General features: G+C 36.0%; 2 protein-coding genes across 2 annotated transcripts in view; both read left to right on the top strand.

Annotated features, from left to right (window-relative positions):
• Positions 1 to 19,989, top strand: part of slc6a11b (solute carrier family 6 member 11b) — a 26,156-nt gene extending 6,167 nt beyond the window's left edge. Inside the window, exons 6-15 of the mRNA XM_044121355.1 lie at positions 198 to 330; positions 3,973 to 4,107; positions 11,006 to 11,109; positions 11,220 to 11,344; positions 11,901 to 12,013; positions 12,632 to 12,769; positions 14,552 to 14,654; positions 15,314 to 15,414; positions 15,944 to 16,114; positions 17,898 to 19,989. Coding sequence (XP_043977290.1) covers positions 198 to 330; positions 3,973 to 4,107; positions 11,006 to 11,109; positions 11,220 to 11,344; positions 11,901 to 12,013; positions 12,632 to 12,769; positions 14,552 to 14,654; positions 15,314 to 15,414; positions 15,944 to 16,114; positions 17,898 to 18,041 — 1,267 coding nt within the window. The 3' untranslated portion in view covers positions 18,042 to 19,989. The remainder of the gene's footprint in view (positions 1 to 197; positions 331 to 3,972; positions 4,108 to 11,005; positions 11,110 to 11,219; positions 11,345 to 11,900; positions 12,014 to 12,631; positions 12,770 to 14,551; positions 14,655 to 15,313; positions 15,415 to 15,943; positions 16,115 to 17,897) is intronic.
• Positions 19,990 to 45,147: 25,158 nt separating this feature from the next.
• On the top strand, positions 45,148 to 60,707 carry slc6a1b (solute carrier family 6 member 1b). Its single transcript, XM_044121356.1, has 15 exons — positions 45,148 to 45,561; positions 46,753 to 47,168; positions 47,458 to 47,589; positions 48,018 to 48,118; positions 48,529 to 48,638; positions 49,030 to 49,162; positions 49,912 to 50,046; positions 51,074 to 51,177; positions 51,678 to 51,802; positions 52,247 to 52,359; positions 52,592 to 52,723; positions 55,233 to 55,335; positions 55,441 to 55,541; positions 55,673 to 55,840; positions 57,234 to 60,707. Exons 2-15 carry the CDS (start codon positions 46,922 to 46,924, stop codon positions 57,345 to 57,347), a joined length of 1,818 nt encoding a protein of 605 aa, XP_043977291.1. The 5' UTR covers positions 45,148 to 45,561; positions 46,753 to 46,921; the 3' UTR covers positions 57,348 to 60,707.
• Positions 60,708 to 72,089: the final 11,382 nt, after the last annotated feature.

The following is a 72,089-nucleotide window of genomic DNA, read 5'->3' as shown; positions in this document are numbered from 1 at the left end:
TATCAGAATTTGCATTGCTCTGTGCAAATAATCCAATGTGTGTGTAAAGTGATGATTCTATAATTTCAGTAAATGCAGTGGGTTTCTAAACTGAATTACATTAAATAAAGGTGTGTTACTAATTTTCATTCCTTGCAAATGATAACAAATATTTGTTGTAAACTAATAATTTTCTGTGTGTATTTGGGCCAAATCAGACGGAGAGTCCTGAAGATATCAGATGGTATTGAGCACATGGGAGGAATGCGCTGGGAGCTGGCCATGTGTCTGGCTCTGGCCTGGTTCATCTGCTACTTCTGCATCTGGAAGGGACCCAAGTCAACTGGCAAGGTAGGATTAAGCATTGCATGTTTACTGTTGTGCCTTATTGTGAAAATTGGGAAGTTGTTTGGAAAGGACATTCCTTCAGTGCATTGCAAAAGTTTTCATAGCACATGACTTTTGTAACGTTAAGACAAGATGAGATGTAATTTATTGATCATAGAATTGGGCAATTTTTGAGCAGCAACATGACATGCAGAAAACAGTCCATTTACTCAACATAAGAAAGACAGAAATACATACTAAAATATACATTTCCATATGGTAAAATAATGTTATCCAAAAAAATCTATATTTTTAACACATACATTTGTGCAGACGGAGCAATGATGGTGGGCACTATGAAGCCATAATTAGAACATGTGCAGAAAAGATTTCCTGTATTTGCCTGTTTGACAGCAGAGCTGTAAAGGTATTTTGGAGAAGGTTGCTCTACTGTCTGTCCAGTGTGGTGGAGGGGCAGGTGCAGTTTGACCATGATGTTTCTTCATTGTCCTTCCCTCCATCACAGCATCATTCATCTCCAATCTGAGACTAATTACAGATCACAGAGCAGTATTTATTCTTCTTTGTTCCCCCAGGGTGGATGAAGAGCATTTTTGAATATTATAAGTCTCACAACATATTCTGAGTAGGATTCTGGTCCGGACTTTGACTATGTCATTCCACAGAAGGCATACTCATGTTTTAGCTACGGCTGTAGGCTTGGATCATTGTCCTTCTGAGAAGTCACATGGCTTGTGACAATCTGCTAATAGGACTTCGAATGGCTCTCTTCCATTGAGGCCAGATGTGCAACGTGCAGAACTCATCGTTACCATGGTGACTAATTTCCTCACTTTGAATTGTGGGTCTATGCAGCTCCCTCTCAGAGATACCATGGATCTCTTGACTGCTTCTTTGATTGTTTACTGTTTACATTAAACAAAATTCGGTTATCCACCCATCCATCCGTCCATTTGTTCATTCATCCGTCCATCCATGATGTCTATTTCTAACAGCCATTGGGGGAGACACTGGGTACAAAATTAGACTTTATTTACTATTTAAGTGACTTCTGAATGCAGTTGTTGGTGATGAATTTTATTTGGAAAATCAAGGGTGCTGAAACTATACTTTTGAATTAAAGTTTCCCTTCCAGTTGGTTTGTCACATAAAATGTAAAAAAAAAAAAAAAAAAGACAGTTCATATTGTAACTTCTAAAATAAATTCATCATTCTTATTCTGATGGTGTTGGTATGATGCACAGAAAGAATTTTTCTCTCTTGTTCTTAAAAACAAGTCTCCAACAGGGAGCCAGATGAGTTTTCTTCTGCAAACGCAAGACAAAAAGGCATGTGTGCTAGACCTACTTCTTTTCCTCCCGTCGCAATTTCCATTAAAATTTCCTTGAGTCTCTTCTGGCAGCCTCGTTGAGGGACAGTAAGAACTCTACACCCTCCTATGAGAGCTTAGCGGCCCTTAATACAACTTCCCAGATTCAATGAGCCAGAATGAGGGCAAAGATAGAGCCAGACGAAAAGAGGAGAGGTGTGTACACAAAAATTAATGGGTTCACATAATACATGATGGGGGGTAAAAAAAGACAACTAAGTTGTGACGCCTATATCTCCATGAAGTGTCTTTTGTTGGCTGTGAAGTAAGAGGGGGAATGTTTCTTCATGGCCAGGCTTTAGCAGGCGGTCCAAGATTGATTTCCGTATTTACTAGAGGAGAAGGGATCGTTCATGAGGAGCATGTAGAGTACATCCTCAGCTCCTCTCTATCTCCTTCTCGTGCAATGAGAAATTAACCACAGCTTGCTTGTTGCAAGAGAGAAAGAGAGGGAGAGAGTTGCTTTCTTTTCTACAAACCCTCCAGCTCATTCACTCAACACTCTGCCAAGCTGTTTGCTTTTGTTGGTCGCATTTGCCAGCCATTCTCACATTTAAGCCCTGCTGTTAGATTTACAGCGAGGTTTGACCAGGAAATTTGTGGTGGCTTAGATGTTTACCCGTGGTGAGCGGGAGAGAGCAAGCAGTGCGTCAAAAGTTCATGGAGAGACTGAATATTGTCCTTTTCATCACCAGAGAGATAAAGACAACCAGGGGGAGAAGGTTTAGGATGTGTAATCATTTTATGTGACAAATTAAAGGAAGGTAATGCTGCAAAAGGGGACAAATTTTCCCACACCCTCCCTGCTGGCATCTCTTGGATTAATCCTCAAGTATGCTCACTGTTCAAACTGAGCTTTGATCAAGTTTATTTAAAAGGTTTAAATCATTTTTTAGAGTTAAAGATGTTCAGGATATTGAGTAAAATAGAATGCTTTGTCTCCTGTCTTTCTAAACAAGTGAGTAAATCACAACCTCATGCTGGTAAAGTGGACTGAACTTCTGTGGAGTTGGTTAAGAGCTTTACTCAATGAATGAAGTCCATTTCCTCCTCCCAGAAGAGTAAAAAAGGAGTAGTCATTCATGAAAACGCTGCACCCAGTACAGACGAGCAATGTGTCCACAGTGTCCAGTAGCTGCTGTGCACATTAGTGCATGTTTGTAGTATGTTCACTCTTCTTCGTTTCGTTGTTTAAATGAATGAATATCCATTTGTGTGTGTGCACTCATGCACTTCTGCGCGAGCTTCAAAGAGCTGCACATTTTCCCACACTGCCAGGATCACTCCTCTGGGCTCCTCCTGTTAAAGAGACGGGGGCCAGAGGAGCCCTCTTTTCTTTCAAGGATCCTGGCCCAGATCTGCTCTGTCCTGTTCTGTCCTCAATTGGACTTTGACTCAGTGCCAGAAGGCCAGGGGATGTATGTTGCTTGCCTCTGCCTCCCAAGAGCCCAGAATCTTTGTGGGGGAGAGTCTTGAGATGTTGAGCACAGTTCTGAAAAACCTGAATGGTTTGATTAAAAAAAAACAGAGCTGGGTTTAGGATGAGCAAGGACTTGCTACTGTATGAATGGTGTCACTAGATATATGTGTCAATGTTTTTTGAAACCGGGCAGATAGCGAGTGGAGAGAGTTTAAGGAGTGATGATGAGAGTACTGTGTATCCAATCTGAGTTTCACTACTGATGAATGCATATTACATTACAGTATTGTGCATTTGCAGTTGCTATGGTGTATCTAAAAAGTCATATTTTGTCATTTCAAAGATGATCTTGCAGCACAGCAATAATCTCCAGAACATTATTCTGATGTTTTGCGTGAAGCAGGACAATTGTTTTGTTTGGCTTCAGTTTAATTTGAAGTGTGTATCAGTAAGGACACACATACAGACAATATGGCCTAACATAATTCATGGTGTGGATTTTTTAAGGTGCACAGTATATATCATGATGTTTAATTTCATTGACCAGTGATCAGACCATGCAGACCTTATCATTGATTCTTTATCTGGAGCGGATTAATCGAACTTCTATAACTGAAATCTCAGTCACTTTTGATTGTGAATTAGTTGTAGATAACCATTGTTGCTATAGAAATCTCTACTCAGTTGCATTTGCCACAAAGAATAAAAGATATAGGACATATTGTCCAGCCCTACATGACAACATGTCCAAACCATGTCAAGTTTTGTTGAAAAACTATTCCACTGGTCTGTACTTATTGTTCCCCTCAGTAATCTGGCATACCCTGATAACAGATGTGCATGTGTGCTTCTGCAGGTTGTGTATGTAACAGCTACGTTTCCGTATTTCATGCTGCTGATCCTACTGATCAGGGGAGTCACACTGCCTGGAGCTTTTGATGGCATCAAGTTCTACCTCTACCCGGACATTTCACGTCTCTCTGACCCTCAGGTAGGTGTCGATTCTCTCCACTCATCTGCCTTCTCAGAAAATAATCCTTGCACAACTTTGTACTACAACATTTACACCAAGCTAATCCTTCAAAAAATATATATATTAAATATGGTGCATTGTTTTCCTATATAATAATTTGATGATTTGCTTTTATTTTACTTTTAAACACACAAAAACTTGCAACAATATAACTAAACTGCAATAATTGTCAATAAGTTTGAATGTGTGTTCTGCTGACGCTCTTTTATGAGATTGAAAGAAGTTATCAACATTCTATACATTAATCCCACAGTTATGTGTTAAAATATTATTTTATTGTTCTGATGTTATATACTAATCTTAAATGTTTTGTTTTCTTTAGCTTAAAGCTGAAAATTATCAGAATTTAAAGAAATAAAGGCTAGAAGACATCAGTCTGGGAGTAAATAATATTTCACTTAGTGAACTGAGTTACTGAAATGATTTAAATTTTCAATAATATTCATATTTATTGAATATGACTGGACATGTAGGGGTTCTTTTTCATATTTAATATATTGAACTTTGTGTTAATGCCAGCTTTCATGATACTCAGGTCATGCAGATTCATATGTTTTTGTTTAGAAGAAGGCAGCCAATCAGTATTAGTCTCTGATTCTCACAGAAAGCAGCATTCAAGGTTTTAGATCAATCAATTGTCTTGACTTTTAAATGTTAATAACCTTATCCCAAAGATGATTAGTTAAACGATTTGAAACCAGTAGCCACAATAATGTCCCAATATCTTAGGAAACATTTGTTGATATTTGTGCTACCAGTTTCTGTGAGAGTTGCAGTTTTATGGGATATTTTGATCTGAAATTTCCTGGTATTAATAAATAATAAATGACTCAAAGAGTCACCGAATGATCCACACTGTTTTAGTCTCATTGACCTTGTTTGACAAGACAGATAGTTTTGTTTCCTTAGCAACAGAGTACTCAGGAACAGGTTAGTGAGTCATGACAACAAATAGGTTCTAGTGGAAAGACATTAGTACAGGGAGATGAACTTGTACTTTTATTGAGTTTTACCTGATTACACCTTTTTGGAGTCTACATTCTGCCAGCTGCTCAGTAATAATTTAACTTACAGACCCATTTAACCTAGAATTACAGTTCCCTGGAGCCTTTCTACAACTGTCTGTTTGCAAACTGCATTAATTCTGGTTGATAATGTGAATCTTGACAACTGTCGATTAGAAAAGTAGATCTTAACATTCCCAGCTTACAACCCCTGTCTAATAATCATTACCAACAGCAGTACTTAGAGCTAGAAAACACGCTCACCACAATAATCAGCAACAAAATGAAACATATTTTTAAAATAAATTAACAGATCCCAAGCAGTTCTATGAATATTAAAGTGATAATTAATGGTAGCTTCTCTACCATTTTCTGTTTTCTATCCTCTTAACATGCCAAATTTTCAAAAACTATTACTTTAAGAAGAGGAAATGTCCTTTTAGTTTTCACTGTGTGGCTTCACAAACTGTATAGTTATTTGTTAATTAATTTTGTCTTATTTGAAGTGTACAAAATTATTTGCACTAGAAAATAGACCAAAAATGCTGATATTTTTGTTTTTTTGCAGTGAAGAAAACCAAGAAATTACTTGAACTATGTAAATATTCACCACTTTTACTTGATATTTTATTGATTCACCTTTTGCAGAAATTACAACCTCAAATCTGTGGGAAGTATAATTCCAAAAGTCACCTATATTTAGGTAGTTTGACCCGTTCTTCTCTGCACTTCTTCTCCAGACGGGAGACGTCTGTCAGCCTTTTTCTGATCTCTTTAAGAAAATTAGACTAATTTAAGAAAAATTATATTAAGGCTGCAACATAACAAAATATGAATAATTTCTATATGTTCTGTGAAATTAACTTAATCTGTCAACACTAAGCTACCCAGGAAAGTGCCATGACAAAGCATGCGTAGCAAGGTTTTCCCAGTTTCCTACAATCCAGGCATGTTGGAACAATCATGCATGTCCTGATCATTGTGGGGATATTTCATTAATCTTATTCCTTCTGGGATAAAACTAACATCAGTTGTAATTAAATTAAACTTTAAATGTTAGGTATATCAATACTTAATCTAGCCAAAGTAAAAAAAAGAACTTTAAGAAGTTAAGTAAAGTCTGTGGCATTAAAGCAGTTTTATAAAAATCTTCACCAAGCCTTCATATGTTGATTTGAGAGTGAGAACAAGTTGACAAATCACAGCCTGGCAGGAAACTTTAAGGCTTTAATTTAGCAATTTCATTTTTAGTTTTAGACTTGATTTCATCCAAGCGCTTTTTTTCCACTCTGCACTCTGGCAGACACATCATGTGGAGAGTTAAATTTATGTGATAATGAGGAAAAGTTTCTGCCTGATAATTACCAGAGTATTCAGTCGATGTGAAAATGTGCTATCAGATAAACCCCGTCTGTTCCACCACAACTTCCTGCCAAGAAAAGGTGTTATGAACATTTTCTGTCAAGGCGCAATTCTAGATTTGGATGCTATGCTGCAAAATGTTGTTGTACTTTATAAACACAGAAATATTGTTTGTGTTTATTTATGTTGTGCTTTTATTAATACAGGCACAACATCCAAAGTCCTTGCATTGGAACACTGTCATTGACTTCTGATGTACAAAAATCTAAAATGCAACAGAAAACAAAAGACAAGGAAGCAAAAACAAAACCCTTTAGATAATTTAACATAGTAAAGAAATAAATGCATTTAGATCAATTTGACTTACTAAGTCTTTCTTTTTTTAGAGATGTCCAGATGTACAATTTGAGGGACATATCTACATATAAAAAGTGATATAGATGAATGGTGTTGGAGGAAAAAAGAGAGAATTCAAACACCTATTAAGAGTAATGGGCAAGTGATAAAATGGACTCCTGCTGGGTGGAGGACATTAGTTTTGACCTTAAGTTATATTAGCTTCCTGTAGGACAATCAGTGCTCTGTTCTGTTTACAAGGCAACGTGAAATGTGTGTGTGGATGGATGTCGCTTCCTCTAATCTATTCTATCCAATGTCCCTTCCTTTCAAACCTTTAGCATTTTCTCTACACATTTCATACTGATTGATTTCTGTCTCAGTCACTCCTGCACCGTTTTTCATATCTAATGTGGCAGATACACAACACAACTCAACTTAAAAACAACCAAATTTGTTAGAGAAAATAACTTTTTCATACAGAGCATGTATTCACAACCACACAACATTTTGTTATCTTACAGGTGTAAAATTGTTAAATGTTAAATTAATATTGTTCTTCAAAATTCTACTCACAAATATCCCATTATAAAGTCATGATGTTTTGCATTCATACCAAAGAGTTCAGTCTTTATCTCATTAGACCAGAAAATCTAGTTTTTCATAGTTAGAGAGTTGTTGAGGTGAATTTCGGCAAAGTCCGGTGATTTTTATTAAGGAATAGCTTTTGCTTGACTACTCTGACAGCGCTAGGGTTAGGGTACCATCATGTTTGGCATAATTATCTCTAGATGGAACAAAAGTGTTTGTCAGTGGTTGAAATAATGAACAGTTCAAATCAGAAAGCTAACCTGAAGGGCATTTTGCTCTGCACTGTCACTGTGTGTCCAAGTTTGCATTAAAAAGTAACAAAGGACTTTATGAGAAGAAAATTAACGTTTTCAATTTAGTTGCCAGAATTTAGTTGCCATAATATTACAGAGGGTGTTGGATAAGAAACGCCTTCATAATCAAACAGAATTGGAGAACTTTAAGAGCTCAAAGTAGGCAAATGTTGCCAATCTAATGTGGGATGCTGAGAGGCTTCTGCAAAAAATTTTATTCAATGCTGAAATGCAAAACAAAATGACTTTCTTCAAAGTATTAGAGTCACCAAAGGAGACAGTTAAAAAATAAACTTAGTACTATTGCCAGATCTTGCGAATGTATATATTTTTTTCTCTTACATTAACATGAGAGTTAAGTACTTTTACAACCTGGTTATTGATTGTTTTGTCGTTATAAATATGCACATGTGAAGCTTTAGCAGTGGTTTGTAATATTTCCATATCCATTGCGTAAATATCATACAAATTATGGTGCAACTGAATAAAATTAGCAATTTACACTATACTTGTTTAACTTGATTGTCAAAAAATTTGAATTATTAAACCATAACTTCCTTTTTTCTCCGTGGTATGAATGTGATGTGACACAGAGATCTATTTATATCAGCTGGTCTTCAAACTGGGAAAAAAATAAAACATAAAACATGCTATTTAAATATGGCAGGTGTGCTAAGCTTTATAAATTAGTAAATTGTTAAAAAGGAAATAAATACTTGCCTTAACTCACCCATATCTACAGTCAGGGTAATACTTATAAAGTTTAAAACTGGAGTTGTATTTATCTTGCATACTGTGAGTATGCAAGATAAACTCCCTGTTAAAGAATAAACAATTTTTAAGTTCTAGATAATGCTGTTTCAGTAGAAACTCATTTTAAAAAGAATTTGATAAATCTTTACCACTGATGCCAATATTGGAAAAAGGAACTGTGTCTGCAGGGAACAGCCTGATAGCAGAGGTTACTCAGCGGTCAGTAATACTGAGGGACTGACTGCTTAAAACAATGAATGCAGAAGAGCATGAAGTGTGAATTTGCTTAACAGAGGGGAGCAGGACTGACCACCATTGGTCCAGATGTTTTGTTCTCAACCAGTTATACAAACATAAAGCTGGATTATCTCAAAATGCATGACTGGGAATCTGAACCAACATTTTGCTCAACTTTAGAAGTGTTTTCTTAGATATACTTTAAGACCTCTCCAGTTCATTCATTAATCATCTTTCTTATATTTCATTCTTTACTGTGGACCATTGAACCATCAGAAATAGTTTCCTGGAGCCGTAGTCTCAACATAACCAAACACAAGATTGCCAAATTAGGCACAACATCAACAAGTGATCCGGTCTGAGCCTGGGCCTTTAAGGTTTCCCTTCGCTGTGCAGCCATCAGCCGAGGGTGAACTAAAGGGAACATTAATGAACATTAGGAGAGAAAAGGCCGTTCTTCCACAGGAACAGTCCTGTGTTTGTGAGGTCACAGAAGTTACCCTGGTTACTCCCAGGAGGGCGCAAAGACCTTGCGTTTGTTAATTGTTTTTCTGTGGGGAAATGAGATTAGTCGCTGAATGGTGATGTGAGAGAGTTTTCAAAGAGTCATGCTGCATTAAGTTTGAATTTGCTAGCACCCCATGCTATCCTGTGGGTCCTGGGTCCCGCGCTGCTCCGAGAATGAGTTTCACCAACGCAAATGTTTAGGTTTACCAAACTGTTTCACATATGTACATTTCTGTGTTTTTGATAGACCAAATTTAATGTCCACACAAGTATTTAAAACAAAATGTAGTGCCAATATAGAAAAAATTATGTGTATCATATTAAAGCTTTTAAGATTGGTAGCAATTAATATTTTTATGAATCTGACATTTGAACATTGTGTAACTGTTATGTGATTATATAGGTCTGCATGACTCTGTTTATATTAGCTTACATTTTTAATTTCAAATATTTAGAAAAAGGACAATTTACCAAACTCAAAATTACTTGTTGGTGCAAGAACCAGCCTTTGATTTTGACTCTTCATTCTCCAAAGATAATTTTTCATCTCCTGCTCACTTCAGGTGGTCAGTTACATTTTATTAAGACAACATTTACTTTTATTTTAGCCAAAATTAAACTTCTTTATCAAAAAGTTATATATATATTTTTTACTTTTACAGTGGAATTGGGCAATAAAGACATTTCAAAATAACATTTTAAAGTCTTAAGAAAAACATCCCATTTCTCCATCATCCACTTAAATTTACATAGTAAGATTTCATCCAGAGATGAAACATATTTAATACAATATTAAACTTTCACTGTTGCTCTTCAGCTTCAGGCTCCCCATAGAGAACAATGGAAGCGGATTATAATAAAGTGACTCGTGTATTTTTAGCCACTGAAAGATTTTGACTTCCTTCAGAAACTTAATCTATGATTTATGCAACTGCTCCTTTGTGTCCATCAAAAAGAAAGAAAATTAAGAAAAGTATTTCGTTATAGTCACTGCTGCAACAAAAAAGGAAGGGTAAAACAGCTGTCAAATATTTCTAGAAACTATTTAATTAAAATCTTTTCTTAGGGAGTAGTACAATAAGGTTTTAATTTTGTGGTTTAATAATTTATAAAAATAGGAAATGTGGTTGTCCTTTATGTGCTGAGGGACTTTAATATTGTTGTCATTAAACTATGCAATAGTAAAATAACAGGCAATGAAAGCAGTGGATTCTGAAAGTTTAACTCTGTTATGCTGTTTATGTTCAGATAAGACATAACAAAATTGTGGCAGGTCTGAATTCAGCTCACACCTATTAAAACTGAACTAATCGCTTCATTGTTCAGCGCTCTGAGCTAAATATACTGTTCCAATATAACCTAATTCATATAAATTTTTTAGTAAATAAAAGTTCTTTAAAAGAACTGTACTTGCAGATTATGTATTGGTCTTGAATTTATCCTCACTGTTTTTCAGTTTGCACCTGTCATTTGGGTAGATTAATGTACAATATTTAAACCAGAGAAGGTTGAGGGTTGATTCCATAATTAATTTTTAGACTCAGCCACAAATTATTTGATTCTTTCTTGTATACTGCAGGTGTACCTAGCTATTTTTCCTATTTAATATTTTCCTCAGTTATGTCTAGCATTTTTGCAGGATTCCAGGTGGATTCATGTCCCTCTGTATTAGGCGCATGTGTTAAGAGGACTATATTTTTACCCGACTAAAACACTTCTCAATGTGTTCATTTTACATTTATGCTGTTTCTTTACCTTTGATATTACTAACAGGTGTGGGTGGATGCAGGAACCCAAATTTTCTTCTCCTATGCCATCTGCCTGGGCTGTCTCACTGCTCTTGGAAGTTACAATTCCTATAACAACAACTGCTACAGGTGATAATATCTATGTAAACATAGAGTAAAAGCGACTGAATGGAAAATAAATGTGTACTTCTTTTGCTAATCGTTTTGTCACCTCTTCTGTCTGTCTTTGTCCTCCTCAGAGATTGCATCATGCTGTGTTGTCTGAACAGCGGTACCAGCTTTGTGGCAGGTTTCGCCATATTCTCTGTTTTGGGTTTCATGGCTTATGAACAAAATGTTCCCATCGAGGCTGTGGCTGAATCTGGTGAGAGAACATAAAGTAACGTAATATTTCAAAATAACAACAGGATAACAAACATTCAGAAAAATGATGTGACTCTGTAGATATGCTAAACCTCAAAGTGAGTCTTGATATTGTGCTAAACTAGGTTAACCCTTCCATGGTTATATAACTCACTACTCCTCACTTAAGTGTTTAAAATGCTGCATTATGGTTTATTCAACTCACCATAAATAATTTAGAGAATGTGACAGAGCAGAGTAGAATTGAAATTTTTGTCTTAAAATACATCTAGGATGAACTTAATGCTTCAGATAAGACTTTATTTACAGATAAATGAATGCAGTAAAGTCATGTTAAAAGTAATAATCCTGTCCTGACACGGTCAAACATTGAACATTTGTTTAATAATTAGAGAAAACATGAATAACATCTAACTCCAATGTCTCAATCAAAAGTGAGAAAGGCTGTGAAACCTACAAACAATGTCAGATACAAAATAATCAAAACATAAGCAAAACTTTCATCATGTCCTGAAATCAAGTAACAGTGAATTATTTTTGGATCTTTTTTCTTTCAGGTCCTGGTCTCGCTTTCATTGCATACCCCAAAGCTGTGACTATGATGCCTCTGTCTCCACTCTGGGCTTGTCTCTTCTTCATGATGCTAATCTTCCTTGGCTTGGACAGTCAGGTGAGAATAAATAATGTGATTGGAGGATTGTAAAAACCAAAATAAACCTCACTTTGATCAAATAAGACAATGTATAATAATCATTAAGGTTATTATACATAGTTTAAAATTTTAAACTATGAAAAACAATGCTGCCACTACTGCCAAACTTTCAGGGTAATTTTGACATCATGTATGTTTTTTCAGTATAATTAGGCTTTTAGGGAGAAGCATCAATAACTGGTGGCTCCATCTGACTGGAGAAAATAAACATTGAAAGCCTGAAGGCAAATTGTTTCTCCTTTTTCATTTTAATTTAATTATTTTATGTCTATGTCTACAAAATGACCCAGGCCAGCGTACACTGCCACAATGTTCAGCCCTTCAACTTTACAATTATTTATTTCTTTGAAAATTGTATCACTTAATGTTTCAACAATTACTTTAAATAAGTCACACTGTAATTTGCTGTCTTTATTATGTATGTTATCTGTACATTATGTCATGTCTTTATTGTATTACTTATTAATATCCTTACATTATCACATACTTAACACAATATATATTGTGCCACAAAATAAACTGTGAGCTAAATCAACTGTGTCTGTGAATGTATTTATTGATTTGTTTGTTTTTCAGTTTGTGTGTGTGGAGAGTTTAGTGACAGCTGTTGTGGACATGTACCCAGAGACCTTCAGAAAGGGTTACCGCAGAGAGCTGCTGATTCTCTGCATGTCCATAGTCTCTTTCCTCATAGGACTCATCATGTGTACAGAGGTAAGACACCGATATATTTCTTACTGGTATCTTTAGAGTAGTTTTCAGCTTAAACTTTTTAAACCTAAAAAACTGTAGAGTTTAAAGTTAACCTCAAAAGTTATTATACAGTGAGCCATTGCTTCACATACCTGCCTTTCTTTTCTATTTCATTTCCTTCTTTATAAAATTACATCACATGATTGGTGCATCAGTAGAACTTGTCTGATCCTAAATTTTAAGTTTTTGTTTGCATCATGTCATTTTTTTTGCATGCTTTTTTTATTTGGTTGTGACATTTTTTGTAAAATATGTGCACTATCATCATCATCATCATCATCATCATCCTCATCATCATCATCATCATCATCATCATCATCATCATCATCATCATCATCATCATCATCATCATCATCATCATCATCATCATCATCATCATCATTCACAGGTAAGATTTGTTAAGATACCTCAGTCTTTATATAGTCAAGCTTAAATTTATTCAGATTTAGATTTTAAATTATTTTCATTCAACCAAGTAAACCATGTCAAAACAGGTTACCATAGATAGATAGATAGATAGATAGATAGATAGATAGATAGATAGATAGATAGATAGATAGATAGATAGATAGATAGATAGATAGATAGATAGATAGATAGATAGATAGATAGATAGATAGACAGACAGACAGACAGACAGACAGACAGACAGACAGACAGACAGACAGACAGACAGACAGACAGACAGACAGACAGACAGACAGACAGACAGACAGACAGACAGACAGACAGACAGACAGACAGACAGACAGACAGACAGACAGACAGACAGACAGACAGACAGACAGACAGACAGACAGACAGACAGACAGACAGACAGACAGACAGATAGATAGATAGATAGATAGATAGATAGATAGATAGATAGATAGATAGATAGATAGATAGATAGATAGATAGATAGATAGTGTGTATATTCTATGAAATAACCTAAGGCAATCTCAACATAAGCTTATTTCACAGTTGTTGATCCATTTCAGGCAGGAAACTCAGGAATTCAATACAATGTTAAAGTTTAGTATGTTTTCTGTTTGGTGTTATGGAGCTGCAGGTTTAAGAAGTCTGACTTCTTTATTAGCACCTCCACTCTTTAGACAATTCGCTCTCCGCAGCTTCCATGAATCTACTGTAAGTAAAGTATTACAAGAAACCAGGTGTAAAGTCTGATAGAGGTCAAAGGGTTTCCAGGAGTGTAGCTCTGTGTGATGGTAGATATAAGTCATAAATGAATGTTTTAATATATTTCTGTCTCAGAGCCACAGAAGGTTTTCTCACGATTGTTATGATTTACACGCTTTGCAAGAAGATGCCAGAGAAAATGCTGGTAGAGCACATTGTTGTTTCTATGGCTGAAGTGAAAACATTTGAGGCAAACAAATTCAACTGTTTGTAATGTAGGCATCATTTTAATTTTTGCTTAAATCCTGGCTTCAAGCATAAAATCACAAGTAATAAATGTTATATATGATCTTATAAAAATTATGATAATTATTATACAATTCAGAAGCAGTATGAATAGGTGTTGTTTTGTTGTTTTAAGTAAAAGCAGGTTGGGCTTGAAATTGATCACAATTTTTTTTTGTAGACTAACTTTAACATCTGTAGAAGCTGACCCGTCATACTGTCGTGAAACCAGTATAAAGTAAAAACATGTTCAGTCTAAATCTAAGCCGCTGAATCCCTTTATGTGTTTCACCCAGCTGATGTTCATGTGAAAAGCTGACACCTGTCTGCTTCCATTAGGGAGGAATGTACGTCTTCCAGCTGTTTGATGCATATGCAGCCAGCGGGATGTGTTTGCTGTTTGTGGCCATATTTGAGTCCATATGTATCGGCTGGGTGTATGGTAAGATGACATTTTAAAGCTGAAATGCAACTAGTTTTTTATTTGTATTACCACTGACTCATGGTGCAGAGTTTGGGTTTTTGATGATTGTTACAGACTTGAGTAAAGCAAGTTTCACTCTCCTTACTGGAAGAATATTGTTTTTCTGCCCTCTGCTGGAGAATGCACAGAAACACACGCAGCATTCATTTATCATGATAAAATTATAAATCAGGTTATTAGGATGTAAGACAAATACATATTTTTATATTGACTTGTTCTTAAAGTATGTCTTATACTTTAAGGACAAGTATAAGACATACTTATATGTATGGACATTACATACAGTAATGTCCATACCAGTGTGAGACACTTAGATACAGTTATCTAATACTGTATGGACATTTTGTAATGACTAAAAAGGAAGTATGCATGTAGAAATTCTTTGGTACATGAACATTATTGTTGGCTTGTATAATTCTTGACAAAAATTCAGCTAAATCGTCTGCTGTTACACAAAACGCCCCTGGCTCTCTCGATGTTAGCTTTCAAAAAACATTTTGTTCACATCAAGTCAGAAACGTAGCCTTACACAACTTTGAGCTGTCAAGAGGCATCAGTCATGTCGTTATTTTGATGATGCATGCATAATCTCCCGAGTGAGACTTGTTTTCTTGCAGGAGGCGACAGATTCTACCTAAATATTGAGGACATGATTGGATACAAACCTTTCGTCTTGATCAAATGGTGCTGGATGATCCTGACCCCGGGCATCTGTGCTGTGAGTAAGCAGATGAATAAGAGCAGACAACACATAGATGAGCACACAAGTGGCAAGCGACAAACTAATTCAAATGACTTAGATTTGTTTTTTCATAGCTTGGTTTGCATGGAGTATTAGTTTCAAAAGGCATACAGTTATCTTTTAAAATAAAAATGATAATCAAATTTTAAAAAATAAATACACCAGTAGCTTCCAAAAGAATGCTTGAAAATATTTATACAGTTTGCAATTTGCAAATTATCAATAGTCCGATATTTTGACTGATCCCTTAATTTATGGTTTTATCAAATAAATATATATAAAATTTTTAAATCTACTGTTATATCCAACTTGTTTTATCCAGTAACTTCTATGTCCCCTTTTTTCTGCTTGTCTCCTATTATTCCATAACCAAATCCACCAGTGACTAACCAAGAACTATATGTGCTATTACATTAAAAGTATATAAACCCAGAAGGTAGTTCCTTGTTATTTAAAACCATGTTTTCACCATGATTTGCAAACAATGTGTTTCTTTTTGATGCAGGGAATTTTCCTGTTCTTCCTGATTAAATACAAGCCTTTGAAGTACAACAACGTGTACGTCTATCCTGACTGGGGCTATGGTATCGGCTGGTTCATGGCTATGTCCTCCATGGTGTGTATCCCACTGGGCATGATCTGGATGATCTGGAAAACTCCTGGGACCTTTTCTGAGGTAAAGAAATCTTAGCAAGAAAGGACAATCACTGTTGTCCTTAATTATTATTACATTTGTCACGTTGACCCTGTTTATCGGCACCACTGATGGAGATGTGTAAAACCCCTAAAATGAAAGAATAATTTATTGCAGTAACTGTTTATAATAAAATCACTGATAGCACTGCTGTTGTAACACATGCTGTTGATACTTCATAAAACCTTTAACGGTCAATGAACTTTGCTTTTTCCTGTAACATCTCACACTATAAGGCTGGAGATAAGCGATCTATGATAGTTTATTTTTTAACAATCTCTTTAATGTTGTCCATTGTTATATGTCCTCTAGAGGACAATCTTCAGCTTTTTGAACAAATTTTAGTTTTCATAGGAGATTAGTCGAAGGACTAAGATTGTTTTGATAGACTGATGTTAGAACATCAAAATAATCTTCCAAAACGTTTTCGGCAGATTATTCTGAACAGCTGGTTGGCATATAGATGGGGTCTAATGACTCTTTTGGAGACTTGATGATACTGTACTCTGACTGTGAGCTTTGGTGACTTTTTTTGTTACCTATCTGCTAACATTCTGCAAAGAATACTTGGATTCTCTTCTGGTTTAATAGTCAGTTGCTTACAGTGGATTTTTGTTTCATGTCAAATTTACACTATAAGAGATATCCCTGGAAGATCTATTGAACTTAAAAAGCAAATAAGTAAAATTCTTCCATCCTGAATAAATGTACTCTAAAAGGGGATGGATTTTTTTTTTAATGCGGAAAAATCTTGTTACTAAAATAAAAGATTCATTTATTAAGGCAAATTCATACCTAGATGGCTTCCAATACATTGACTATGTCATAGAAATTTCAAACTTTTCCACAAGGTGCTTTTTAATAAGTATATAAATTTGTGTCAGAATAACAGCTAAAACTGTCAAACTTAAATAGGTACTGTGATCTATTATAATCAAAGCACTTAAAGAGTGTATTCACACCAGTCCCGTTTAGTCCTCTTTAATCAAACTTTAGTGTGTTTGCCATGAGATTTTTTTGGTTTGCTTGGGGAGGTGAATGTATAATTCACTCCAAAAAGCAAACTCTGGCCCACCTAAAAACCTAGGTCTCAGTTCAGTTGCACATGCATGTCGATGCCAAGCAGACCCGAGATCCTTCCAAAGGCAGGAAGTGGACTAAAATGCAGGGAATTCTGGGTAAATACAACCAAAACAAATTGAAAAATATAATGCAAGAGAGAGAGAAAAGGCTTGTGGTCTTTTACCAAAGACAAAAGAGAAGTCCTGCAGCCTCTAAAATCTGACACGACTCCATTTTAATGTAAACATTTTGTTTACATTACATCTTCTGAGGTTTTTGGGTCATTTCCTTCAGTAGTTCTTGGTGCAGCGCCACCACAGGCAAAGGGGGAGTACAAGTTTTTCAATTACTCTGGATTGTTTGACACATTCCAGCATGAAAGCAAACCACACCAGCAAAAAATTGTATTAAATAAATGTTTCAATATTGGTCGTTAATCAAACCAAGTCTATTGAGAGTAATATTTGATTAGCTCAGCAGACTTCCACACTTCTGCAGCATCTGTGAGCCAAACATGGGCATTTTTGGAGTAAAGTTCAAAAGCTGCCATGTTGTTAAGCTGGGTGTGAAAACCCTAAAAAATACCCTGAAGTCCAGAGAAACTCCTATATATTTGTAACTTCTATCAGAGTAAAACTTTATGCCGGGATCATTGTGATGTATAAAGTTAACACATCTATTCTTTCTTTCTGATTCCTTGCAGAGAATGAAGAAGCTGACCACTCCCAGCCCTGACCTAAAAATGAGAGGCAAACTTGCTGCCCTCAGTCCTTACGCTGTCAATGATGCCAAACTTAAAGCAGATGGCAAAATATCCACCATCTCAGAGAAGGAGACGCATTTCTAATTGACCCGGTGACTGACCGAGCTGCCAGCTGTCTTAAAGGACCAGTCAAATAAAAATGAAAACCATCACAGCATTACAGGCCACCACACAAGACAAAAAATGGAAACAAACGACTCAGAGTGCTGTTTTTGTTTTGTAAAGAAACGAGTCTAAAAATGTTGATGCTCATATGTAGTCTGCTTCTGTTTTGCACAGCTTTTAAATAACACAATTATTGTCTTAACTTTCAAGCTTAAGCAGCTGTTTCCTCATTTTTAGCCATTAATATTTAAAGACATGTTGATTTTGTGTGCTAAATGGTGAAATCCTGTCCTGGTAATTTGTCAGTAATGGCCTCACTTGTGTCTGTGCCTTTAGGACGATAACAGCATGTTCTACAAGGCTTGCTCTCTACAATCATTGGCAAATTGCTGAGATCCTGTTAGGTAAAAGGTACCCAAATGAGACTGAGATGTAGCAGCTGGAGGGGCATTCTGAATGCATATTCATGCTCAAGCTACATGAGGGGGGCTCCATACCCCTGCAAGTTGTAATATACCATTGAAATATAAGATCTAAGACTGTGAGGACGTTTTTAAAACTTTAGGTGTTGTAGACCAGCATGAAAACAAAGAAGAAACTAAACTTCTACATAAATATCCACCATTTGGAGCGTTACAGTATTACAGAAAGACAAAACAATTTCCTTGGTTTAAAAATCTTTTATTTTGAGGTTTACACTACATTTGTTCACATGGCTACAAATAGATGTTTGTGACTCGCAGGCTGAGTCAAAAACACACCTCTTTCTCCTCTAGCCGCCCTCCTTAAAGTCATAGATATCTGTCGTTTCACAGTAATTATGCTGAGACTAACAGAGACTGACAGATAGATGTGCCTTCAACCCTGCATTTTTATTTCCTGCTCCGCCTGTAGAGAAGAAGATGGACACGCATCAGATGAGCATTTCAAACCTCATCTGTCCCCTTTATTTTCAGTCTCCTCATCTTTTAGGTCTTTTTTTCACTGTTCTCCCTTTTCAGCCCCTGTCACTTCCTCTCTGCCTCTTTCAGTGTTTTCTTCTTTCTTCTATTCTGTTTATTTTTTGCTCCTTTTCATCGCACTGCTGGCTTGAATAATTACACCAGTCTCATATGAATGAAATATAATACTCTGCATTTTATTACACATTTATGCCTCACCAATATTATTTCTATTGATTCTGTTGCCATTCTCTGACCTTTTGTTTGAAACTGAGAACCTCATGGTTTAATGTTTGCTTCTGTCTGAGCCACAGTGAAGGTGAAAGCAATGATCTAGTCTTCTGTGGAGGGTGACAATGAGCTGGTCTCATTGTTTAAATCAGTCAAATATCCTACACGCACTTACATTTCTTTCACTTTCTGTCTTTCTTGTGTTTTCTGATGAAAATGCTACCAGAGGAGAGCATCTGAGGAAATTAAAGCAAATTTTCATAATGTTTAGGGGGAGGCAAAAAAGTAGGTGAAGAATTCAGGAGTTTGTGAGAAGAGGAAGTTTGTTATCGAGAAGAACATAAAAGAAGCAGAGGAAGTGTTAAATGCTTGAAGCGCCTGCGCTTAGCAGTCGCATTCTCCCTAGCAACTAATCAGCCCTCTAGGTGCTCGTGCATTTTAATGTTATCACCTCTTCACTCATGTTTCTGCAAGGTACTAGTTGTGTGTATCCAAAATCCTAGCATGCTGTTTAACACTGATCACACTGCTGTAGTCATTGGTTTACTTCCTGTCTGTTGAAAAGTGTTTAAAATGAATTGCTGTAATAAAAAGACAATATTTCAACTTTTGATATGCTCAAAAGAATCTGTAATAGAGTTATATTAAAAAAGGGTTAAATACTGTCCAGCACTGTTCTACACACCTTTTGGTATTCACTGGACACACGAACTGTCTGCTTACTCATTTTTAAAAATAAATATGAAAAAAATTGATTCTTGATCGTGGCTATTTATTTGTCTTCCATTCTTATCGCTAATTTTTTTCAGTGTTATCCAAAATCTGTTTTAGATAAATGTAAGGCAAAAAAAAAATAAAAAATCAAAAATCAAACAATCAAAAAAACTTTAATAAAATATGAGTTTTTGTTTGTTTCTGTGAGCCCATGTCGACTACTGTTCAGTATTATGAAATATTTTTGCTTAAAATGTTCTCTGATATTTCAAGGAGTTTAATTGTCCTGCACTCTGGCTAGGCTCCTGTGGCTTTTGAAAAAAAAAAAGAAAAAAAAAAGCCCACAGCATCACAGATCATCTGCCTTACTGAACAGTGTACAAGAACTGTTTTTCAATGTTTTAAATTATCATTATTTACATGATTATTGTTTGTTGCCAAAATGTTCCAGGAGCATTTAGCATGTCAACATTTGTGATGGTAGGACATGAGCCACACTATGGCATGTACACTTAAGTCCATAACTATTCATACCACTGGGAGATTTTGATTTAAATGTACAGTACAGACCAAAAGTTTGGACACACATACTGTATTTTCATTCAACCAAGATGTTTATTTTTCTAACCAAATTAGGTATTTTTCAAAAATAAATATAAAAGTATTATCAATTTTAGAAAAAAAAAGATTATTTACATTTTATTGAGAAAAATGGCACAGCAAAAATTATTTATACCCTTCCCTCCGATGCCAGTGCTATAAAACTCTTCTTATAATTGCTGACCAGCTATTTACATGTTTCCACTGGTATTTTGGGAGTTTATTTTTGGGAACAAAGTTTGAAGTCAGAAGTCTTTCGTACTAACGTTCTAATCTTTAGTTCTTAATGAACTTTATAACAAGTAGTTTCAGGTAAGTCTCTGTTGATTATCTTATACTTGCATACACAGATGTTATTCATTTATTATTAAGCAACAAGAAATGCTGCAGTCTCCACTACCTTTTAGGATTCTCTGGATTTTGATTATGTGCTCTAATCAAAGTCTCTTGAAAATGTTTACCAGGAGTACACCGAGCACAGAATGAGTATTTCCTTAAAATTGTCAAAAGGACTTTGTTTCATAACTGTTTTTGTCTGTTAAAATGTCAGCCATTCACCTTCATGAGTTTTGTTTACAGTTCAACTAAAATCTGGAAAGGACAGAGCTGATTGTACTTCTTCTGGAAGACTCAGTCTTTCAGTGTTTGCAGTAAGATGCTGCATATCTTCTATAAGTTTGTTGCAGAGAGTGATATCTCTTCAAGGACTTGGTTGGTTGTGGTTCTGTTCTGTGTACGAATGTGGAAAATCTGCAGAATCAAATGTGAAGAAGGATTCTTTATAAAAGCTAGGAAATCACACATAAGCCAGAGCATCTTCTTCATGAGATTGCTTGACAACAACAGATTGGTTTCAGTCAGAGGCTTCTTCAGAACCATAGTAATACAGGCTGCTACAGGAGATTATTTCTGCCCACAGACATTGGCGTCTACAATAACTCTTTGAATAACTTTGTGTCACTACAATATTTAACTTCCCTTTAGGATTAAGAAAGTATTTTTGATGTTATTGACAGATTGTTGTTTTCTCTCAATTACTTTTTTCTGGTCTCAAAACAACAAATCCTGACCTTTTCATAAAATCTGATGCTACTGCTTTTACAAAGCTAATGTTTCTAAAAGATGACCTTGTTGATGAAAGAGGAGTTTACAAAAATAATATTCATATCAGCATTTCTACTGACCATTTCTATCGTTTAGACTAGGGGTGGGCAAACCTGGTCCTCGAGTCCCGGTGTCCTGCAACTCTTGGATGTCTCCCTGTTCTAACACACTTGAATCCAATAGCTAAATCACTTCCTCAGTGCAATCAAGTTCTCCAGAGTCCTGCTAATGACCTCATTATTTGACTCAGGTGTGTTGAAGTAGAGATACATCTAAAAGTTGCAGACCAGCCCTCGAGGCCTGGAGTTGCTCAGCCCTGGTTTAGACTTTTGCTTTTGAGAGATAGGACAAAAACCGACAATGACTGATTTGTCATTGTCAATTCAATTTGTTTGAGGGAATCTTTTGTTGTTAGAAACAAAATTTTATGGAATCCAAACCAGAAAAGTTTGAATCAATATATGGTCATGAATTTTTTATTGTTCTTCTGGGTGCATAAGATGTATGTAGTGTTTAAATGAGGCAGTGTCTGCAGTTATCCCTGCACATCACCTAAACTCTTGAGAAAAAGGCATTAGTTTAGTTTATCTGGAGAGGCCATCTGCAGCTGATCCAACACACAATATTTTGGACATACTTTGTCGTTATTGTGGCTTTACAACTTCTAAGAACACATTGTGACCTTTCTGGGTGTATCATCAAAGAAAATTGCATCTAAATAAAAATAATTTTGAATGTCTCCACATTGCTTTTTAAACTGCAAATCTGTTTCTCTCAAGTGCTGAAAATACAGGGTCCAATAAGGGGCTCAAACGGATCCCCTCCCCAAAAGATAAGCAGACTGGGAAATGTGATGGAAACTGCTGCAAGAAAAATCACAAGTAGCCTTCATTTTCCTCCCTGTTAGTGAAGTGATTAGGAATGTGACACTGTTCAAAGCTGAGCAAAAATTGTGAAGGGAAGTAGGGATTTAGAAAATAATTACAGTGCTGATCAGCTGTCATTGGCATTGAAGCTAAAATTGTTCTTCTAAGAGAATGTTGTGCCTAGGAAAAAACTCAACTGCCTTGGAAAAGCATTTATATCTTGGATTGTTTGCAACTACAAACAAAAACTTAAATATGTCTTTAATTAGGATTTTATATTATACACTAACATAAAACAGTATGCAATTATGAAATGGTGCAAAAGGGATGCATTGTTTTGATTGATTTTTTTTATCTACAAAGAAAAATCTGAAAAAGAATGATGTGCACTTGTATTCAACTTTTCTTTCTTTTAATGTTACACCCCTCCATAAAATCCACTTCAACCAGATCATGTCAATACTAGCCCAATTAGTAAACAGAGACCACCTCTGTGTAACTTAATCTCAGTATAAATTGAACTGCTTGGTTAGAAAACATTGATTTCCAAGAAGCTTAAATAAAACAAAGAACATGTTAGGCAGGTTAGGGTATAAAACAGTGGAGCGTTTTAAAGCATGATTCATTTATTTTCAACACTTTGAACATCCCCTAAACCATAGTTGAACCCATCATCCAAAAAAAGAAAGATTGTACCACAAATGAAAACCTATCAAGAATAATTCACCCACCTACACTGGCAAACACAGAAGCAGCCAAAAGGCCTGTGGTAATTTTGGACTGGACAGCTATTTGCACTCTGCACATATGGTCTTTATGAAAAAGCAACAAGAAAAAAGCCATTGTTTTTAGAAAACCACAAGAAGTCCTAATCCAGTCTCCCACAAGCCACGTAGGGGACAGATGAGCCCAAAATGTAACTTCCTGCTAAGCAAAAGAAACGATGTGGTGAAATATAAGGCAGAAATTACTGCTGACAAAAAAATAAAAACCTCACAATAGATTTTTTTTTTTCATATTTTCCCAAAAAAAAAACATAACAGAAAACTCTGGGGACAACACTCTGCTCACCGGCGAGACAAGAGCTGAAGGTGTACATCCTCTCACATGTAGCATAAAGCTAGCATGCGATTTCAGAAGCAAAACATCCCATCTATGTATCAAATTGTTTGTAGTCGTATGATGGTGTAGTTGTTTGGCTGCTTCAGGCCTGTTTGACTTGGCTTGATTAATAGAACCATGCTCTGTAAATCCGGAAGGATAATGTCTATCAGTTTGTGACCATTAGCTGTAGCTTACCTACAAAGCATGCCAGCAAGTTCACCTCAGAAAAGAAATCACTTTGGACCATGACACTCACTTAAAAACTCTAACCGGCATCTTGACACAAGGTTTTTTTGCAGTTGCTAATAAACACAAAAGGCAATTATTTAGGAGACAGAACACCTTCTCTTTCTAATGTGTATAAGGCCCTAACAATTGCAATATCAACCAGCCTTTTAATACTTTCTCTAAATTTATTTGCTTTGAATTTTACAGGATATTTGTCATATTAAACCAGGATTTTGTATAATTTTAAGACATGTGCTCACATCTGACAGAAAGCAAAATAAGAAGGAAAGTGAAGTTGAGCACATTTCTTAAAATCTTCTTTGTTTACTTTTTATCTCTGTCAAAGTTTTCTCTCCCAGTCCGGGTCTTTCTCACAGTATTATTGTCCTTTTGCCAATTAACAGAAAACTTTGCAATCAGTTGCATTCATTATTAGAACAGTTCAATTAAGTTACAGTTATGTTTTTAGCCTACAGAAATTATATACTGAAATTAAATTTAAACAGGTAGACACTAAAAACAAAACACCAAACAGAAAGAGCTTCATATTTAGTGGATCTAAAGGGTCAGTTTCAACTTGTAGTCTTCCACAAAGATGCTGATTACGGTAGGCTAACACACAAACAGATGCTCTTATGCATGGAGGAGAATGAATAATGTGCTTTAATGACACTTGGGGAGCAAAACAGAAAGAAAGAACAAAGCAGATATGATGAAAGACAAGTAGACACATTCCATGACATTAACACAGCAATGACTCTGTAATAACAGATACATTTTTACAGTCTAGATGAAGGGAGATGTTAGAGATCAGACAGAAAGACCTATAACTAGAGACTGCAGAGATGGAGTTTTCTTGCTCTCATTATTCTTATGCAGAGCAGATTAGTTGAGTCATGCAGAGTGTTCTGGGGCAGCGCTTCAGGACAAAGCTGCCACAGAAAAATTCAACATGCAGCGGCCAAAAGTCACTCTTGCCCAAAGATCTTAGCAAACCCATTTTCCCCCCTAGTCGTTAAATATAGAATGAGAAAGAAGAATGAAAAAAAATCTTGTTCCTGTGTGGCATTATTAATATTAAACCACCCCTTTATTAGATCCACAGTGCACTACAATGTGCTATGCTAATTTCATTCATTTTATATCAATATTATGATTTAATCATCCTTTACATGAAGGTTTCAAACACTGGCTGACAAGGTAATAAAGAACATTTAATATGTGCCTTCTTTGCTCATCAGTCAATCAGTTTTTGCTTCTTTGGTGTAAAAAAACCTTCACAAAAAGTCAGTTTAAGCTTTGAAGATGATCTGACACCTGAGGTTATTTTTCAGTAGGGGGCAGCAAATTCCAGACTACCTGCCTGAAAAGGCTTCACCTTCAGGTAAAATTATTGTACAATCTGTCCTTTGCTGAGAGGGTGAAAGACGGCAGTAAAAATAGTGTCTCTGCTCTCGGATCTACCACAGAAATGCATTTTCACATGCGAGGGAAATAATTAATTCAAGTCTTGTGTTTAAATGCTGAATGCAAGAAGTATTTCTCCTCAAAAACAATGGAAACAAGAGTAAAACAATGTAGTATAAATAACATGTTTTACTTGTATACACGCTACTGTACGTATGTGTTTTTAGTGAATCCTTTTCTGCCATGTTGGAATTATGACCTATTGGGTTTCTGTCTCAAAAGTCAGGTCAAAGGATTTTAGAATCAGCAACAAATAAAAAGAGTGGCACAGAAATAGAAATGAGGAGGTTGAGGATCTGACTGACTTGGTGATATAAAGCTTTCCTGTTGCTGATGAGGGTAGAGAGGTGAGAGCTGGACAGGAAATTGCTAGGTCAAAAGGTACCAATCTTTTATTTAGAAGTGTCTGTGAAAGTCTGCTTCTCATGATTGTTAATAATAATAAAAAGTAAGTGTAGCTGACAAACCATAGAAATATTGGTTTTCCTTAACAGCTTTCCAAAAAATGTATGATTTACCAAACACACTTATAGCTTCAAGTTCCTGCAAACAAGATTTTTTTTTTCTTGGTTCAACATTCAGTGGGGACTCAATACACAGATAAATACCATCTATGCTCCAACTCAGGCATAAGTTCATTTAGCTATCACCAACAAACCAAACATAAGTGTTTGAACAAAACTGTACAAGCAAACTCCAGAAAGACCTGTGCAGACAGGATTCAACTGGAGACACTACTAAAAGGAATTTTAAAAATATTACATTTTAAACAACTACAAGTCAAACCGTGTGAAAAACATTTTTCTATTTCAATATATATAAAACTATATAATTTAAAGGCTAATTTCTTGTTACTGTATGTTGTAAACATAATAGCCTTAAATTTGACATGCAAACAACTGTAACTCCCACATAACCCACCCTGCCCATATCCATAAAATGATTCTTACTAACAACAATAATAGTCACAATTACCCTTTGTAGTTGATTGCGTGTACTTTTCAGTGTTTCATATCCATAAACACCACAAGACATCTGGGAACAATCCAGAACATCACTGCAATAGCAAATAAATAGGAATCCAAAACATTGATAAGGGTGCACATTGAAGAAATCAATACGTAAGCAATCTAGTTAAAGTCAGTATTTGAACAGCTCTATAGGAACCTCTGCTCAAAATATTCAGACAGGGTTTCTTACCTTTATCCTTTTTAATTAGTGTGAAAATGGCCGAGAGTAAAAGGTCAAACACAGCTGTTCAGCTGAAGCATGACTCAACGGCACAAATCTCAAAGGCTCTGCATTTTCATACCTGCTTAAAGTTAATTTAATTTTACTTTTGTGTGAAAAGCGTACATCAAGAACCAAGGTTGAATCAGTGTAATTTGCTAGGGTGGTCCTGTTGGTTCTTTGATATGTCTGTTTTACATGAAATCACACAGCAGTGTGTGAATACCACAAATGATGACATGCACACAGATACAACTTGACACATGCAGGTGAGAACATTTTCCCTTTACTCTGTATGTCTCATAATCATGTGTTTTCATGTAGGAACACTGTGTACATGCTCGTGCATATGTGCAGCGTTCATGTGGACTTACTTAGCAGATTCACTGGATGGTGTTTGCTCATTGGAGAGGCTCTGTGCTCTGTGATTCTACTGTAATGGATTCTGGCAGCTGTGTAATTTCTGCTTATTTCCTCCTGACCTTGGAAAAATCTTCATCTTCAATGCAGGAGGCTTCGCGACACACAGACTCACTAGGAAACAGCGATGCTGGGAACAAAGCACAGGAATTTCTCCAACATTTAAGCTGTACCGCACATTTCAGCATCATCAACACACCATATTCCACCGATACAGACACATGCATGCACATTGAGTTAGTTAGAGCTGGGTCACATCGCCATTCAAAGACCAGAAAAAGACAGTGCCCCCAATTTTGCCGCTGAGTAACATGGTACAATGGGTCGCTGGTTAGTTAGCACATCAGCTCTGAGGTATTTTTTAAAAAAACACAGACGAGAGCTTATGACTGTTACATTCCTGGACTTGTGAAGATGTTTTTTGTATTTGAAAAGATAATCTGTGAAGTAATTATGAGTAGTCAGTATCCAGTCATCAGTAGACACATATTAGTATGTTCCTCTTTTAAAAGTGAAGGACAAGACACTCAGTAAATAGCCAGGGCCAGAAGTTGAACCAACGACTGCTGCTATTAGGAACAGCAGCCAAAGTGCAGCTATGGTAATATGTTGCTCAAACATGACTACTTGAAAAGCAAATCATTACTTATTTACAATGTAAAAAGTGCTAGATTAGTAGAAACATAATCTTGTGTTTATGGTAGAATTTTTTTATTTCATTTGTCTGTGTGGAAAAAACTTTGTAGTGAAGAGAGCAGCTGTGAATTTTACTGAGATGAATGTTGAAGATGAAAGAAAAGTTTAATAGGGTAGATATGTTGTTGCTTCAATCACAAGGTATGAAAAAAAATCATCTTAGAACTGTTTTATTGCTATCTAGTAAAAAAGATTTTTCATGTTTTTGTTTTTTAATTAGGTTTTTACACATCATTGTTCTCTTAAATAAATAGAGCAGAAGAAGATTCAGACCCTCACTAATCTGTGACCCCACTACATCTTATATTTTGCAGTACATTTATGTCGATACACGACTGGAGTGATCTTGTAGGTTTGTATTTAATTGAAGGTTGTTCAGCTGACCAAGTGAGGATAAAGGCAACATAAGCAGATTTAAATGTCTTGGTTACTCTTTTAGTTTGAAAACTAGTGCCAATTTTAAGAGGGGATTTTACCAGCCTGACTTTGTCATGTCTCTAGGTAGCTTCGTAAGAAATTATATACTTATGAGACAGATGCTATCTGTAAAAGAACATCCCTTAGCATTATAAAATGAAACTCCTAATCACAGTGATGACCTCCAGGTCATTTTGAAGAGAGTAGAGTAATTAAGGTTAGCAGTCTAATTTGACCTTTGAATCCTCAGTGTTCATTTATAACACTTCCTGCTAAACTGTGGAAATAAAGAAACTATTCCTCTTAAGTATTCTTATCTGTAAACCTAGATAGATCTAAGCACATCATTATCCATTCCAAGGACGGCAGTGAATGAATATCATGAGGGGAATTGGAAGAGATCTAGGAATTTAGAGAAGCAAAAAGAAACTTCTATGATTTAATAATCTCCAGAGGATTCAAATAAAATATCAGTTTCATTCAATAGCCACATTATCCCTGCCATATTTTAATGTCTAAATCTGTTCAGTCTTTGTTTTTTCTTTGTTCACAAAAATACACCAAATAATATTCAGAGGGCAGTGGAACTGGAGCCTAAAGCACAACTGATCCAACAGAACCACATCTGAACTAAAGTAACATCAGGGCTTGTTCACACCTTCAAACTCACCAGAAGAAGTTAAAAAAATCATAAAATTATTGTGTTTCACAAAGTTCAAGCGTCACTCTCACTCAACAGACACCTTTGGAGTCAAGAGACTTAAAAACTTGCATGTCGGTAAGTTTAGCTGCAGGCGGAAACACTTTCCTGTGAGCCACTTTAGTCCCCACGCTCCACACCATCAACTGTAAAGGTCACTGTGCAGATGCAGCGATGAAAAACATAACTGAGTTTTTCCTTCAATAACATTTGGCCTGAGGTTTGGTATATGTTCTTGTGAATAAATGATGCATCAATATCTTGTATAAACACTGGTATTCAATAACTGTCCAATGGATTTAGCTCCGAACTGATTTTATCTAACCAACACAGCTATGGTTGTTTGTTTAGGATCACTGTTAAAGTCTCAGTCTCTTTGAAACAGTAGTGCAATTTTATGATTTTATATTTATGGAAATGTTTTTACATAATTGTATGATCCAGTGCTTGTTTACCTGCATGGCAGGAAACGATGATAAAGTAAAGACTAGTAGGAAAACAAATGGTGAAATAAAGAATCCATCTATGCCAACACATGTGGAGAGACTTTACAGTTACAGAGGAGTCTCAGTTTTGATTCAGGACAACTGGAATTAGTTTTGCAAACATCAGAAAAGCTAATTTAAAAACCTTCTGCTTCTAAGCGATTGGGTATTTGCCAAATCAGAATAAAACATATAGTATGTTATTTAAATCCATTTTAATCTCCTCCGCTTTCACTTTTTCAACTTTAGCAGATTCTGATTAATTTTTTCCCCCCACCAATTTTCTATAGAGACATTTTAGTGCAGTTATGCAGACTGAAGAAAAGGGTCAAAGTTGACACCAATCTCAGCAGTGTACAGAAACGTCTTTTAACCGTCTGCTTTAGAGGACTGATAGCTTCAAAGCAAACATCTTTCTTTGTATTCCTCTACAAGTTTGTTTTACTTTCAGTCCATTTTCTTCTTTCCTCTTTTTCTGCTAGCCTTCTCAGAGTTGATCTCCTGTTTTTATATTTTGCTTCCCACCTCTAGTCTTCCTCCTTCAGACTCTCAACCATACTGCTGTTTTCTGTTTTCTTGGATTGTGTTTTTTTTTATTTTTATTCCTTGTTTTATTTCTGTAAGAAGCTGTAAAAGTCCTATGATCAAACATATTTCATTATTAGTGTCATGGGATGTTACAGCCAACTATTAGACTTTCCTATAATGATGAAGCATAATGGTAATTTTGAAAATTCATCCAAATCCTTTCTTAAGGATAAGCATGACAAATATTTTCCGACATCGGTTTTTATCATCTCACCTTATAGTCTTTAGTTCACATAGTAGTCTAAAAAAGTCTGTAAATCCACAAACGATCTTGAAGCATATTAACCAAATTCCCTATGCCTGATGGCGTGTCATCAAGGAGAGGCTATTATCTTTTAATGATGCCGCGTGCAACAACGAGTGGATTATTTGGTTTACCATTCCATGAGTCGCTGCACAGAAATAACATAAGGGGAGAGAGGAGGAGGCTAATTCAGACCGATAATTCAACGCCCAAGGCGATCTTATTCGTTTTGTTCTTTGTGCTGTATCTATGAAGTGCCTCTCTATTGTGAGTGCATATGGTGGTAAGCTATTTTAGATTATGTGGACACAGTGTGAGCATCACTTTCTATCAAATTCACCCAGCTAGTGGAAAAAAGATTGCTCAATTGTAGAGCACATTATTAGCAGTTTAGGCTTTTATTTGTGTTATGGGATGTCGGATCCTAATTTGTTAAATTTCTATTTAAATAAAGTGTCTGCAGTACTAGTTTATTCATTTTAGACTAATAACAACATTTCATCACTTAACTTGTAATTTTGCAGGAGAATCTGTAAATTTGTTGTCATTAAAATCATTTAAATTGAAGGGTTTGCATCACATACACCCTGAAATATGATGTAGTATTTTTAATCAGTTTAATAGCCTTGTTGAATATCAAAAGAATTGGTGCTGTGGAGTACAGACCTACTGTTAGTGGGTTTTTAAATATAAGTTTATCTTTTTCTAAATTTCATGGACATTCTAGCATTAAATTTCTCTAAAAATCTAATAACAAAATTGAAAAATTTTATCATCATATTTTTCACAATTTTAAAAATTTACCAAAAAAATCTTTGATTCATTTCTAAATGAACAACTTCTAATATCCAAAAAATAAAACACATTTGCAGTAAAAAATATATGCATTTTTATAAAATCGGTGAACAAATTGTTTTATAATCTGTTTTTTAAATGCATTAAATCACAAATGGTTTATTCATGCATAAAATTGATTTTCAGTTTCACATTCTATAATTATTTTAAGATTTATTCATAATGAAAGTGAAAATACACCCCTCCTCATGATAAGATCAAACATCAGCAATCCAATTTCAATCAACAGAAATAAGTAGAAAGGAATTGATAAAGTGTTAAAGCAGAGAGCGTAAGATGTGATTTTAGCCTTCTCCTATTTCAGGAGCAAGTAAGAAAAAAATTCATTATCTTATTGCTCCAAGCTCCAGTATTGTAATCTAGCTGAAGATTTCAGTGACAAAAGGTCAGGAAATATCTTTCCCTGTGATTATTTTTCATTGCATCTCACTGAAAGAAAGGATGTTCCTCTGATCACATAACCTTATACCACCTTTTTAATAACAACACAAATTTCTTTACCAACGGATGTCTTAAAATCATAAATAGGTTGATACAAGAAAAATATAATTTATTAGGTGCATGAAAAATTTCCACCGATCATTTTTCTTATGACTATATCTTACAGAGATATCAGAATACAAATCTGAGTTTTCAACTCACAATAATAAGTGGCAAATTAAGCCATTTCACATCTACATCTTTGTAGCCTATTCAGTAGAAGTACACTTAAATACTTAATTGAGTTTCTATTCAATCTCCAAATCTTTAGACCTTTCAATCAGTTTTAAGTTCATGGTTTATTTTGTTGAACAAACTTTGTAAACATAGACACAAATCTATGTATATTATCCCACGCAATCAACAGATAAACTATTAAAAATAGAAGCCCAATTCACAATTTAGAGGAACAGATGTGTAATTCAAAATATTTACTAATATGTTAATGGTTCCAAGTCCTTTTCAGTGAAACATGCTTGTTTTATAAAATCCTTTTACCATCCAGACCAGAGACCGTCTGAAAGACGGACCGTGATTTGAATATGGACATAAATAAAGTTTTATCTGAATCTATGTCAGTTCATGTCTTCCTGAACGCTGATCTGGATGTAGATTTTAAACCAGAAATACTGCAAAGTTTTTAAATGATTTTAAAAACTCCACTACATCCTTAACGGTGTGCAATAGTATCTATCATCAAGTTGTTACCAGCAGATCCTTGGATCAAAGTTGTCTGTCCTGCAAATCCCACAGATGCTCAGTTGGACTGAAATCTGGACAATTTGGAAGGTAAGTCAATTCCTCAAACCAATCCAGAACTCATTATTCAGCCATCTGGAAATAGCATTTTTAAATTTGCTGTGTATTCTGGCATTATTCTCAGAAACAACATAATATTCATCAAGTACACTTATTTGAGGTGAAGTCATAGGTTAGACCAGACCACACAGGTGAATTTGCACTCCCCACATGCATCAGTGATCCTGTTTTCTGCTGAAACCAGTTTTGATAAATTGAGCTGGTACAGCCCACAAGATCAGAAGTTCAGAGATGCTCTGACCCAGTTGTTTCACTTTCAGAATTTGTCCATCTCACTCAAATCCTTACACTTCAGTCAGTTGTCAGAGTTAATTTTTCTGGCACATCTTGCATGCAAGCTGCTGCTACTGAGAGTGTATTTAGTCTCCTTGCATTTTACACACACGCATAAACTCCTGACCAAAACCTTAAGACTGAGGCAAAAATGAAAAGTCCTTGCATTTTGTGCTGCTGAATCACAACCAGACAAAGTTGAGTTGTAAAACACAACCAAAATGAACAGCAACAAGACCCCAAAGTAGTAAACCTACATTTAAAGATGCTAGTTAGCAAAGAATAAAGTTGATAGCCATTAGCCTTGAAATCCCCAAAACATAACATAATTTGTCATGAAAAGGACTCAGATGTTTTCCATGAACTAGCTACAAATGAAGCACTACAAATATATAACACTTAAGAATAATGTCTAATTTTTGAATCCCATTGACTGCAGTTGGAGTGTTGATTGACTGTAGCAACTATTACTGTGTGTACCTGTGTTTAAACTGAATAAACTATTGATCTATCTAAGTCTGGGGTGGGCACTCCTGGTCCTCGAGGGCCGGTGTCCTGCAACTCTTAGACGTCTCCCTGGTCCAACACACATGAATCCAACAGATGAATCACCTTCCAAGTGCAGTCAGGTTCTCCAGAGTCCTGCTAATGACCTCATTATTTGACTCAGGTGTGTTGAAGTAGAGATACATCTAAAAGTTGAGACCGGCCCTTGAGGACCAGGAGTGCCCACACCTGATCTAAATTCTTGTTGGATTATGGATTATGGAGAAATTATCCAAAAAAAAAACCAACATATTTTTGCTCACAAGAAGGTACAGAAACCTGGTTGGAGCTAATTTAGGTTAATATTTGCCATCTAGAAATATTGTTCCCACAGGTTACATTCAATGTCAAACTGAAATGTCAAACTTTAAGTATAAAAAGGGAAAAAAAACAACTCTGCATGCAGACGAGTCTTGTGTGTTTGTAGGATGGCCAAACTGCCATCATTTTTCCCCAAAGTTTCCTTGAAGACAGATTTTCCTCCAGGACCAATGATTCAGCATGACGCATTTCGCCATGCTTATTTAAGGTCTCTGCTGTTTCTTACTCTTTGACTTTCTTTTCCTTCTCTCATCTTCCCACTTCAGTCCTTTACTCCCGTCTTCCTGCTTTCTTCCTGTTGCATCTTTCCGCTCTGTCACTTATGTTCTTTTTATTTGTCTTTTCAGTCTCTTCATTTTGTCTTCATTGCATAGATTGTTCCTTACTTTGAGTGCCTCTCTTCTTCTTCGTGCAGAGGCCAGTTCAAGGCTGGTAGGCAGATCTGTCAGTACTGTTCATGATAACCTTTCACTGATGAAGACTGTAATAGTTGAGCCAGCAGCGGTGCCTGGCTCTTGATGATTTTTAAACTGGCTCTTTTCCTTCCAAACCTTAATCTTGCTCTGAGCCAGCTTGTCTTCATCTTTTGTGCCTCATTTCCTTCACCACTTCCCTACTGTTCAGTTCTTCGACATGTCCAACCCTGACATGTCAGCTGTTCCTCCTTTTCTCTCATCTTCAAAGTCCTTTGGTGGAACAGCAGTGTTGATTATTCGTTCAGGATTTTGTAGAAATTTATTTTTCAAAAGTCTAAAACTCTGGTGTATTTTCTTAGCACTCTCAGATGCTCATTAATGATCATTTTGTCTGTTTTTTTTTAAATATACATATATAATTTATAATTAGCCAAAACAAGGTTTAGTTGCTCAGTTACCAAATCCATAGTAATAATTATTATTTTATAACAATAATTTGAAAGCACTTCAAAAGTTTGTAGTTTCTCAAGGCAAGGTTATCCCTGCTCCATTTCTGTTGTCCTTCAGCGGGTGGCTCAGTCAAAAAAAACAGCCGCTGGAACCTTTGCACTTGTCATTGTTGGTCTGCATCACAAGTTAGCCAAATAGATACCCGTGACAGAGCCATGTCATAATCCATCTGCTCTTCATACTAAATGTCCTTTTAGAAGCTCTGAGATGACGAAATACCCGCCTGTTCTTCAGGATGGCTCAAAGTTACTACAACGGAGGGAAGGAAATTTTACAGCCACTGTCACAGGTCTGTGATCGTGCTTTGGAAGAGATCTTGATGAGGACAGCATCTGTAGCCATAGGGCTGCAATGAGTCCTAATGCGTGCTGCCATTAATCAGACATCTACAAATGTTCCAACATTTACGTCAGCATTATGAACATTTATGTTTCTTGAACTATTTCTAAATTCAGCAAAAGACATCATTCAAAAGATTTTAACTTTAAAAATTTTAAACAACCCAAAAAACATTTGGATGTAAAGCCAAAAGTATGAAAAGTTAAAAGCACCGTGGATATCCAGATGTATTTTTATAAAAACCAAAAATATACAAGCAGCCTACCAAAATCTCCCAAAAAGAAATTTTAAAATTTTTCCTGAAGACCCAAGCTTCAGTTTCTGTTTTATTTTATTTTACTTTATTTCCTTACACTAAGCCAGTGTTTCCCAATTCCAGTCCTCGGGCCAGTTTATGACATTACTATTATATTTCCTGTTCGGTAACTATGAGGGATATATCAACCTATCAGTTCATGTGGCTTTAGCTACTGGAAAACACCAAGATTATTATTTCACTTAAAACTAATCCTTTTCTAAACTTTATGTGTATTTTTTTTTCTCTAAACATGAATGCAGTTTGAGCCATCTATTTTTCTACATGCACATTTACTTAAGAGAACCTGCAACATTGATTTACTCCTTTCCTATCTAAATACTTTCTACTAAGGAAATGAACAAACTGCACCATTGATATCTTATCTTCTAAACATATTTAAGTAAATAATTCACCTTAAATCTTTTTCTGACTCAACAAACATACAAACTGCACTTGGAAGCAGTTTTGCCTGCATGAATATGCTCTGATTCAAAGAGCTAAATTGAACGAATGCCACTTTCACCCTTTCAGCTAAAACAATTTGCTAACGGGCTGCACAGTGGAGCAGCTGTTAGAGTTGTTGGTTCAATGTTCAAAGTTTGAATAGACAGGAAAGGGAAGACATGCAGATATGGCCCAAGACTGAGAGTCAAACTCAGGATGACCAAGTTGAGGACTACACATGGTGCACCGCCTGACCTCCTCACGTTGTTTAATTTTCATGAAATCCCAGATGAGGTCAATACTAGTCCATGGTTTCTCCATTTGTGGGCAATGACTCTCACTATAGTTCACTGGTGTCCTAAAGGCTTAGAAATGGCTTTTAAGACAGAAAAATGCCAGTGACTATGAGGTTAATCACAATTATATATAAAGAGTCAGCATTTTGAAACAGGAAAGATTTTAGTTGTCATGTGTAGAAAATCCTCACTTTACAGTTTTCAATTTAAATGCCCAATAAAATAGGGATATTTATATATTCTCAGCATCCATTAACCTCTGAACTTATAGAAGTAGCAATGACCTCTGAACTAATGAGTATTTCACACACAGAAGATCAATAGTCTTTCACACCATAAGATATTTAAAAATCCAATCTGGTGAAATCCACATAGCTGTTAGGCTTTGTTGAGATTGATTTCCTATATACTTAATATTCATTTTTTTTAGGAGTACTAAGTTTTTCTCCTTTTTATATAACAGTGATTTTCTTTGCTGGTTACTTGTTTATAGTTCAGGTTTTGTGCTGCTGATGGATCGTCGAGATTGCATGTTCTGCTCTAATGGACATCTTTACATGGTTATCAGTCCTGGGAGTGTCTCGAGTTTTCTCTCTAATTGTCACATATGTTGACAGTTTGCAGTTGTCACAGTAAGGACAGTGATTTTCTCCAGAAATGTAAATGTAGACCTACAATTCCCAGTTCTCTACACAGAAGTGCTGTTTTTTTTGTTTTGTTTTTTTTTTGTTTTGTTTTTTTTATCAGAGGCAAAGAACAGACATAAATAAAATATCTGACATAGCATAAACTGACCAAAATGTTAATATAAACAAGATACATTTTGTTATAATTGAACTTTTGAAAAAAAAAAATTAAATCTAATAACTTGGCATCTTTTTGAAAAGTCAGTGACTAGCTATCAAAATGCAGGAAATTATTGTATTTGAATAAAAGTTTTAAAAAACGAAGAAAAACTGAGGAAAGTAATGTATTTCATAAAAGGCTTTTCTTAGTGCTAATTTACTATTATTTTCTTGAGTGCGTGTCCATTATGGGACCAATGACTGGTGAATTGGCACCAATCATCCATGTGGCAAGCCATTCATTCGTTTCCATAGAAACGGCCTGGGTGAATAGGGGATAAGTGGGAAAGCATGGTGAGATTGCTGACACCTGCTCTCCTTCCTTTCCTATCATTATACATGCATATACTGTAAAATTCCTAACGAACAGTTGTGCATTATGTAAATGTGCACACATAACATCAGAAAGTACACTATAGATGAAGACGCATAAAACATTAAAAGTCTATTAGACTCTTGATCATTCATTCAAGGTGCAGATGCAAAACAGCGGTTCTATAAACTCTGAGGAAAAGTAAACAAATGTACGTCTGTATTCTTCTTTTCAAAAAAGAAGAATACAGACGTACAAAATACAAAAGAAGAATACAAAACAAGCAGATGAATAACAAGATTACCATAAGAAGCAATGCAAAAAAAAGTAGAGTTATATTTTTTGTACAAAAAATTCTGTTTTTGTTTTTATATTTATATTTTCTATTGATTTTCTATTGATTGAATCTGAAGCTATGAAACAAGTCACAAAATCGTACAAACTCCTGGGAGATGTCGATTTATTTTATTCAACAAATTACATTACATTTAACAAATTACATTACTCATTTGACATAAAACAAACAAATATAAAACTTAATATGATGGTACATTATGTATTCAGAGGTTTAATGAAGCAGTGTTGTAGAGCTCTGAACCTTCACTAGAGGACTGATGTATACAGTGTGTGATTGGATCATTGCTTAGCCAATTATGCTGAACTAACCTAATAGAGAAATGTAAGCAGTAAACCCTTTGACCATGCTAACAAGGCAAGAAAGGGTGAGATGTGTAGGAATGCATGACAATGCCAGAAGATACAATTATGCTTTATTTTATGTCCTTTAAATTTGATTAAGTATTGTTTGTCACAACATGCAAAGCAACAAACCTTTTATATGTGATTGAAGCACCTGTCAACAGTACAACATTGAGGCCACTCTGCAACTAATCATGTATTTCCTCCAGCACATTTAAATTCCTTTAATACAGTTTAACATTTAGCCACCGTATTTTAGCAAGCTAAATTACATCTGTTATTGATGTAATACACTGAACAACAAGGTTTGTTTAGATAAGAAGGTTATATGAAAGAGATGTTCTTACTCTGCAGCAAAAAACCCACAGACGTCTCTTTGTGCCTCTTTCTCCGCAAGGGAACAAAGTGAAAGATTTTTCTTTAAATGTCAAATATAAATGGCATCCAAAGATGACTGCAAAAACCTGTCCAGAAAGAAAGCTACCTGTCATTTCATAATCACCATTTCAAGCATAGTGTTGGATTTAAAAAGAGAGCCATTAAAACTGATGTGCATAAATGTTATCCAAGTACTTCTGACAAGCAGTTCTGAAACAAATTGATCTTAATGTATTAATGTCATAAAACAAAACTGAATGAATCTAAAGAAATTAGTTCTCATAAATAGACAAACTTATGTCCGATAGTATTTGTTCTCACTGGGACAAAAAAGACTGAACTCTGCTAACCTCCAATTATCTAATTTAATACTATTGAATGCTGTTTCAGTGCTATCTGAAGCTGTTAGGACTTCTAAAAATTCAAAACTGAACTCCATTTATATACGCATATGCAACTTTTATGTTGTGTTGTTTTTAAATTGAATCACTCATGTTTCATGTACCATTTATAAACAAGTTTGAATGATTGTCAGGCTGTTTGGATAGCATACAGAGCATCGTTATAGCAGCAATCATTAGCAGTGAAAGCCCACAGGCCTTAAGCTGCAAAAAGCCATAAAGCATTTGATGAAAGAAAACCAAATTTAAATTAACTCCCTGGAACCTCAGCTGAAGACTCATAATAGGGATTCTATAAAATTTAATGAGGCTGCTACAATAGCAGCCTGCAGGAGTTAGAAAAGCAAGCAGCAAGACAGACGGACTGAAGCACTGACCTCTGGTCCTCCATCCCAGCCGTCCCCTTCTGAACGTAGCCTGGCATATTGGAGCTCTTACAAAAAATCTGCCTCCATTTTTGCAATCTTTGATGCAAATACTTTATCTGTTTCCTTCAATTTAGCTACCAAAACTCCTTGTATCACTTAAATGTTAGTTATTTAGAAAAAGTTACAGTCCCAAGTAAATGCTTTATACCCACCTTCCTTTTAGTTATATACATCACTTTCCCTCCCAAGAAAAAGGCCTCAATATTTCTATATTTCTTTAATCTAAGCATGAATCTGAAATGGCAAACTTTTATGGGACAGTTACTGATTAATATAATCTGAACCTCCAAATGTTTCTGATGCCTCTGACAAATAATATTTACTGAAATTGTTCAGACTTTCCAGAAGAGAAACAAGCAAAAGGCTTAGGTGATTCTATGGCAGAGGCCCTCCTGATGCATTCCTTTATCTCAGCAGCAGCAGCCAGCCATGTGTCGAGGGTGCAGATGGCAGCAGATGCAGATTCTCTGAAAGCCATTAAGTCTAAATATCAGTTCTGAGTCCCGGATGGCTTTCTGTCTGCCTCAATTACCCTGACTAGATGCAACAAAGACAGTTTGGGGAACAGAGTTGAAACCCATAACAAAATGGAAAAGAAACAGATCTTCCTCTATCTCACCGTTGTTATCTCTGTGTGAATTGAGATAAAAACCATCCAGGCATCAACATAGTAAGATGGGTAGTTCTTTTAGAAACAGTTCATTTTAAATTTCCTCAATTCAGTTCAAATCTGTTCATTGAATTCAGGCATGAGAAAAATAATAATCACAGCTCATTTATTATTTAGTTGACATGTATGTATTCAACATTTTAATACTTATGCACCGAAATATATATGAGTCCAGCTTTTTCCAGCCATTGGTAGGACTTTCCGATATCAGCCACTTCGGTTATTTGCCGGTGGTACATCCCATGTAGGGCCTTGTTCTCCCATGATGGTACCTCCAGCACCTCAGCTTCTGTTCCCCATTGTTTAGCACATTGCCTGTTGAGGCTTTGTCCCTGATGTATCTATGGATCTTGGATGTTTCGTCTTGGACAGTGGTTCTCACACTCACTAGTCCTCTGCCTCCTTCCATGCGGCTCGTGTACAGTCTCAGGGTGCTGGATTTGGGGTGGAACCCTCTGTTAGGAGTTTTTGGGTCTTAACATCTGTGGCCTGTATCTCCTACTTTGGCCAGCTAATTATTCCTGCAGGGTATCTGATTACTGGCAAGTCATAGCGGTTTTTTGCACGGATCTTGTTCTTGCCATTGAGCTGGCTTCTCAGGACTTGCCTTATTCGTTGGAGGTATTTGGCTGTGGCTCTTTTCCTTGTGATCTCATTGAGGTTGCCATTTGCTTGTGGTATTCCCAGGTATTTGTAACTGTCCACCATGTCTGCTATTGTTCCTTCTGGAAGTGAGACCCCTTCTGTGCGGACGACCTTCCCTCTCTTTGTAACCATCCGACCACACTTCTCTAGTCCGAATGACATCCCAATGTCCGTGCTGGTGGTGTGGATCAGTGAGTCGATGTTTTGCTCATTCTTGGCATACAGCTTGATGTCATCCATGTTATCCATATATATAGACGGAGGGTTCGGGGGGGTAGGCATGTGTGTGTATTTTTTAAATATACAAAAAAACAAAAAAACAGTCTCTGCTTGATTCACAGAGACTCAGTTGTAAGACTCATGTTTCCTTTAAAATCAGTTCATTTTAGTTCAACTCAGGCTAATGCACTTCAGTTTTATTTAATTTCTTATAATCCACTTCAATTCTCTTTTATCAGTTCATTTGAGATCAGGTCAAGTTAATTCAATTCAATGCTGTTCAGTTATGTTCAATTTAACAAAGTCAAGTTTATTTCAGTTTAAGTCAATTCAGTTAATTTTCCTTCGCAGTTATTAAACTAAGCAATTCAGATTGTTCTAATTCAGTTTAGATTAATTAAAAATCAGTTAAGTTTACTTTAACTAAGTCGAGTAAAATCTGGTAAATCATTGCTAAGCATATTCAGTCCAGAATGTTATTTAGTATTTCTAAATCACAAGTAAAAATAATCTGAGTTCTGCTATTGAAATAAAACCTTACCTTGTAAAATGCATAATTAATACTGTGATAAATTATGATGGAAGAGATTTAATGACATGTTCTAATAAACTTCTACTTCATAAATTATGTCATTGATAGATGCTACTGGTTTCAATAAATGGTTGCAGAAAAAAAAAAATATGTGGCCAATTAAGGTATATTGTAAAATGACATGAAAAACTTTTTGTAATGATGACTTTTCTAATGCAATATTATATATTTTAATAAAAAAATTTTTTTTTTCACCAAATTAACTTAAATACCTGGAACAATTTGTCTTGCGTTCCTTCTACAGCTCTCCTCACCAACTTCTAAATTCAATCCCAGCTACCAATGTAGTGTGGGAGGCAGAGAAGCAGGCCAATATTTGTTTTACTTTGCTGTTGCGCTGTCACCCTCCCTTCTCTAAAAATGCACCCATTGCTCCTTGTGCGTATCACCGGGCAACAGACACATTACTTTGTCTCTATCTTTTTAGAGAAAGCGGAAACATCACATCTAGGCTCTTCTAGGGAGGCCAATTGGCATCCTACCTGACTGTCGTACCAATAAGAGCCAGAGCAGAAAATAGGGCCTGAAGTGTTGCACATAACTGTGCCTGACTACAAGTCCCTCCTTCTCTGCACCTCCCAAAACCAGCTGAGCTTCATCAGGGGACATTGAAAAGTAACAGTGCAGGAATCCTGCTCTGTCTGTCTGCATTGGAAGTTTGAATGTATTTATTTATTGTATTTGATAATCAAATCTAATAAATAAATACATTCATGCATGGACATGGTCTTTCCTAAAGCATTTGGTTAAAAACTCATCAGTAGCTTAAAAATTCTCATCAAATGTTTTATTGCATAATCAAAATAATGTACAATACTAACAGAAAGTATTTTTTTATCTTTCACATCCAACTATTTTATTTTATTTTTGCCAGTATCTTACATACCTTTTTATAGGTTGTTAACTGACTCTTTTTTAGTAATGTAATATTCTGTTTTTAATTTTTCTGAATTTATTTATCACCCTCATCCTTAGAGGCCCCAAATTTGGGACCAATAGCATTGCTTTCAAAAAGAATCTTTATTACAGTACATTAATATCTTTAATGAATATTTAGCTTACATTTACATGAATTTAGTTGGGGTCTTAGTTCTGCCCAAAAAATGAAATTACTTAACCTTATGCAAACCTTTCTATGACATCTTAAACTTGCATGTGAGATCTGGATAAAATGTGCATGATTTTCAAAATACCGAATTCTGTGTTTGCACTGTCACAATGAGCATCACCCTTTTGTCTTTTCCGCATGAACAAAAATCTGCTCTATAGCTTCAGAGCATCACTTTTGTCCCCTGTGCCAGAGTAGCGAAATCGACAGGAGGCCAGCTGTCGGCCTGTTTGTTTGCCTCTCCGCTCTACTCTCTATTACTACCACCTCCTTCTGTAATTACAAGCCTCAGTGCACACAAGCTCACCATCAGGTGGGGCCAGGGCCACAAGCGCAGCCCCACCACTTCTCTCTTCAGTGTGGCATTTTCACCCCCCATATGAAAGCTGCAGGCTGGTGGGAGGCTTTTTGCACATCAGAGAGTCTGTAGCTTCAGGGCAAACCAGCAAGATGAGCTAAAAAATAAAAAAATTTGTTTCATGTCATTTAAATGTTACCTCACCAATAAGTGGTTCATCAGCTGAGCTTTCTTTCCTTACCGCTCTGTGATTTGGGTTCAAAGATGATAACAGGAGAATATAGGGATGCAAGCAATGAAACACAAGGAATAGGTCAATCTCACAATGGATTGTGATGTTACTCACTATTTTTAGGTATTTTGTCTAGTTGTTTTCTGCATTATGAGGAGACAAAATGTCATCTGCTATTGGGAAGAAACATGGAGATGTATCTGAAAAATAAAGAAGTAAAGCCAAATACCTTTTGAATTTGTACATTTTGTATATTTTTCTTTCTTCTAGCCACAAACCTTAATATTGTGTGATAGACAATGCAAAATTAAAGTTAACATTTTCTACCAACAAAAATCTGAACGGATGCAAGGCATGCATTTATATTCACCTCTGTTCCTTACACCACCTCTAAATAAAATCCACTGCAAATAAATTCCTCTGGAAGTCCACTGATCAGTAAATAGAGGCCACATTCTTGCAAATTAATCTTTGTACGAATGCAGCCTTTTTTGCGAAGGCCTCAAATGTTTGCTGGACAGCTTTGGGGGAAAACAAGATCATGCATATAAATACAGGTGAGAGATCAGAGATAAAGGTTTGGAGAGGCCTAAGGAAGGGTCAGGTTACAAAATGACCACAGGAAACGTAATCAACGTAAGCCTATAAATAAATATAGAGTCTAAATACACAAATACGTAATCTATAACTGTGCGATATTTATAAAGATGAATTGTCATGTTATATGAGAGTAAAGCAGGACCAAACTGCAGACAAGAGCTAGAGCAGAACTGAGGGAAGGAGACTAAATAACACAGTGAACCCAGAAAACTGAACCAAAACACACAGGAATTACAAGACTAAAGGAGAATAACCTGAATGCACAAACAGAAGAAACTAAATATGAATAAATTGTCTAAGATGACTGGATCTAAACATCACAAATGAACATAGAAATTATCCAAGCACTAACACAAATAAAAATCAAACATCTATGGCTTCTGAAATGACTGGGCAAAAGTTTTAGTCTCAAGATAAAGACAGAGTTGCAGCTATAAGAGCGGTAAAATGTGGTTCTAAGTAAATAAAAACATAGTTTACAAATAAAAGTAAAACATTTTAAAATAATACATGTGTTGTTTTTACTGTATTAATTCCCAGTAACAAACACTGAAGTCTAAAATTGTATTGTGAAACAACAAGTGACAAGATTAAAAGGGTTTGCAAATACCAAATTGGGTTCATATGAATAAAGTCCCTGGTTGACACCACTAGCATGGATTTTATTCAAACCCACCACTGTTCACATGTCCAAAAGTTGCTGTGCAATCATATTCATATAGCATTATAGCATTGTTTATAGAAGTTATTCTGAAGATTCAAACTTTAACTCTTAAACGGCTAGAGAGTCTAATCTTCCTCTGAGACCTCAATTTTTTATCTCGATGTAGGAGTTAAAGTCAGCATTAAGTCTTCTCATTTGGGATGTTCCACAAGGGTATTTCGTTTTGGGAGACAGCGGGCTAAGAAGATTATGAACACAGTTTTCAATTTATCTCGCACACCCTGACTCATTTTTATTGGCTGGGACCCTCTTATCATGTTTTGCCAGGAGCAACATAAGCCACCGGCATCTTCCTCTCAGTGGCTGTAATGGATGCAGCATTATTTTTACACCAAATGTGACCTTTTTAAATCATTTGCTTCTCATAAATGACTTAAAATTTAAATGGATGGAAGTTGAAACACTCAAGAGTGTGGTTTAAATGTTTTCATGGGTGATTACAGGCAGCTACACAAAAGCCAAGCTTTTCTGTAAAATTTCCCAATCTCACTTTAGATATAGTTTGTCATACATAGAACAATAGTGATAAGTAATGTATAGTTTTTTTACTCATTGCTATCTAGGGTGCAAAAGTCAAAAGTCTCAGGGATCGTTCCAAGCCAAAAAGAAAAAGAAATTATGATCAACTTGTTCCAATTAGATGATTTATGAGGTCTAGTGATGTTTCCGTCTGAGCTACAGCATCAGATGCTGCTTCTGCTGAGTAAAATATTCATAGTTAGCTTAATTTGACCAGTTATCCTCACATGTTGTTTGCATACAGTGCCACTCCAGACTACTGGCAAATCACATATTTAACTATTTACATGGACATTATCAGAATATGACATTTATATTAGCTTGGTATTTACAGCAGTATCCATCATACGATAGGGGTAGAAATCCAGAAATGTAAACCCAGCAACTCAACTTGCTTTGCCCCTGCATAGATCTATCAAAAATCCACCATATTTGGGTGCCTCTTGTAATGTCATCCAAGAATTACAACATAGAAACATTGATTTTTCTTAAATTGAGCTTTTGAAAAATGTGTGTTTTTGGGGAATCCTGCAGTATATACCGTAGTCATTATTTATTGCAAACTGGGCTTAGATATCAATGAACAGTTGTTAACGAAAAAATACATGACTTGCAAGTAGCTTTAAACTTGTTATTTAATCAGGGGATATTTTAGGCAACCTTAAAAGTCCACATGATACATCAGTTGGGCCTTTGCAATGTCTGAAAGGAGAGGGTGGGACAGAGAGAGAAGTTCCTGGTGTAAAAAAAAAAGGCTGCATCAGTAAGGATATAAAACCTTGAGACAAGAGGATGCTCCTCTCTCAAACCCGCTGCCATTTCAGTGGCGGAAATGTTGGAGTTGGGGTGGGTCGACTTTGAGGTGACATTGACGCTATGTAGATGAGAGTGAGAACCCTGCGCTCCATGTTACGTCCCTGCTCGCTTCAACTCAAACGGCGGCAGCTCCTTTCCCCGTCTTCTCTCCCTGCCTCTCTTTCAGCACCACTCCTTTAAGGACAGCACCTCGCTCTCAAACACGCACTTGTCCACCATCCTCTCCCTCCTTGAGGATCAAATGTCTGCTCCTTCACGACGGATGCAAAGTTTCCACCTTGGTTTCGCCGAGCACAAGTAAAAGGAAGTAACTTTTTTGGGAGGAACATTGGATATTTCCCCGGTGAGAAACAACCGCACAAACAAGCTGTCATTTCACTGTAAGTACCCTATTCTTATCAAAACAATGTGTTTTGTTTTAATATTTGAAAATATATATATATGGAATGTCATTCAGAAGCGAGGTGTCAGGACATCGCCACGTTCAGTTGCGATACATTTGGCAAAGCATGCAGATTTGCGGCTGCTCTTCTGTGGAGGCAGACGAATTTTACCATGACTATTTAAAAAAAATAAAATAACATATGTCTCTAACGTGAAATATAAAATGAAAACTGAGTATTACGCAGAGAAACTGTGCGGTAATGTCGGACTAACAACCAGTTTGTGTGTCTTATATGCACATTTTACATAAATTTGGAACTACAATAACTTCATATATGTTTTCATCCAAATGAAACACATGTCTAAAGCAACCAGAAACATTTAAGACCTATATTACCTCGCGCCGCTCCAATTACGCACTAAGCGGAGAACGCTTGAGAGCGCTTCATCCTTCCTTTTTACTCCTGTTATTTAAAATGTATTTTGAATATGAAAATAAAATATCCAATCTGAACGCATATATACATATTTTTAATTCTAAAGACCGGATGTTGTTTTTTTGGGGCATCAAATTATATAGATTAATTAGGGAATAAACCTGTATGGTGAATGGATGGATAAAAGAGATCTGTTGAAGGTGCAGCCTCTGTGGAGAGTTATTAGCCTCTCCAGGTGATTCATTAGACGTGGGCTTTGCGACTGCGACTCCTAAATGTGTTTAATTGCTCTGCTGTCGTATCAGAGCACTGGGAAGTGGGCCATTGAATGTAGAGCACAATGAATCAAGGACAAAAGCAGGCTCTAAATTTCTTCTAACACGGATCCACTTCAGGCCATCAGAAGTGATTCTTGCTGTGGGATGAGTCCTTATTTGATCCCGGTGAGGCTCACTTACTGTGCGGCAGGTTTTAAAAAATAAAAATAAATAATAGTAAAATAATAATAATAAAATTATATATATATATATATATATATATATATATATATATATATATATATATATATATATATATATATATATATATATATATATATATATATATATATATATATATATATATATATATATATATATATATAATGAGAAGAGAGCACATTTATAACATTTTTACATAAAAATCTAAATTTCCCTTTTTGTGAAAAAAGAAAAGAAAAATGTATCTTAACCAGTTCATTTTTGTTTTCAGGGTCTCTGCCTCGCCGCCGCACCTCATCACTCTCCTCAATCATCCCTTTTCTCGCGGCTTTTCTCTGGGGACTACTATAGTGCAGGACGGATACGCCGCGCTCTGTCTGGATTGGTGCTGAAACCACCACCTCTACGTTGGTTAGGACCTTCCAACACAGACCGTCATTATGGCCACAAACGGGACCAAAGCCTCGGACGGACACGTCTTAACCGAGACCGTGAACGACGCGCCCAGCACCACGCCAAATGACAAACCCAAAACACTGGTGGTGAAGGTGCAGAAGACGAAAAAGGACATACCCGAGAGAGAAACGTGGGTTGGGAAATTTGACTTTCTCCTCTCTTGTGTCGGATACGCAATCGGACTGGGAAATGTGTGGAGATTTCCTTACTTATGTGGAAAAAACGGCGGAGGTAATCAGGAATTATTTCACTATTTTCAACAAACACCAAAACGGAACGTAAAGGTGACGCGGCCAAAGATCGAGAGTCTGATTCTGGAGAGTTTGAAATAAAAGAGATCTTAAGTGTATCTTCTCAACAACGCCGTGCGTAATTACGCACAAGCAGAAATAAAAGAAAATCTGCGCGCTTTTCTGGGTGCAGCCTGAAACCAAATAATCCCTCTACCAAGTAACATGTTGGATTATAGTGAATATTAATTTCATGATTCACACACTTTTGCTTCTCACCTCTCATCCAGGGGCCTTCTTGATTCCCTACTTTTTGACGCTGGTATTTGCTGGCATGCCCCTGTTCTTTCTGGAGACGGCTCTCGGTCAATACACTTCTATTGGAGGTCTGGGAGTGTGGAAGCTGGCCCCAATGTTCAAAGGTAATAAAATACATAACTAACCGGCTTAAGTATTATTATTAGTTGGAGCTTCATTATTAACATGTGATTGTTATGTTCCTATATAGAAAATTTATATTCTAAACAGTTTGCCTTCACTGTGTTACGACAAAAATGCGATTGGAATGCATGTAATTGAAACTGAATCTTTGTTTGATTTTTTTATATTGGTTGGTAGTGAGTATATCTGGATACAAATTCAATCTGTTTGTCTTATAAAATGTCTTCAGGTGGCTTTTTTCATCAAAAGTGATCATAATAATACATTAATTTCAATGAACTGAATTAAAATAAACTGAATTGAATAGAGGTCAGATAATGTGAAACCTTACCTTTCAAACTACTGTTAGTGGGTTTTCTCTCTCTTTTTTAACATAAAGTTAACATTATCCCTGTATTTTGCGTTCCAGGTGTGGGTCTGGCTGCTGCTGTTCTATCTTTTTGGCTCAATATCTATTACATTGTAATCATTGCTTGGGCTATTTACTATCTGTACAACTCCTTCACCACTGTGAGTATATTCATTCTGTAAAATCATGACACCTTCTCCCTTTATGTCATTCAAAGCATAGCTGTTTTTTTTATGTATCTTTACATTGTAATTTAGTTCAGTCATGTGGCAGGCTTCTTGCCAGAACCTCTTATGTAAGGCTGCACAACCCTTTAAAAGAGTATGACTTTTATTACTTCCTTTCCCGCATAATTAGCGCCTCACATAAGGTATTGATAAATGCATTCTGTGATGAAGCATTCACTCCACTGAGAAAACCATGAAATCTCAATGTCCCGAATGAGCATCAGAGTCTTGGCTGCTTGACAGCCAAGACTGAGAATGGGACTCAGCGATGGGAGCGGGTTCGAGGAAAAAAAGAGCTTTCTCCCTGTCTCTATGTGTTTTTTTTTTCTTCTTCTCATTTTCAGGACCTGCCATGGAAGACGTGTGGCAATGTCTGGAACACAGATCGCTGCTACACTAACTACACCATCGCAGACACGACAAACCTCACCAGTGCTGTGGTGGAGTTCTGGGAGTAAGTTGGACATCTGAGTAGCCACAGTCTGAAATGTTGTGAACAGATTAAATCTAATAAGGTCACTGCCTGCCAGTGAGGGTAAGCAAGGGTCAGATTAGGGATCAGAGATAGGCTGATGTAACAGTTTGCATGCTATGAACCAGATCCTTGAGAAAATAATTTGCTTCAAGACATTACAAGAAATAAAAAAAAATATAACTTCAAAACAAATACAAACAATACAAAATGCAAAAAAAAAAAAAAAAAAAAGATTTTGTGGTTTCTGAAAAGATTCAGGGGGAAAGTTAAATCTCTAAATACCAAGATGCATGCATGCATATTTGTGCATGTATGAAATTCATATTACTCTTCTGCATAACAGTATGGCCACTTTGCTTTTTCGCTGCAGACGTAACATGCACCAGCTGACGGACGGTTTGGAAAAGCCTGGGGAGGTCAGGATTCCACTGGCCATCACTCTCGCCATTGCATGGGTGCTTGTCTATTTCTGTATCTGGAAGGGGGTCAGCTGGACAGGCAAAGTGAGTATACAAAGGGGCAAAACCAGGGGTGTCAAACTCCAATCTTCAAGGGCTGCTGTCCTGCAACTTTTAGATGTGCCTCTGCTATACCTCACCTGAATCGATTAATTAGGTCATTAGCAAGGCTCTGGAGAACTGATCTACACAAGGAGGAGGTAATTAAGCCATTTCATTCAAGTGTTTTGTACCTGTGGCACATCTAAAAACTGCAGGACAGCGGCCCTTGAGGACTGGAGTTTGACACTTGTGGTCTAAACAAACAGACAGTTCCAGAATATCAGAGTCTGCAGTAAAGATCAAGGATTACTTGTGAAATATGTTCTAAAAACTGCTTTACTGCTTATTGGTTTTTTGTCATTGGCATACAGTACATTAAAAACTGCTAAATAACAAAAAGAAAGCTCTTTAATTCAAGCAGTTGAACATATTTGCTTATTTTACAAAAAAGTCGGTGTCCACATTTTAATGACTTATTAAGTTGAATGCACAGGCATAAAATTGGTTCAGATAAGAAGGTGAAAGAGCACTGGGAGTGTGCTGAACCTTCTCATCCTGAGGTCATTTTGTCTCAGAGGAAGGACTGACTGGGACACAGCACCATTCCCCAGTGCTGTGGGAATGGTGCCACAGTAACAGTAAATTGATAATTTGAGCTAAATAGCATTTTTGCAGAACAAATATACTCAATCCAATATGTAGTTGTAGTTCACAGAATATAGCGATTGCTCTAACAGTGACGTGTCTCACAGGTTGTCTACTTCTCGGCAACATACCCTTACTTTATGCTGTTCATCCTGTTTTGCCGTGGCGTCACTCTGCCTGGAGCTATTGACGGGATTCTCTTCTACATCACACCAGACTTCCAGAAACTCAAAGAGTCTGAGGTGAGCCTTTTGACTTGTGTTGAGAAAGATACAGCTATGTGATATAAACTGCAGCACAGGAGGCTCCAGAGGATGAGCTGTGCCAGAAAATGGATGCGTTTCACTTTTTTGACATAACATTTCCAAAGTTGTGGGCAGACTACAGAGAGGTATTTTAATGGAAGAACATTCAAAGTGCTGATATGTTTATGGCATTTTTGCAGATGCAGTGCTATGCAAAATATTTTGACATTGTTGTTGCCTTACAACCACAAACTTTTATAGGAATTTTTGTGACAGACCAAAACAAAGTAGAACATAGTGTGTGATGTGGAAGGAAAATGATACATGGTTTTCTAATTAAAAAACATGAAAAGAGTAACATGCATTCATATCCATACCCTTTGCTCTGGTTCCCCTAAAAAAGTTCAAACAGCTAACTTCAGAAGTTACAAAATTACAAAACAAACTCACTAAATGTGCATTAACTTCTGTATAATTCTCAGTTTAAGTGGAAAAAATTTACAACAGAACTTTTTTTGTGCTCTAATCACAAATTTAAAAAAAATGGCAAGAAAGTTAAAAAAGAGTCTTACTTAGAGTTTCCACAAATTTATGTTGCTCTGTCAGATGCAATCCCAGTATTTGACTGTGACATTTGCATTATGGTGAGTACTTCTCAAAACCACAGTGGATACAGATCAATGCACACAATAGAATGCAATCAAAAGTTAAACATAAATGTTGCTGGTTAGTTTAAATCCTTTGAATTTAAACTAACCAGTTTAAATCCTTTGGCCAATGTTTAATTAATTCACGCCTAAATGTCACTATTGAGATAATGCTACGCTTTTAATATTGAGAAGAAGAGGTGAGAACCGTGTGAGAGTGGAGGTTTTTTTTTACTATCACTGTTTAAACTAAATAATGGACATTTCAACATCAATCAGTCAAGCTAATAATTTAGAGAAAATGCTTCAACACAAAAAATGTGCAGATATTCATTTATACACAGTGACTGGCATATTTTCTAATCCCTGTGTGTCAGGTATGGCTCGATGCTGCCACGCAGATCTTCTTCTCCTACGGTCTGGGATTAGGTTCTCTGATTGCGCTTGGCAGCTACAATCCCTTCAATAATAACGTCTACAGGTAGGTGACACAAGTATGCTGCCTTTCAAGCTCATTTATCACTGCAAATATACATTTCTGTTCACACACACACGGCATTTTTACAGAAATAATGCAATGTCTCCAATTTGTTCTTTTTGTTTCAACTCTACAGTAAAAACCTTTGATTATTTTTATTAGGGCAATTGACTACACAGGATCCATTGTTAATTTATTTTGGTTGTTTTTTTTAATAATTAAACAATATGTAACTCATTTTATGTCTCATCCATAGTAAGCTTAGAGACTGGTCAGGGGCAGAAGTGCACATATTGAACAATATTAAAGCACACTGCTTTTAAAAGAATAAATAAATAAAAAGAGGTTAGCACAAACTGCATGCTGTGGTTCTGCAGGACTCAAAATGGCTTTCGACTTCTCCCTCCTCCTTTCCCTTCAAATGTTTCTCTCCAATGTGTGACGGGGTGATAAGGACTTGATACAGCCGTAACAATGGCCTGTGCTCTGTCTCTCCCCTGCAGAGATTCTATCATTGTGTGCTGCATCAACTCCTTCACCAGTATGTTCGCTGGCTTTGTCATCTTTTCCATTGTGGGATTCATGGCTAATGTAACAAAGAGGTCAATTGCTGATGTGGCGGCCTCAGGTAATTGCAATCAATGCTGAAATACAACAATAGACAATACACTAATATAACAATAGACACAAGGTCAAGATAATATATTTATATATATATATATATATATATATATATATATATATATATATATATATATGAAAAGAAATTTCACAGAATTTTCTAAATTTACAACCAAAAAGAAATACTGGGATATTTATTAAAAGAATGGGTAATTTTAACAAGAATATGTTTGTTGGACAATTAAGTGGAATTTTCTCCCAAGATATTTAGTTAAAGAACAACTTCTATTCATATTTTATTAAGTTTTATTTTATTAATTTATCTTTTTTTTGTATTGTTACATTTGCTTAACATTGCTTAACAAGGGCTATTCTTTATTGATACCAATAGCATATGTTTAATAAATTTCCCACTGTATATTTGAACTGACAGTAATTTATCTTACATCAGGACCTGGCCTGGCATTTTTGGCATATCCTGAAGCCGTCACCCAGCTGCCTGTCTCTCCTCTCTGGGCCATATTATTTTTCTCCATGCTGCTGATGCTGGGAATCGACAGCCAGGTGAAAATAATCCAACAGATGGTCTGCTTTTTGAGCCGTTCCAATACCTAAATAGTTTTTTAAAGCTCTAACTCATTACATGATTCTGACCTCATGTTACAGAATTTCATTATTGCTACTTATCCTTGTACTTTGCTATAGTGTTTTCATTTGTGCACTAAAACCTTTGCAGTGATTTTACTGTGACAGCAGTAAATGACGCAGTTTTAAAATGGCTCTACAAACTTTACAGTTCTGCACTGTGGAAGGTTTCATCACTGCACTGGTTGATGAGTTTCCTCACATCCTCCGAAAGCGTAGAGAAATCTTCATCGCCATCGTCTGCCTGATTTCTTATATTATTGGCCTGTCCAACATCACACAGGTAAATATGTGGAAGTATCAGGCGTGAGTTTCCTCTATGTTTCTATTTTTTATGAGATTGATTCTAACAGCAATACAAGGCTGTTCACATAAATATTACCACTTCATAATTGTACATTTTATGATTTCTGAAAGACAAGCTACAGTTTCCCTCTTTAAAATTTAAAGAGTTTCATGTGTAGTAAGGCATTTATTGGGTCTTATTTAAGTTGTAAACTGCTATTTTTCTAATTTCTTGTAGCTGCTATCCGTGCTGCAGTGACAATGCTGTTGCACCAGTGAGTGCCTCCTTGTTAGAGTTCACCCCACGAAGAGAGAGAGAGAGAGGGAGAGAGAGAGAGAGAGAGACTGTTACCTCTGTGTGTCTTTGACTTGAGAGAGGGAAGGTCCTGAGTGTTGTTGCTGTGTATGAACCAAGCAGTTGTTTAAATGACTCAGTCTTCTGGAAGTTTTCTGAATGATGTTTTGCAAAGGATACTGTTTGGGGATTCAAACTTGGTTAATAATTGGTTAATAAAAGGTACCAAACAATTGACATGACACCGGCTCCGCCCCCATGCTGACATAGAGCAATCCTCCACCAATCATTCCAGGACACTTGTCAGCAACTGACCAATCAGCGTTCCAAGTATAGTACTCAGAGAATATTGACAGTGTCTATCATAGAAAACATGCTACAGTCAGAGAGATTTTGAGGAAAATAATAGATAATTCGTGTCCAAGTTCTCAGTGGGTAATATGCATTCCCGACAGCCCTTACCCAGAATGTGTAGAAGGCGGAATGCAATTTATTACATTTCCAAAACCAAAAAGGAGTCTGGAATAACACAAGAAATGGTTCATGCACTGCAGCCCACCTCACGTCCAGCTGAATGAAACTGATGGACAGAAACTGATGGATCAAGTTAGTCAGCACCACGAAGGTAACTGATAGCAAACATCCCAATTTTTGTCATAACTATACTTTCTGATAGCTCCATGCTACCTACTCATGGCTACCAGCTAAGCGTCAAATAAGCACAACTCAGTTAAATTAAAACAACAATGCTAAACCTCTAATCATTTCCAGATGAATAAGAAGTGAAGGTAGTCATGCTGGATTTTATGCTTGTAGATTCCAACGGTAGCTCTATGGCAGCATGAAAACAGACTGCGCTAACTGCTATATTGGAATTTAAACACCATTTCATACTACTGTTTATTTCTAAGCATTTTCCTGAAGGCAGATTTTCACAAGCCGATATTATTTAAGTCATTACTCACCCATTTTGTATTTGCAAAGTGCATCCCACAGGGTCCACACTCACATCCAACCAGACTTTGTGTCCCTCATTTTTCCCCTTGGGCTTTATGTTGATTTCTCCATTATTTCCCGCTAATCACCTTATAGATCTAGTTAGAGAATTTTCTTGCTTGCCATCTTTGCTTCAGTGTTGGTTTATAAGACAAAAATGACTCAAAATGTCCCGGGTAACACATTGACCTCCGTTTGTCTGCCATAATAACAGTTGGCTTGTCGGAGGACAGCTCTACTTCCACAAGGGGGCGGGGCTGGCGTCATGTCAATTATAGCAACAACCTGACTGCCTCAAAATAAACACTTTTTTTTTGTACTTAATGTCAAATTGTCACAAGTTTTAATTGCTTTACCACCGTAAAAGTGAATCAAGAAAGACACAAAACAGAGGATGTTTCTCCAGAAACCCATGCAGTAAGACACCTCAAGGCAGCATAAGAAAAAAATATAATTTTCACATTCTGTGACATCCTGTACTTTTACCACTGCTTCATGAAGTTGTTTGCTGCTTGAATTTCAGACAAAGTTGTGTTGTTCATGTACATAGAGGTTTTGTTCAGAAATGCTGGGGTCCGACTTGGTAGGAATTAAAAGTGATAATTGTTTTTTACACAAATTTTACAGTCTCGTAAGATTAGAGTGATTTTGTTACTAATCTGAGATCACTATTCTGCTATCTTGTTTATTCAAGCTTCCATTTTAAACGTAATAGTTACATTGTCATTTAGTATTGACTTTAGCATTGGACAGTCTTTCACTGTTTATGGTCCATTTGAACCATGGTAGCTGGAGTCTGGAGTCCTAGACTTACAACAGTGTTTTAAATGAATACATGAAGAAATACAAATAATATTTCACCACAGAAAATTATTGTACCTACGCATAAAACTCAGAGGTTAAATAGTTCCTCTGTTCCTACAGAACTTGATTCTAAATGGAAATTAACCACTTTTGGCAATGTAAACTAACAATCTATTCTGTTTGTAATAAATGACCACAATAATAGATCTCTTACAACTAAGACACTGAAAAAATAAATAAATATGTCACTGCTTCTCACAGCCATAGTCATTACTGTAAGCTCAGATTTTACACTTCATTATCCCTCCAGACCAGTTTGAGACTGTCCTGCACATAGATACAGCTACATTTTATGTTTATGTTTACAATTTTCTACTTGTCTCATTATCTTCGTTTCATTCTTAATTTGCAGGGTGGACTGTATGTGTTTAAGCTCTTTGACTACTACTCAGCGAGTGGAATGTCCCTGCTTTTCCTGGTCTTCTTTGAGTGTATCTCAATTTCATGGTTCTATGGTGAGCATGTTTTTCATAATGCATGTAAAAATGACTCAAGTATCAAAAGTCATATATAGATTATGAAAAAAAAACATCTTTATCTTGTTCATTTTTTACATGCAGGTGTGAATAAATTCTTTGACAACATTGAGGAAATGATTGGCTACAGGCCCTGTCTGTGGTGGAAGGCCTGCTGGGTTGTTTTCACTCCTCTCATTGTGGCTGTAAGTGTTACCTGTTGTGTTACCTGACCAGATAACTCTGGTCAGAGTTATTGGGAAAGTGAGATATAATGGACAAAATGTCTATCAATGTAAGATGCTGAGATATATTTTTTTGTCCCTCTTTTCTCCAGGGAGTGTTCTTGTTCAGTGCAGTGCAGATGGTTCCCCTTACTATGGGAGATTATGTGTTCCCTAACTGGGGTCAGGGAGTTGGTTGGTTAATGGCCCTATCCTCCATGATTCTCATCCCAGGCTACATGGGCTACATGTTCCTGACACTCAAAGGCACCTACAAAGAGGTAAGATGTTATCACCATATGTATCTTCTTTTGAATTGATCTATTTAGACTCAGTGCGCCATACATCTGTTTGAATAAAGCTGCAAATTAGGCCCAGAATATTTGCATAATTCTGAAATCTGCAGCCAAGAAAATGGTTTCTCTAGTGGATTACTGGTTGTACAAGATAGTTTTTTTTTTTTAATAGACCCACTTTAACTTACTGTACACTGCTACATTACGACAAGATAAGCTCTCCACATTTTATACAAAACACAATCTTTACAGGGATACTCAGTCACGTTTGTAACCACAAAGTCAAACTGGAATCTGTTCATCTAGAATCAACAGTAAGAATTAATTTGTTGACATGAAGCCGAAAGGGTTCCCCTATTGTAAAAGAGAAAAATGTTGAGCTTTACTTTCTTATGTTCTTCAGAGGATTAAAACCAAACTCTGGCACCATGATTCAGTGATTTTTAATGAACAAACTCACAAGCATGCTTGATAGAGAAATAATAAACTGAAATGAAGAGTGCTGCTGTGATAAAAGGATTAGTGAAAGAAAAATGGTTAGTTGTATAAAACAGTTTTTTATGGCTTTCTGTTTCATCAGCCACTGAGCTCATAGAAAACCATCTGCAATGATGGAGTCCTATTTCATTGATCCGACTGCCCTAATCTATAACAGACAAAACTTTTTTAGCTCAGCATTTACATTATTGGGTGCTTGATATCTACTCCTGCACCTTGTACAGAATACAGCTCCCAGTGACATATATAGCTTATAGATTCTGTAAGAGTAAATGTACCATAATTGCAGGCATTGCAAAAGAGGCTATCAGAGGCGAAATGCAGCTGTCAGATCGTGGTGTACCAGCTGATGGTTGATTGTGTAATTGTAGCAATCAGGCAGCTGAATGCTGCTCTGCTTTCAGGCCAACACTTAGTTTCACAAACACTTCATTAAAATGACTGCAGAAGAGTGTAGTCCAACTTGTAAAACTTCAAGTCTTTTGAGAATTTGGTACATTTTTTGGACACTGACATCCTCCTTGTGATTGGAGCTGTGGAGCCAAAGTGAATTAACCTTCTTACTGTGTAGAAAAAGAATCAACACATCCCTATTGAACTTTTTGTCATTGTTTCAACTACTACTCTGACATGTAAGCCAAACAGAAATTATGCAACATATATATGTAATTCTGATTAATAAAAATGTGCTTACAAAAGAGAAAACAAAAAAGTCTTCGAGAGAAGCATATAGGCTAATGATTTATGATCTGACGAAATAGGTTATATTGTTTTTTTAAAACCAATCATCACGTGTGAAGACTTTATACCCACTGTTACATCTACGATGATATAAATCATGCCTGCAGAAACTGTTTTTTAATCCCTATGATCTTCTCAGCGCCTGCGCATGATGATCAAACCTCTGGTTCTGGTGAAGGTTCAGGAAAATGGTCCAGATCAGCAGGCAGAAAGCCAGAATCAAAACCCTGCCAATGAGGAAGCCTACATCTAAAAAGAAATAACTAAGCTCTGCCTGCCTCTCTGTTTGAACGGCCAGACCGGCGCTGCACCGTAATCAAGGTTGGGAACAACCACTAGACTTCTACGTCTGCTTTTATTCACCTACCTCCTGGGGACATGTGAAACCAACCTGATTACACAGTTATTTTAAAGGGGGTTGTTCTGTTTCTTTATTTTTATAATACAGAAATATAAAACTTATGAAGAAGAAAAAAAACCCAGCAAAGTTGTTGTGATATTTTGAATTTCATTATGCAAAAGTTTAGCCTTCTTAGAAAAAGCAAATGTGACTTAGAGAACTACTGTATATTGAAAATATATAATTTAAATCTGAAGGCCCTCACTGATTCAATAATATCACTATGAAAATTCTCATAATCAACTAACCTCAAAGTACAGTACAAAGAAAATTGTGAGTAAAATATATTTTATTTTGTAAATGAGATAAATACTTTAAAATGAATGCAGTGTAGCTGTTAAATAAAAAGCTAAAGTTTTATGGATTAAAAGTTTAATATAGGTCAATTTCAAGCAAAGACAATATGGGAATGTGCAACAGGTAAGGCCAAATCTGTTTGTATGTGTAAATTATATCTTAGCCAGACTATCACTCCCTTGCAGAATCCTGCACCTCTTTGGAAATGTTTACTACTCTTGTTGGGGGCTACATTAGAAAAGCACAAGTACCTTGTGGTATTTTGAATACTTCTTTTTGGCATGACTGAAACCTGTGACAACAGCAAAAATAACTTATATAGAATACTTAGCAAGACTGTTATGACTGTTTCATTTGTTTTCTAAAGAGCATATAATTTGTATGTTGTCTGAATCTCAGTTTAGGGTCATTGTTTTAGATTATTTTCTATACGTGAACGTGAGAAGGACCAAATTGCTTGCTATAGTTTGAACAATTTGTGTAGGTGTTTTACCTGCAGACTAAATATGGATCCAATAATGCTCCCTTTTGATGCAGAAAAGCAATAGTTAGGAAAAACAAAACAGCATCAGTGTACTAGCCCAAGGTTATTCTATGGACTAAAGCCTCTAATATGAAAGGTATAGCCATTGTAAAAATCCCACAGTTGCTCTGTGCTCTTTACAGTTTCACTTTGAGAGCAATTGTTTGAAAAATGTATATTTTTAAGTAACTGAGGGATGGTTAAGTGGGGATAAAGTACTGAGTGAAGTAGTTGCTGCATGCTGCCTTGACAGGCACCCAGCGTTGGCGGTAGAAAAATGGATTTCTGTGACAGCTACCGATGTTCTGCCTGTTCTTGTTTACTTGTATAGCTGTCTAGTAACCCACTCCTCAGGAACAAATGTAGATATGACCAAACTGTTTTAGGCACCAACTTGATTCACTGAAACAATTATTACTCTATCTAGAAAAATGTAGTCATCGAAACCCTAAACATTTTTCTGTCCAAAAATTCATGCAGATGCAAATCGTATAAAGTCTTTGTAATAATATGCTATGGACTAAAATTTAAAACCTGTTCTCAATTTTGTGCTTTCTTGTTCTTATCACCTGTAATAAACATGATATGACAAGTTTGGGTGAAAATAACATGGCACTACTCTATTTACACAAATATTTGAAACAAAAACGTATCACATGATCCAATTACGTTCTTAAATAGACAAGTAGTAACCATTTCTGCAGCCACCAAACTAATGTAAGATATTGATTACATTTTAAATATAATATCAGTGAATCCCTATTATAACACGAACCACTTCATAAATACCATCTTGACAGATTTTCTAAAACAGTAGTACTGCAAGACATGGGCATTTTAACTCTGTTGTGTGATATCTTCAAAACTCACATTAACAAGCCAAAAAATAATTATCCATTATTATCTATTGGTACTGCTCGATTGGTTTAAGGATTGTTTCATTTTCATTCAGAAAATTTCTCAGCACTCTTGTACAGCTGACAAGCAAATAAAATTAAATGACCAGAAATTAGTTGTGGTAAAAAAAAATCTATATTATAAAAATCTCTTCCAAAAAGATATTCTACAGTTGTAATAAAGAAATACAAAACAATCTTATTAGTCTTTATTGCTAGTAGAAGTTATCCTAGTTAATGAGAGTATTGATTACCAAATCCCACAGTGTTTTGAATTTATCCCTGAACTATTGTTAAACTGGGATTGATGTCAATCCCAACCCAAGTTTATATTGCGATGAATGCAGCATAAGCATCCAATTTGTGGGTGTTTTACCAGACAAATGCTATGAGTAGTCCAAAGGTAAAAGACAGTACAAGTACAAAAGTTTTCTCAAGACTCTATGTTTTGTTCAGTCAGCAATATTTCCAAGCAAGTGGATTTGTCTTTAGGAAAAAGTGTCGTAGCTTTCTTTCAGGTAACTGTCAAGCACTTTCATTGTGGCACTTTCTCAAGCATCTCATTAAAATGACTCTTAAACCAGTTGGAAGACAATGAGAGAAAAGTAATGCGAACGTTGATGTATCTTCATACCAGTAACCTAAGCCTATTCCGTAATGGTCCTTCTGGACTAAGGTGTACATATGTGATTCATTAATTCTCAGAGTGAGGAGCTTTTTATCAATCAGAGGACTAAATACTGTTAGTATAAAAACACACAAGCACATGCCACACAGGCCAACAACACAAACTATAAAACAAAGAGAATTGTTGCATATCTAATGATACTTGATTTTGTGAAGGATTCCAGTATAAAAGCAAACATGGATTTTAACTTTATGACATATTACTAACTAGGTGACAAAGAGGGATCAAGACAATATGCTATTATGGCAGCTACATATAGCAGGCATCAGGCTGAATCATTCCCGTTCCTTAAAACTGTACTGACTTATTTTTTTTTAAGATATATAAATCAAAATGTGCAGTGATGCAAGGGTTCCATGGATTTTGTATAAAGTTACCACACCACAGTTTCTCTCTTGAATGATGTTGTAAACTGGATTGTGTAATACATGTATCTATAAATGTCCGTATACGCTGAGTTTTTCTTTTTTCTGTCTAAATGTTGAATGAAAAAAATGTGACATTTTTTGCTGTTTTCTGCAATAATACTGTCTCAGAAATTAAGGCACATATCTCTCTCCACTGTAAAAATGATGACAACAATAACAGCATAGAGTAATAATAAAGAGATAATAATAATAATAAAAATGTTATAGAAATGTCTAGTCAGGGAATATTGTTTTGTATATTTTTAGCTGTTATATGGGCCTAATGTAAAATATTATATGTAAAAAATATAATAAATGTGTTTAGATGGTGTTCAATGAAAAAGCATGATTGCTATATATGTTCTCTGCAAAATTAAATAAAGATCTATAGATTATAAAGTCTGCATTGTGTCATTTTCACTGCATCTGTTTGAAGCTCTATAAGCCAGCATAATACATAACGAACGTATTATAAAACCATTTCACTTTCTGCAGTGGATGATACTTTTTGAGTACTTCCAAACTGTAGCTCAAAATATACAAAAACACTTCAGATGCTCTCACTGAGATGGCTGCTGTTGATGCTGACCTGCTCGGTAATATACTAACGCTCTATTTATTACGCAAGTGGAAATGAATATGCAATCAGGCTCGTCACCTCAAAAGATGTTAGCTGTAAACCTGGCTGATGGTATCTGACAAAATGCTTTTCTGCTGCTACAGTAATATCCTTTTGACACCTGCACAAACCAGAGCCGTCCTGGATGACATCCAACATGTCCCAGCCACAATTCATCCCTTGGCAACTCCTGAGCAGTCACTCTCTTCAGTTGTAATCAGAGATGCATAGTAAGTTGTAGCATGATTACGGAAGCAACTGTTGCATGTCCAAAAGAATTTTAAATTTGTCTGCAGAAATGCGAAACTACTACTATGATGTGGACAATGACTGAATGTTGAGGAGGTTGAAGGTTAACAATTATGAGAATTCAAATTCTCATCAGAGAAATACTGCAATTTAAAAAAAAAATTTGAAGTACAATTTTGAGCAAAATGAGGACTGCAATTGTAAAGATAAACTGATGTATCAATACATGATCATTTTTCACTTGGATAAGCATGCTTACAGACAAGTTTTATGATGCTTTTACACACAAACTAGAAGGTAAAACCCTTTCTACAGATCTGCATTGTGCTGAGCTAAGCACCAGCTTTCTGAGGGACAATGCTGGCAAAGCTCTGGCAGCACACCAAAACTGATTAACATCTGTAGTATTATTTCCGAACATACCTAAGCAGTGAAGACTGGGCAGAGTGTTATTTGGACGTGAGAAAGGCAACACAGCTTCATTTTTAGTTTGTCTAGTCCCATTGGCACAGAAACTGCGAGGGTGTCAGAATGTAGATGTCGCTGAAGCTGCCTAACTTCATCTCCTGACCATGTGCCAGTGCTGCTTCATACATAACTGTCCTTGACAGGAGGATTTTTAACATCATGTGTTCAGAGGTTTCTTGCAACTTGGCAAGGCAACTTTATTTATATAGCACATTTCAGCCAAGGACAATTCAAAGTGCTTGTACAAAACAAGTTAAAAACAACAAGAAGATAATAGAAAGAAAGTAAATTAAAGCCCAAACAGATTAAAAATGTACAAAATAAAATATTACAGTTTGAATATAGTTAAAAACAAACATCTAAGAATAGGCAATGTCAAATAAGAAGGTTTTTAACCTTGTTTTAAATAAACTCAAGGTAGGGGCAGTCTTACAGTGAGCAGGAAGTTTATTCCAGAGTGTTGGAGCATAAAAACTAAAAGCTGCTTCACCATGTTTGGTTCTGACTCTCGGAATAGTTAGAAAGTTTGATTGTGATGATCTTAAAGGTCTGAGTGGTATATATGATTGAAGAAGATCAGAAATGTAGTCTGGGTTTCTATTATGAAGTGCTTTATAAACCATTAAGGAGATTTTAAAGTCTATTCTTTGAGTAATGGGTAGCCAGTGCAGGGATCTTAGAACTGGACTGATATGCTGATCTCTTTTTGTTTTAGTCAGGACTCTTGCAGCGGCATTCTGGAGAAGCTGGAGCTGTCTTATTGCTTTTTTTGATAATCCAGTAAAAATAGCGTTGCAGTAATCGAGTCTACTAAAAACAAAGGCGTGAACTAATTTTTCAGAGTCTTGTGGGGACATGAGTCGTCTAACTTTAGCAATGTTTTTTAGATGGTAGTATGATGTTTTTATGATAGATTTGATGTGATTATTAAAGTTCAGATCAGGATCCATGATTACCCCCAGATTCTTGGCTTCATCAGAGCATTTTAATCCAATGGATTGAAGTTGGGGATTATACTTAATCTATGCTCTTTTGGTCCAAACACTAATATTTCAGTTTTGTTTTTATTTAGTTGGAGAAAATTTTGGCCCATCCAGACATTAATCTGCTCAATACATTTGGTGAGTTTTTGAACTTGACTGTAATCTCCTGGTGAAAGATTAATGTACAGCTGTGTGTCGTCGGCATAATTGTGGTATTCTATCTTATTATTTTGTATAATTTGAAATAACGGAAGCATATAGATATTAAAAGAAGCGGCCCCAGGATGGAGCCTTGGGGAACTCCATATGTAATTTCATTCAGTTTGGATTTAAAATTGCCTATGGACACACAGAAGGTTCTATTGGACAGGTAGGATTTAAGCCAGTTTAGTGCTATACTGGAAATGCCAACCCAGTTTTCTAATCGTGATAATAGAATTTCATGATCGACTGTGTCAAAGGCAGCACTCAGGTCAAGTAAAACTAATATTGATATTTTATTACGGTCAGTGTTTAGACGGAGGTCATTGAATATTTTGACCAGCGCAGTTTCAGTGCTGTGATGTTGACGGAAGCCTGATTGATGGACATCAAAACAGTTGTTCAGGGCCAAAAAGCTATTAATTTGCTGAAAAACAATTTTTTCTAGTATTTTAGACAGAAAAGGTAAGTTAGATATTGGTCGATAATTGCTTAAATTTGATGGGTCTAGATTATGCTTTTTGAGAAGTGGTTTAACTACCGCAGTCTTTAGAGCCTGAGGAAAGACTCCAGAGGACAGTGACTTATTAATTATTTGTAGGAGGTCCGGAGCCAAAACTTCTGAGACCTTTAAGAATAAACTTGTAGGTATAATGTCAAGGGAACAGGTGGATGATTTCATATGATGCAAGGTGTAACTCAAATCTTTTTGAGTGATCAGGTTAAAGTGGGTCATCAAAGGTAAATTCTGTTTTGGGGGAAACATAGTTAATTGTTTCCCAACAACAGATACAGAGGAGTTAATTTTTTCCCTTATTTTCACAGTTTTATTTCTAAAAAAGGTGGCAAATTTGTCACAGGCCTCAGAGGATAAAATTCACGGTTAACAGAAAAGATGGATTTGTTAATCTGTCAACAATTGAGAACAGTGCGAGAGTTGTTGATAGAGGTAGAAATGACATTTGAAAAAAAAAACTCTCTCTTGCATTTCTTAGTTCAGAATTAAACATTTTGAGTTTATCTTTGTAACTATCTAGATCAGTTTGTAGTTTAGTTTTACGCCACCGACGTTCTGCTCTCCGGCACACTTTTTTTCCTATTCTAACCGACTCAAAATTTCTCCAAGGTGGTTTACGTTTCCCAGAGACTACTTTTGTAGTAACAGGAGCAATCGTGTCAATAACCTTCTCAATTTTAAAAATAAAATTGTCTATTGGATCACTCAAAGAAGTACAGGAGTGTATAGCAGTTGAAGAAAAAGCTTGAATAAATTGATCCGCTGTAGTTTCCGTGATGCATCTTTTTGAAATTACCTGTGTATAATTGTCTTTTTGTGCAGGGAGAAAGCTGTCCCAAAAAATACAAAAGTGATCTGACAATGCTACATCAAGCACTACAATTTTAGATACAATGAGTCCCTTAGAGATAATAAGGTCCAAAGTGTGTCCATGATTATGAGTGGGTCCCGAGAGATGTTGGATCAGTCCGTAGTTATTTAGGATCTGGCGTAGCTCTTTACTGCCTCGATCCAATGGATTGTCAATATGAAAGTTAAAATCACCAACAATAAGAACAAAATCAAAATCCACCAAAATTAGGGATAATAGCTCAGTGAAATCATCAAAGAAATTTGCACAGAGTTTCGGAGGTCTGTATATATTCAGCAGCAAGATACGAGAGGACGATTTTAGTTGCAAGGCAACTAAAATCCTAAGATGTGCGTGAGGTCTTCCTTTGTAGAGATCAAGGAATTTAGGGAAAGCAAATTTGGGATTAGCAATCTGGATTTGAAACTATACATTATGAGCAATCAGCTCAGGGCTGAAATGTAAGTTATACTGATCAATTTATATGTAAGTTGATCAATCTGTCCAGAATTGTTTAATCAATAAAACCACTAAATAAGGGAGACAAATGTTAAAATGCAAAGCCAAAATTGTTCACTGATTAAAAGCTGCAACTTTGCATGACAGTCTGTATTTACAAGTCAAGATTTTCAGAATGTAATTAACAGAGCATAATATTATCGTCAAGTTCTTCTAAATGGAAGCAATTTAACAACACATCGTCCAAGCAAGTGTGCATCAGAAATGTCAACAGACTCTAACCTCTTAATGCTGCTTATGCAGAGGAAGAAATCTGATGTCATGGCTGCCTGCCCTTGGCTGCCAGGCCTGGTGACACACACACACATGCACAGACAAACGTTATTTACAGTATAATCACTTCCACGACAGTTCGAATGCAAGCCCATCACTGGGTATTATCAAACTACTGAGGAGTTTAACAGCCAATAATGCAGTGCGAAAAGTGTCAGATGTACAGACATCACTATAAACATATCCAGTGTGATCCAGTGGAGTAATAACCATCTTGGATATTTTCTTTCTGGCAGTGTCTTCATAATGCTAATTGACCTGTTTAAGAGTCAATAAATTTTTAAGTTATTAAGTATTATGATTTTGCTTTTAGCCAACTAATATATAAATCCAAGGTTGTGAAAATGTGTTGTTTTTTTTGTTTGTTTTTTTAAAGAATGGTAGACAGTTGGCATTTAGATGGATTTCTAAAGGCTAAAGTAGTTCTGTAAATCCTGTGCAGATGACTAAGTGATCATGAGGACCACTCAGTCATCCAGCTGTTCTCTCTGTAGCTCAAAACTTAAGTCACCCAAGCAGAACATGCCCTTATCTTTGCATTCGACTGTTGCTGAGGAGCATGCTGAGAGAGACTGGATGTAATTAGGGGGAAGTTTGAGAGACAGTTGCAAATTAACATGGGCTTCACCGATCAACATGGAGTTGAAATTCAGGCGCTCACATCCTGCAGACATTTTATATTAGCTTTATATTAGTGTACTTTAAGGACACTCCCCATCAGAAAATTTTCTGTACATATTCACAAGGGATATATGTAAATGGAATAAAATAACTGACTACAGTTCTGTCCACACACTTACATAATACAGACCAGTTTCTAACTAATGTGTTTCAGTTCATTGCTTGTCCTTTGCTTTTCAAATTCAACATATTATACCCAAAATATGTTTTTATATATATATATACCCTATATATACTCTATATATATAGTTTGATATATATATATATATATATATATATATATATATATATATATATATATATATATATATATATATATATATATTTTCCCCCACCAGGGGGTCTTTTGTGAGCTCTAGTGTCCCTTATTCGAAAGTAGGCTGACAGAAAAGGGGGGAAGACATGCGGCCAACGTCAACCAGGTCTGGGAATCGAACCCGCGACCGGCGCGTCAAGGACTGAAGGAAACCAAAATGCGGGTCACGCTGTCCCCTACGCCACCAAATATGGTTTTTGAGTGAAAGTCACTAGATGTTTCCTGAATTAAAATGAAAAAATGAGGTGATTAATAATAACGTACTTTGTGTTTTATTGAAATTTTTAAATCTGAGAAGATTTAAATCTTGTCCTGGAAATTTGTCAAGCAACCATAAAGCACGTTTTTTGAAAGGCCATACATGAATTGTTGAATTTTGGTTGGGGGTGGCTGCACAAATCAGTGCAAGGGCCCCTCACCATACATTGTGTCTGAAAGGATCTGGGGCTATGCTGTGTATTTATTTTTTGTTTAATTTGTTTAAAACTTGACTGAAAGTCAGACCTCAGAACTGAGAAGGTGATCACATAAGAAAAAAAAAATGTTGCCCAGACAAAATTCTTCGAAGAAAATGTCAGAGACAGATTACAGATTAAGCGTGCCGCATCCAGCTCTCTAACTCTTCTTTCTGTCTCTTTTCTTATGGTAAATACTTTCCTTTTGTCATCCTGGAGAAAGTAGTGGGAAACAGTGAGTCAGGCTGGAGTGTTGAGAGCTGGACCAGACTGTTAATGCCGCTCAATGAATTAAGAGTTGGTTCTGCTGGTTTACCATTTGAATGACTGAGAAGCTTGGGAAGGTGGTGAGTCCTGGACACAAAGAGATGTTTCACAGCCTCAGCTCACTTTGGTTCACATCTACATGTCTAAATATTTGCTTCTAGGAACACAGCATATTGTGAACAAGTGGAAAAACAGTCTAGCTGTGGAACGACACAGAAATATGTCATTCCTATGTTTTTCTATGGGACATAGGAGATTTGGGATTTGCTAGAGCTATTTGGCCATACAAATTAACATATTATTTGTACAAAATTATGTCAACAGGGCTTGCAAAGAAATTCACAAGCTTCACTAAGTTCACAAACTTCAATAAATTCTTTAAAAAATATATCTGTATTTAACTCCTCTCCTTAACTATCCTACAAACTATTACAGTTCTTGAGATATTTCTTTGTCTTCTTGAGAAATTTGATTCTGACATCATATCGATGTTCCTAAACTGGATTAGAAAATGTCATGCGCTGCTCTAAAACGTGGGATCTGCTGTGAAAGTAGGTGTTAGCTTGGAACATACCACCTATGTGAGCACACTAAACAATTGTTATCATTGTAATATTATGTGGTAATAATGTTGTGAATAATGGATAAATGTGACGACTCTGCAGTGCAGCTACAAAGTGCTTAAATCATAAATAAAAAAGGGTTAATGAAGGAATAAATAAAACACAACATAAGCTGCATCTTCTAATGGCACAATTAATCATAAAGGCCACCACATGTGAACACCACGTTCTTTTCATTTCACATAATACATTTCTCTCTCCCACCAACCTCGCTTCCTTTCCTGCAGCAGGAATATCTCCAGGCAGCCTTGTGAGACAATGTCACATAATTACCCCAAGCAAAAAGCGCCGTGGCACTGACAAATGTAGATTTCACTGAGCACGAGAAACTACGTTCTCACATCAGAGTTAAATACCTCCTATTTATCTCAGCCAGGACAAGAGGGAGAAAAGAGCAAAAGGAAAAGGGAAGGCTTGTGGAGAGAAATGAGTGACACAGACATGCACACGGAGAGAGAAGTAAGCCGTAGGCTATGGAGACAAGTTGTTCCATGACAACCAAGCTGGAAGACTGCAAACCATTTCCTCCTGTCTCTGTATTTTCCTATTTGGAATGTAAGATGTCAAAAGTGAAGAATGGCACATCAAGAAAGGGGCATCTGTCTAATGATCTACTAGTTCCTCATGTAGGACTGTATAGCTATCTTATGCAAAAGTACAAGTTTTCTGCCAGTAGCTGATAATAATGTAAACAATAACCCTGTGTCAAAATACAACACAAAATCATTATGTGCTATTATGCAATTAGCAAAAAAATAAACTTGCAATTTAAATATTTTTTTACCACAACGTTTGAAGTTAATTGCAACAATTCATTACACTGGTCAACAGCCCAGCAATTGTCTGGGGTTTTTCAACAGTTTTTTTGGTAATTTTGGGTATGCTAAATCCAAAAATCACATTGGTTTTGTTCAATCAGGCCAACTTTCTGAACTATGGATGCAACATGAGCATCAAAATGCATCACTTGTTCTCATATGTGGATCGGTTTCCTGAGAATCTGGGATTAATGAGTGATGAGCAGTAGGAGAAACATCATCAAGACAGAAAAGAGATGCAGAATTTTACACAATGAAGACATAATATAATTAAATTTATATGTACTTCCCTTACTAGTGTTTATTATACGATTTACAGAAATCCAAGTTTATAACACTTAACTAATATACTCTGTTAGAAAACCTTTTTTTTCTCCTAAAACCTTTTTTGGTTGAAAAATATTAACGAAAATGAACTGATAATGTCACAAATATTTCATTAATTTAGTCAGAAGATCAGATTTCACTAAATCAAATTAGAATAAAAACCTGACCTGATTGTGAAAATTGGATGTAATTTTTGGATTCAGTGGTGCAAAATAGCCCTAATTCAGTTGAAAAAACATAGACAACTTCCAAATAATATTTTTTTGTTACCCAGTATTATCAACATTTGTGATATAAGGACAAATTAGCAAAAGGACGCTCTTGGTATATTTAGTCTGATATAACAGAGTAAAGTGGAGGTGAGTAGAGTAAATTGCAGTATTATCATTTCTTCTCAAATCTCCCAAATCTCTATAGGCAACATAGGTAGAAAATATATGTGCTTATTCCACAGCCTTTTCGGAGACATTGCTTTTGTGTTTGTATATTTTGTCTCCAGCATTGAAATTGATTTTTTTACAGCTTTTGCAAGGGCAGGTGAATGTCTATTTGCAAAAGGATTCATGTGGACAAAGCATACTTATAACTCATAGATGTACAGTATCATACTAAAACCTTGTTGAATTACATATTCAAAAATGCTATGCCTTATTTGCCTAAAATACTATTTTCATGTTTTAAAATCAAGTCCAAGTAGCCTCATTACCTCACTTTCTGTCCAGCCAGATGGCATCTTAAACATCACACTTTATAGTATGAATGTATTTTCTGGAGGAAGCAATTCCACAGTGCAATCATGGTTGGCTCTGTGATCTTTCATTTGTGAAAGACATCAAAATAATACCAACTGTCCACAACCTCAGGTCTTTGTTTGCTTGTGTTTGGTTGCAATTTGGGCGTCAAAGGTGTTGGGATCAAACAGCTTCAAGCTCATTTGACACGTTGTCATATTGTGAAAGGAAAGTCTCAGCCACATCCATATTTTCCTGGCTGTATTTGTTTTAATAAAACAAAAAAGTTTATATTTCTACCTCTGTTGTGTATAATAGTCAGGAGGCTAGTGTTTCCTGCACTTTCTTTCCTTTTGTCCCTCTTCTGGATCATTTAAGAGAGGAGAGGTTAGCGTTTGTCTTACATCAGTTTAGTTTTATCGATTTTTTTTAACCAATCGCGCTTTGTGTTGCTGTTGCTTCTTATTATGAAATATTTTTTGCTCTTTGGGTGCTACTGTAATCACAACCTGTCACACCGCACATGGCTCTCAGGGTTCTCTGTGAGCTGAGCCAGGAACCCAATGAGAGCCGAGGCAGAAGGCATTTGAAAAGAGTGCTTTGATAGTATTCAGTCTTTAGCATTTATAGTATTTCATAGTGCAGCAGGAACTGCAGGGGGAATAGAGGAAGTAATCCATGCTCTGAGTTGCTGGAGAAAAAACACACAGCCCAGCAATGTTGAGAACTGATGATCCATGATGCCTAATCTGAGTCACCATAGCTGCCCTACTCTCCTTCTTCGTCTCTTTCATATGCATATAAAAAAAAAAGCTACCAGAGTTAGCATAAGAAAGCAATGCACCTGGAGGTGCTTTCATTAACTCAAAGGGCCTTTAATGAATAGTGGAGCTTGACATTTACAGAAAAACATTTGATCTGCAATTGAGTTCAAAATGCAGCAATATCTAATATGTTACAAATTCAGACAGCAATAACTGAAAAGCTTTGGGATGCTAAATTTAAATTCTATGAGTACCCTGAGAAGTACAGTTTTTCCCACAAAGATATTTTATGAAGCTTTAAAACAAATCAATTTATTTCACATGCATTCAATAGTGCATGTATAAATATATCATCATATTTAGATTTGCCACTTAGTTTTAGGGAGCAAAGCATTTTTCATGATGATATGTTTTTTTGTTTTATTTTGTCTTGAACTCTTCCATAAGCACATAATAGTTTCAAAGTTAATAAACTTTTGGTATTTCACTTTACGCCTCTCAACAGTTGCACAATCTTTGGTTTTATGCCACGGCAGCTGAAAGGCTTTCAGTCTCACAAAGACACCTCGATAACAGTTCACTGTCAGTTTCCATCTCCATCACAAAGCAGACTGTGACAAGACACAAAATAGTCTGCAGTAAAGAATGAAATGGTTCTGTAGTAATCCAAACAATTTCATGTGAGTCTGGTTCTTCTGCTGATAGAAGTCATTTTTCTGTTTCTGAAGGTTTTTAAAGGCTTTCAAAGCCCCAGATCCTCAAAGGTCCCACATGTTGAAATAGAAAAGAAAATCCATTACTGTTGTTCAGAATATAGCCCTGGCATGGAAAAAATGTTTTTATCACAATGAAAAAATAAATAAAAAATAAACATGTACTTCAATTTGAATAAATAGATAACTTATTTCTTAAATGTCTGTGTATTTTTTCACCAGTTAATAGCTTATATTCAAACTGCATGCATCAGTAACTCCTATCTGTTCTGCTTGGTGGTCTTGGTCCCACTAGAGAACATCAGTGCATATTTGTTTCATTTTTCATTACTGTAAAGTAATATCAATATTGCAAATTAATTTTTTTATGAAGGTAACAGACACTGATGAAATTAAAAAGAATAAAACCTCCCAATGCCTCAAGCTAGTAGCATGACATCAATATGCATTTAATGATCCACAGCTGAATTGCTGTCATCAGTGTTCTTGTTTTCTGGCTGTTGTATATTTTCCTTTTGCCCAAGGGGCAAGCAACAGTATCATTGGGAGCATTTTGACTCCGTGACCCAGAACCTAATTTCTAGAAACCTTAAATTTAAAGGGGTAATTTGTGACTCAGAAGATATAGTTTATAAATATAAAATATTACATTGACTGGAGGAGTTAGTCCTTTTTTCAGAAAAGAAGTCTGAAAGCAAACTTACAAACATTTACCATAACAAAAAATACAGACAAGTTTCAAAAGAAATGATTGAAATGCAAGGTGGAAGTTCAGAAAATTTAAAATGCTTTGCAGAGTCCTTCCATAAAATTTTACCCAATAGCTGAAATGAAAATATTCCACACTTATCCTGATATTTTTCATGGGTAAACATTTATCCATATAGTTAAATTTTACATTGGTAAATAGTTAGGAAAGAGGAAAGAATTCATTCAAAAGATAATTTTTAAAAATGTTGCTGAAGCACACCAATAACACTGTACAATAAGGTGATGTTTAATAATAAGTAAAAGGCACCATTTCTGATCAAAATACAACTTTGTAGTTCTAATAGCTGCCACCAATGAAAGGATTAGCTGTATTGTATTTAGCATAAGCTTCCTCCTTTAATGTTTCTTTGGTAAATAGTTAGGAAAGAGGAAAGAATTCATTCAAAAGATAATTTTTAAAAATGTTGCTGAAGCACACCAATAACACTGTACAATAAGGTGATGTTTAATAATAAGTAAAAGGCACCATTTCTGATCAAAATACAACTTTGTAGTTCTAATAGCTGCCACCAATGAAAGGATTAGCTGTATTGTATTTAGCATAAGCTTCCTCCTTTAATGTTTCTCACAGAAAGCAAGAGGGAAATATAAATCCTACTAGGAACATTATGAATAAGAGAAGTTTAAGGGTTTGGGCCA

This window comes from Gambusia affinis, linkage group LG07 (assembly GCF_019740435.1).
Source record: "Gambusia affinis linkage group LG07, SWU_Gaff_1.0, whole genome shotgun sequence".
Taxonomy (NCBI): domain Eukaryota; kingdom Metazoa; phylum Chordata; class Actinopteri; order Cyprinodontiformes; family Poeciliidae; genus Gambusia; species Gambusia affinis.
This window is presented reverse-complemented; position numbering and strand designations above follow the sequence as displayed.

What these genes read in the sequence shown, in the direction of transcription:
- slc6a1b (XM_044121356.1), top strand. Translation starts at nt 46,922, where the DNA reads ATGGCCACAAACGGGACCAAAGCCTCGGACGGACACGTCTTAACCGAG. An exon ending in GCTGGCCCCAATGTTCAAAG is followed by an intron (nt 47,590 to 48,017) that starts GTAATAAAATAC and finishes TTTGCGTTCCAG; the next exon opens with GTGTGGGTCTGGCTGCTGCT. An exon ending in AGAAACTCAAAGAGTCTGAG is followed by an intron (nt 50,047 to 51,073) that starts GTGAGCCTTTTG and finishes CCTGTGTGTCAG; the next exon opens with GTATGGCTCGATGCTGCCAC.